The 60,948-nt window shown below is 38.9% G+C and overlaps 4 gene segments (V, D, J or C); 1 reads left to right on the top strand and 3 right to left on the bottom strand.

The window, feature by feature from the left end:
- Positions 1–6,699: 6,699 nt before the first annotated feature.
- LOC128099607 (immunoglobulin kappa variable 1-12-like) lies at positions 6,700–7,211 on the bottom strand. The segment is given in 2 exon segments: positions 6,700–7,022; positions 7,146–7,211. Coding segments are annotated over 2 exon segments (372 nt in total).
- Positions 7,212–16,082: 8,871 nt separating this feature from the next.
- Positions 16,083–16,580, bottom strand: LOC128099606 (immunoglobulin kappa variable 1-39-like). The segment is given in 2 exon segments: positions 16,083–16,405; positions 16,532–16,580. Coding segments are annotated over 2 exon segments (372 nt in total).
- Positions 16,581–33,959: 17,379 nt separating this feature from the next.
- LOC128099605 (immunoglobulin kappa variable 1D-16-like) lies at positions 33,960–34,451 on the top strand. The segment is given in 2 exon segments: positions 33,960–34,008; positions 34,120–34,451. Coding segments are annotated over 2 exon segments (381 nt in total).
- An 18,148-nt stretch (positions 34,452–52,599) lies between these two features.
- Positions 52,600–53,161, bottom strand: LOC128099604 (immunoglobulin kappa variable 1-39-like). The segment is given in 2 exon segments: positions 52,600–53,006; positions 53,113–53,161. Coding segments are annotated over 2 exon segments (456 nt in total).
- Between the last annotated feature and the right edge of the window lie 7,787 nt (positions 53,162–60,948).

Here is a 60,948-nt window from a genome sequence, read left to right as displayed (position 1 = left end):
TAGAATCTCCTCTTTTATTTTTTCAGGAGCAATTTGTAATCCCCAGCAAGGCAAAATTTTCATTACTTCTTCAAACATTCTTTCTAAAGTATCTGCATTTGAGTCAGCTAGTAAAATATCATCCATATAATGATAAATTATAGATTTAGGAATTTTTTTACGTGTCACTTCCAATGCTTGTTGTACAAAATATTGGCACAGAGTTGGGCTATTCAACATTCCCTGTGGGAAGACCCTCCACTGAAATCTTTTAATCAGTTGATAATTATTGTAAGTAGGCTCTGTGAAAGCAAATCTTTCTCTGTCTTTTTCTTTTAAAGGTATTGAAAAGAAACAGTCTTTTAAATCAATAACTATGAGAGGCCATCCTTTTGGTAACAGAGTAGGCAAAGGAATTCCAGAATGTAGAGAGTCCATTGGCTGAATTACTTTGTTAATTGCTCTAAGGTCTGTTACCATTCTTCATTTACCAGATTTCTTTTTTTTTTTTTTTTTTTTTGGTTTTTCGAGACAGGGTTTCTCTGTGTAGCTTTGCGCCTTTCCTGGAACTCACTTGGTAGCCCAGCCTGGCCTCGAACTCACAGAGATCCGCCTGGCTCTGCCTCCCGAGTGCTGGGATTAAAGGCGTGCGCCACCACCGCCCGGCCAAGATTTCTTTTTAATAACAAATACAGGAGAATTCCAAGGGCTGGTTGATTCTTCAATATGCTGAGCATTTAACTGTTCTTCTACCAGCTCTTCTAAAGCCTGGAGTTTCCCTGTTGTTAAAGGCCATTGCTGAACCCATACAGGCTTGTCTGTTAACCATTTTAAAGGTAGAGCTGTTGGTGTCTTTGGGAGATCATCAGTTGTGCCCTGCTCTTGCATAATATGGATGGCTGGTGACCACTCATTAGAATAATATCTTCTAATATTTCTCTCAGAAACATGTGCTAGTTTATGATTTGTTTCTGAGATTGGAGGGATGTTAACCTGAGTATTCCATTGTTGCAACAGGTCTCGACCCCACAGGTTCATAGCTATATTAGCCACATATGGTTTTAATTTTCCTCTCTGTCCTTCTGGACCTATACATTCGAGCCATCTTGCACTCTGTTTCACTTGAGATAATGTCCCAATTCCTAACACTTGAACATTTACCTCCTGAAGAGGCCAAGTTGGATGCCAAAATTCTGGTGCAATTATGGTAATGCCCGCACTTGTGTCTACCAGAACAGACAACAAAACACCATTTATTTTTATTGTTAATTTTGGTCTTTATTCATTAATAGAAGCCTGCCAAAAAAATTTCTTTATGTTTTCTCCTGAATTTTCTATTCTCTCTGTTTCATCATCCTGAGCAACATGATTTATTCCAATAGGCATTTGGTTATTTAATTGCTCTGAGTAGGGGTTTCCTCTATGACTGCAGGAAAGGTCCCAACTGGATTTGCTGTGGGGACCTGCCTGAGGCCCCTCTGAGAATTTTCCAAAGACCAAGGCAAAGGATAACCTTGCCTTTCCCTTACTGATCTACATTCATTGGTCCAGTGTTTTCCCTTACCACACCTTCTGCATACTCTAGAAGGAAAGGGCATTTTGTTGCCATTGTTCCTTGAAGAAACATTGTTTCTAGGAATGACCTGTTTACAGTCCCTTTTCAAGTGTCCTTGCTTTCCACATCCAAAACATCTAACATTCCTCAAACCTTTTGAAATTGCTTCTCCTACCCACATATCATCTTGGTAATGAACCTCAACATTAACCGTATCTCTAATCCAATCTTCCAAGGGTGCAGATCTTGCCTTTAATGGCCTGATTATTCTCTTGTATGCTGCATTTGCATTCTCAAAAGCCAAAGATTCAATTATAATCTGACTAGCTTCTGAATCTGGGAACATTCTCTTTACTGCTGAAGCCAATCTTTGTAAAAAAAAATCTGTGAAAGATTCTTTTGGGCCTGTACAACCTTTGTAAATGACTCAGTTTTTTTCCCTGGTTCCTCAATTCTGTCCCATGCATTCAAGGCTGCCATTCGACATAGAATTAAGGTTTGGGTATCATATAAACATTGTGTTTGTACTGCAGCATATTGGCCTTCTCCAACAAGCTGATCCTGCAAGACTTGTATTCCTTTATCCCTCCATTGTTTTTCTATGGTTTTAGCCTCCTCTTTGAACCACATTTGCACTCAAGCTGTTGTCCGGGGTCCAGAACAGCATGTACCAGCTCACACCAGTCCTGTGGTATAATCCTATTATAAGTTGACCAGGTGTTTAATATTTGCTTTACATATGGGGAATGCATGCCATCAGATACTATTGCCTCCTTAAACCTTCATAAATCTAACATTTCAATTGGAGCCCAAATATTTTGTGTATTCACTTGATCAGGTAACTGCTGTACGTTTACCAGATAAATTAAGGGTGATTGTGTGAAAACAGGCTTTCTTTCTGTAACTTTATGATCCAATCTTGAAAAACTTCACTGTTAATTTCTTCTGTCTGAATTTGAATTTCTCTATAATCCATTTTAACAGGTTTAACAGGTTTTTCTAAAATTTTATCCTGGCACTTAAATTGACTATCTTTTTAAATAGTAAAATGAGGATAAGAAAAGTAATAAAGTACATAATTTGATCAACATTAATCTTCTCATATAGTTGTTCCATTGTCAGACTGCCTAAAATTTCAAACAAAGCCCAATTTTCTTCCAATGTACACATAAAATCCATTTGTTTAATGTGGAAAAAAATTTCTCTTTTAAATAGTTTCCTTTAAAATATCTGATATCTTAATTGACTTACCAAGTCTCCATAGAACAGTAGAAATCCAAGGGAATTTTAAAATAGCAACCTAGTGTCCGAGGTGTGAATCCAAAGAGAGAGAGAGAGAGAGAGAGAGAGAGAGAGAGAGAGAGAGAGAGAGAGAGAAAGCAAACAAGCAAGAAAGCGTAGCCATGAGTTCTGGCTAAAAGCTTAAATCCAGCCACGTGTTCCCACTTGAGCCAAGTCGAGCCTGGGCTCTGGCTTCCTTAACCTCCGACCACGTGCGTTGGTGTTTCAGCCGAGAGCAGTCAATCTGAAGTTGCGTGTAGCTACTGCAATTAGTGGTAGCTCCAGCAGGCCTGAGTCCTAAGCCGAGCTAGGGGGCTGGGCCCTAGGGAGCCGGGCCCACGCAGGTGGGATACCAGACCCACCACTAAGCCAAGCGATATTTGATGAATTCTTGCAACATGGGCACCAAATGTAGAAGTCTTATTAAATAAGAAACACAGAGCCAGTGCAGAGATGAAAGCCCAAGATGTCAGAGCTAAGACCTTACCCTTCACTGCTGCAGCTATCCTCTTCAGCCAAGAGACCTACTTCCTGTGTGTTTGTCTTTACATAGACTTTCTGTTCTGCCTTCTCATTGGTTGTAAACCCAACCACATGACTGCCTCATCACTGCCTGTCTATACAGACCTCCAGGTCTTCTATGGTTGGTATTGAGATTAAAGGCATGTGTCTCTATGCTGGTTGTATCCTTGAAAACACATAGATCTGCCTAGCTCTGCCTCCCAAGAGCTGGGATTAAAGGTGTGCACCACCACCACCCAGTTTCTGCTATGGCTTGCTATAGCTCTGACTCCAGGCAACTTTATTTGTTAACATACAAATAAAATCACATTTCAGTGCAAATAAAAAGTCACCATAGGTTGGAATGACTTGATTGCATCCTTTGGAGAGGGTGTTTGTGAAACTTTGTGAAGTTGTGGTTCACAATAGTAAGTGCTTTGATTGGAAAGAAATTTGTCCACATATCAAACCCAGTGAGTCCAAGGTTGCTAAGCAATGCCTACCCTTACCTGCCCAACTCTGACTCAGTTTTCCCCATAGTAAACTATCTTAGATATTTCACTTGCTATGGTGGTTTGAATGAGAATGTCCCTCATAAGTTCACATATTTGAATGCTTGGACCTAAGTTCTTGAAACTATTTGTGAAAGATTAGTTGTTTGAGGAAGTATCAATGAAGATGGGTTTTGGAGTTTCAAAGGCTCAATCCATATCAGATAGCTTTCTGCCTCTCTCTGCCTACTATTTGCACATAAAAATTTAACCTCTTAGTTACTGCTCCAGCACCATGAATGACGGCCTGTTGCCATGTTTCCCACTACTATACTGTTCCCCAAATAAGCCTTTGGAACTACAAGCCCCCAAATTAAATGCTTTCTTTTAAAAATTGCATTGGTAAAGGTGTCTTATCACAGCAATAGAAAAGTAGCTATTAAATAAATTATAATCAAGCTACAATCTGCATAACTAGATAGGTCAAGAATAGAGGAATTGACTAGGGGAGTACTTGGCATGGGGAAATGAAAACAATTTCAATGTGGGATTGGACCTTTTGGGGGGGTCAGGAATGGGAGGATCATGTGGAAAGGGGTTGAAAGATGCAGTTGAGGGAGGGAATGAGAGGAAATACAGCTAGAATTGATGATTTTTGTGTATATATGGGACTCTTGTTCAGTTCAAACTTCCTATAAAGTACAATGATGACCCTATTGAACTCCCCAAATAAAGAGGGAGACAGAATTCTTACTGGCTATTGCTTTTTACAAAATGATACACATTTCTGAGATTGGGTGTCATCCAATTGAGTTGTTGACAAATGACTTCCATGAAAATCCCCAAACAAGCCAGTCTGCTGACAAGACAATAGGTTGCTCTCCACAAACTGACAGTAAGACTCCATTGAAGTAGACAAATCCCACATAAATCATTGAGCATGGAGAGGTCAAGCTGGTGCCTACATGGAAACTTCACCCCCATGTTCTAGTGTCTATGACATGTAAAGTTTCACTGTAGGCTACAAAGTGAACATCAACGCAACCAAAAAATATTTGATCTATAATCTGTCCTGCCTGGAAAATATGCTATGACAATTGTGGCACTAACCTTGTGAGAAAATCCACAGATATCTCATTAGACTTAAGGCCCAGTCCATGAGATGAAAACCATACGTGACACTACTTTGGTAACAAAGAACTAGAGTCTAAACTGCCCAGAGAACTAAGTTAAAACCAAATATGTCACCAGAGAGGCCTCCTCCTGCAGCAGAAGAGAATAAATATAGAGACCAATAGCACAAGATAGTTTTTCAAAGAGAGAGAGAGAGAGAGAGAGAGAGAGAGAGAGAGAGAGAGAGAGAGAGAGAGAGAGAGATAAACCTTGGTTCAAACAGCGATGTCCCCTTCATATCTCCCCCTTCCAGAGCTCAGGGAACATCATGAAAAAGGAAGCAAAAGGTGTGGAGGGGACAGAAGAGATTGAGGCCACCGTGAGAACAAGGTCCTCTACAGCAAGGGAGCAACGTTGATATGAACTCACTGTGACTGGAGCAGCATGCACAGGACCTCCCTGGGTCTGCACCAGATCCTCTGTGATGTTCTATAGTTTCAGTTTAGTTCTTTTATGTGAATCCTGAATGTGTAAGGATGTGGAGCTCTGATTCTTATTGTTTCTCTTGGAGATCTTTTGTTTGTTGGATTGTCTTGTCCAACTTCAGTGTGACAGTATTCATTTTATTTTATTATACTTTATTTTGTATCTCCTAGACGTGTTTTCATTTCCAATGTGGGACTGAAATGGAGTAGATCTGGATGTTAGAGGAGGTTGAGTGAAATTAAGAAAAGTAGAGGGAAAGGACACTGTATTCAGAAAAAAATTAAAAATATGAAAAAGAAAGCAAACTGAGAAAGCCACAAGGAGAAAGTCTGTGAACATCACTCCACCATGGCCAGTGCATCAGCTCCTGCCTCCAGGTTCCAGCTCTGCCTGAGTTCATGGTCTGATTTCCTTCAGTGATGGACTATGATGTTAAAGTGTAAGCCAAATAAAGACTCCCCACCCACCAAAAAAAAAAAGAAAGAAAGAAAAGAAAAAATTAACGAAGACGTGCCCTTCTAAAAAAGAGAGAAATAAACAGTTAATGGAGGAAAGTTCCTCCTCTCCATTCTTTTGATATGAGAGTTGACATGCTATCTGAGGACCATGTGGTCAGGAGGACTCACTTAGATTGTGAGAATAATCTCTTCCCAGTATCAGTTTGTCTGCATACTAGTCCCTTAGGATTTTTCAAATATTTAATTCTTATTTATTTTTATTATATATGTACTGATGTTTTGGCTGCGTATTTGGTGAAAAACCATATAAGTGCAATGTCTCAGAGGCTAGAAGAAGGGAAGGTCTAACATACCCTGGGACTGGAGTTATAGAGTTGCTAGCAGTGGTATGTGTGCTGGGAATCAAACTTAGGTCCTGCAGCAGACCAGCTACTGTTCTTAATCACTAAGCTATCTCACCAAGCTGCTTCCTCAGGACTTTAATGCTATATATAATTAGATAAAAATTTTCTTTCCACGATAACACTACCTTGGTATATGTGTATGTTGGTAAGGGGGGCATTGACAGACCTCTTGTATGAATCTCAGTTCTTGCTGTATTGTTACACTGGAAAAAATTTAATTTTTCATGTAAGTCATGCAAAGTACTCCCTTGTTTTTAATGTTAGACCTTGGGAAGAGGACATACATTCATATAGAACAGTTCCTCTGATCCATATATAAAAACATCACATTGCCCTTAACTCCAGCCAAAGAAAAACACTGTCTGCAGCTGGAGACAGCAGAATGAGCAATTAGGGCAGCCCAGGCTCTCACTTCTGCTTCCCTGGGTGGTTTATGTCATGGCTTGAATCACTGTGGGAGGGTAACTGCTAGCCTGCTGACAGTAATAAGTTGCCACATCTTCAGGCTGCAGGCCATTGATCTTGAGAGAAAACTGTGTGCCATATCCACTGCCACTGAACCTCGATGGAACCCCACTGGCCAAGCTGTTTGCATCATAGATCAGGAGCTTAGGAGGATTCCCTGGTTTCTGCTGATACCATGCTAACCAATTACCAATGTCCTGACTTGCACGGCATGTGATAGTGACACTTTCTCCCAGAGATGTAGACAGGGAGGCTGGAGACTGGGTCATCTGGATGTCACATCTGACACCTGAAATTGGAAAATTGAAGACAAATTTCTACAAAATTAATCAGGTTAAAAGAGGACTTTCTTGGGGACCAGGCAACACTGACCATAGTTAACTTAATAAATTTCCAATGCTATCTTCCTTACCTGTAAGCCAGAGCAGTAGCAACCCAAAGAGCTCAGTGGGGGCCCTCATGTCTGTGCTGGGACCTGTGTGTGATTGCAGCACAGGGTGTGACTTGCATATGAAGAAGCCCTCAGGGCAGTGGGCTGTGCTCTGGGCACATGCAAATCAGCAAAGGCTGAGCAGAGCCATTGGACTGGCCAAGTGACTCATTAAAGGCTTGTGATCTCTCATGTCTCAAAACAGAGAGGCAGCACAGATTTATTTGTAGGAAATGTGCTCCTCTTTGGACAACAGAGAACAGCACTAGTCTATGTGCTGCACTTTATTTTGAATTGTCATGTTCAATGTAGAAGTCCCTTGTTATTTTTCCCTCCGTGGCAGGGAATGTCTGATATGGTACAATTTTAGAAAGTACATACATCATTAAAGGGTCACTTCACATGTAGCTATAGACGATATGGAGGCAATGGGGCTTATTGTTTCTTTCTTCCCTGGTTTTGATTAAACTTGATTTGAATCACAACATTTCTCTCTTTCCTTTCCACTCTCCAATACCTCCCATAGAACCCTTCCCACTCTCTTTTAAATCCATTTTTCATTAATTGTTATTTTATGGACATATGTATATGTGTACATGTATATATTCCTGATGTAATTGGTGAGAACATAAAATGTTACTTATATGTATGTTTTCAGGGCTGACCATTTCACAATTGACAACCAGTTGTGTGCTCTTCCCTGATTCTTCACACACCAGGGACAAGAGGCTTTGCAGATATGAAGTTCACACTCACATTAGTTCACAGTCAGTTATTTCATAGCACTAAACATAGAGGCAGTTTATACCGTAGAGGTGTGGCCCAGTGTCTCAATATTAAGAGGCTGTGAATAGTCTCTCAAAGAAGAAACACAAACACACACACACACACACACACACACACAGAGAGAGAGAGAGAGAGAGAGAGAGAGAGAGAGAGAGAGAGAGAGAGAGAGAAAGAAAGAAAGAGACAGAGAGACAGAGTGTGTGTGTGTGTGTGTGTGTGTGTGTGTGAGAGAGAGAGAGAGAGAGAGAGAGAGAGAGAGAGAGAGAGAGAGAGAGAGAGAAAAGGGTTCATTTGCATAGATCCATACCATTATCAACATTCAAGATCAAAGAAATGGACAAAAGAGATTTTTCAAATGCCAATGAAATGTCAAACCTTGCCACATTTTTCACATTCTATAATGATCCAAGCTGGAGATTTTGACTTCAACTGCATTACTAAATGATTTCCCTTAGGCTTACTGACATAATTTTTCCTATGGCCTTTATTTTCTCAATTTTGGAAATACTGTAAGATGCTAAGCAGCACTTTCCATTCATGTTATGAGGTTATTCAACCCAGTAACTGCATCTGCTCTGTACTGGACTGCAGTGAGTGATGATGGAAGAGGAAACAGATGTGACACTGATCCTCCTATCCAAGATGATCAGTGTTTAGGGTCAGAACCCTGCTGTCGGGATTTTTTCCATCTGTAACACAAGGAATGGTCAGGATTCTGTGTTCTCCACTGACTAACTGTGGGTAAGAACTTTGCTGGAACCACATTCACAGAAGTGGGAATGGACTATAAGAAAATGCTGAAAACCAAGTTTATCAGAAACTAGGAACTTCTCTTGTCCCTAGTGTTACAAATATGGATGATTCAAAGTTTGGTAATCTTGATTGGATAGGCATGTATTTTTGACTGCCCCTGCTGGAGTGACTGTAAAAATGAGGACAGGGTTGGCTCTTTGTTCAAGTGTAGCCCTGGAAAAATTAGACAATAATTCATGGCAAGTTGTAATTTGCTCAGGAAACTAATGAACCAGACTTGAGACTATTTATTCCTGTGTATAATCAGCAGCATTAGGAAGAATTCTACATAGGCTATCACACATAAATATGTGCCCAATACATACATAAGCAACCCAATTCTGGCTACCCAAAGGCAGGAAAATATTGGGCTGGGAAACTGCTTAATCATAGACTTGTTGTCCACTGTGAAAAATGAATCCTGGCATAGAGCCCAGTATTCATTCAATGGTGCACTCCTTTGGGCCCAGCTCTTGAGAGTAGGAAGCAGGAATTCCAGTAAGATCTACAGGAGACCAGAATTTTATCAGGAAATAAGATCTAAGTTTGAAAACACTTAGGAAATCCTGAGGACAATATATTAAACATAGTTACATAAATTAATGTAGTAGAGAATTTATTACTTCCAACACACATGTTCAATACATATTCAAGCTATAGCAGACAAAACTGTGCAAATTGGAAAAAGTAGTAGTCAGGAATACTGCTAATATACCTAATCTTAGGAACACTGTAAGCATATATATAATTAGAAGTTATATTGGCAATATTGTGGCAAAGTCAGTCAATTTGAAGCAATTCCTTACTTCAATAACAAATTTTAGGTTATTTCAGGTAGCGGAGTTAATATAGTTCAATGTGAGATATTGGTGTTTCCTCAGAGGTCACCTGGATACCTGGGGTTTCTCCTGCATCATTATCAGCAGCATCTCAGAGTCCATCAAAAACACTGGCTCCACAAAGCCGCAATGTGTAGTCAGACCTTTTTTTTTTTTTTTTTTTTTTTTTTGGTACACAACTCCCAAATAATGACATGGAGACTTCTTATTAAGTATGAAAACTTGGCCTTATCTTAGGCTTGTTCTCAACTAGCCTTTACAAATTCATTAACCATTTATATTATTTTACAATCTGCCATGAGGCTTGTTAACTCTCATATACTGTACATCTAATATTACTCTACATCTCCCTGCCGAAGTCCCCGACCTCTCAGATTTTTTACCAAATTACACTCTCTACTGGGAAGTCGTGCCAGTCTTCTTCTGACTAGCTATTGACCATTCAATTCTTTATTAAGCCAATCAGAATCTGTCTTAACCAGGTGAGGTAAAATAGACACAACTTTACACAGCGTGATCAAAATCCTGCAACAACAATACAGAAGGAAGTATATGTGTAAAATCTGAGAGAAGGATTGTTTTGAACATGAAATGCCTTAGAATATATTTTTTAATTACTCAGTTGAATCAAGGCATGTAAAAATATGGCAGGGGACTTCTGTATGTTAGTATATGTAGCCTTTTTTGTAACTCCAAATTCTAAACTTAAAGAATAGATTATACAACATTCTAAAACTATATTTTCATGTAGTAGAATGAAGTCTGTTTGTCATAATTGGATAGATTCCCACCTCTCATACATTAGTTGTTGGTAGGCCACCCATTTCCACAGTGCTGCACATTTTGCAAAACTGCAGTAAGACAAAAATTATCAAAGTTGCCACCCCAACAATTGTTGATAGAGAATTGTGATTTCATTGTTTCCTGTCTTCCCCCAGGAGACACAGTCTCTGATAAACGACTACTCTGTTCTCTCCCCTCCCTAAATTGGAACCTTTTATAAAATATGAATTCCTAAACTCCTGTGTGTATTCTTTGAATCCCAATGACTTCCTCCTCAGGATCAGTGCCCAGGTCAGGAAGTTTCACTAACAGCTCTCAAACATTTCTCTGCTCAGGATCCCACAAGTTGGGGCCACTGATTGTCTTATCTAATTATTTCCATCTATATTTTCCATTTTATTCTTTGCAGGGTTGGCTGGCTGAAAGCACTTGAATGAAACTCAGCCTTGATTCTGTTGCAGAAATATTGGAATGTTCTGTCCCATATCATACTCTTGACCATACTGCATCTTCAATATGATCTTCCGCAGACTCCTCAGAATCTGAAACGTTTTTTGTTCTAGTTTGTAGAATCATGTGAATACTGTTCTTCTGTAGACAGTATTGAGTTGCAGCATCTTCAGCCTCTATATTGCTTATTGTGAAAGAGTAGCAAGTCCAAGAGTCACTGAAAATGAGTGAGCTGTGACTAAAGAAGTCAGCATGGAGGTACCATAAATCAGGAGCTTAGGATTTGCTCTAAGCTTCTGCTGGTACCGTTGGAAGTAATCAGGTATCCCACTTGATGTGGCCCCATAGATGATAATGATCCTCTTTTCTTGAGAAGCAGCCAGGGATTCTGGAGCTGGTTAAAAACAATTTCTCTAATCAGCACTATGAAGGGACAGATGAAAATAGATAGAAATAAGTAAAAAGCAAGATTTTATTGTATTTTCATACCACATATACTATGCAAAGAATAAAAAGATGATGATAAAGAAGTAGAGGAGGAGAAAGAGAAAGAAAGGAAGAAAGAAAGGAAATAAATAAAGAAGGAAGAATCAAAAGATGCTGCTTTTAAAATACAACTTCCATGAGGAAAACGATCCTGGGTTTGAGTTGGAGCCTCCCCTCTTTCTCAGGCAGGGTTTAGTGAGTAACAGCATGTTGACAGTTTATACAAATAAACCCATCTTATTGTGTGGTGGCTGTCTCTGACTACAAACTTCTCCTTTCTAAGATCATTCTTTAAAAAGCCAGTAGTAGCCTTCTGTGGCCTCCAAGAAGTAAAAATGCAAACAACAGCATATAGGCTGGGATGTTCTTGTCTCATTAACACATGAGTCATTCCACTTGTAATATTTAATTCAGTTTAGTCCCAAATCTCTTATTTTTTTTTTTCTCTATGGCATTGCCTGCTCCTGGTCCAGAGTATTCCTCACATGTTTCCTCATATCCAGGCTTAGTTTGACTTATATGGATGACAGGTTCTACTTTGCAGTGTATGTTATTTATTTTTCCTTGATAAAGGAAAGCTAAGGATGACTCTAATGTACATTGGAAACCCAAGGCCAGATCAGGCAGATGTTCAGCTAATGCCTTTCTCATCCATCCCAGTTTAATTGAATGTCTCTGAACCAAAAAAGTCTTGGGAAAACCAGTAAGGGTCCTTATTTATGGTCTGGAAAACAGGTATTTTTAGGGAAGTCCCACAGAAGCCACATGCAGCTGAACTCTCACTTCTGAAACAGAAGGAAACATAAATAATGATTTTGCAGCATCTACCATGAATTCAGTATTCTGTGTCATGCTGACTTTGAGAGGAACTTGGGCATTTATTCTCCTCAGCCAAGGCTGAGTGATCTTCTTTACAATGTCACCAGCTTTCAGTGACTCTGTCAATGAAATGTGCTCAAACTAGTCTCACAGAAATGGTCAGAGGCCTGAAGTCATTTGTGGATGCTAAGTGGGTCAAGAGTTGTATTTTCACAGTGTTTTTCAGCACCAAGGCTGGTGTCCTTATCTAGGTTAAACATGCGTTAGTATTGCCCTCTTCTGGAGATAAGGGTAATTGGCCAAGGCAGAGCCTAGAGGGAAAACTTTGAGGCTGATTATCAGTGTAAATCCTAGTAATTTAAGAGGATATGGTAGAAAGATATGAAGGTAATTGAACTGGGAAGAGAAAGGAGTGGAAATGATGTAAATACAGGACTATATTCATAGACATATTTATTCCAAAGAAAATCTCAACAGTTCATAAACATGGGGAAAATACACATATTGATTAAAAAGGCAAAATTTATAGTTCCATTCTTTCTCTTTCCTGTACCAAACTGGCTAAATCTATTTGTATAATTATAAAATGCCACCATTTTGCATCCTCTTCAGGTAGAAGAGAATTTTTGTTTGTTTACTTGTTTCATATTTCAAGCAGCACTAAATAACTTTTGCCCTGAACTTTGTTCATTTACTTACATTATCCTCAATCATTTTGCCAGCTATTTGTCTGTACTTCTGCTTTGTGTGTTTCAAAAGTCTTATTCAATGAATTGAAGCAAACATATAGTAAATCAGGAAAGGATTTTATTCATAATCAGAATGAATTAAAGGACACATACATTGCAATAGAGTATCATTCCTTGCATGAAATATACTCAACAGATAATTCTAGCTTCTCTTTGTCATCCACAGGAGAAGGTGGTTGCTTGTAGGTCTAATGTATATTATTTTCTGTTTTTCAATGCACACAACCTTTTCCTATGGTATATCTTATTATAATCATATGAATGGTAGATAATATATATGCATGAGATAGTAAATAGGACAGTTTTCATAAAATTTTATTTTAAGAATGTATTTTTGCAACACAAAATCAGTTGTAGACAGAAGAGTTGGACTACTCCGACTCCATTTTATCTTCCTGAGTATTTTTTTTTGCCATGCTATAGAATTCTATTAAGCCATGGGTTAGAGTGACTTCATTGCTTCCTTTGGAGAGGGGTGTTTATGGACTTTTGTAAAGTTGTGGTTCACAATTGAAAATACTTTGATTGGAGACAAATATGTCCAGAGATCAAGCCCAGTGAGTCCAAGGTTGCTAAGCAATGCCTACCCTTACCTGCCCAACTCTGACTCAGTTTTTCCCCATAGTAAACTATCTTAGATATTTCACTTGCTATGGCGGTTTGAATGAGAATGTCCCCCATAAGTTCACATATTTGAATGCTTGGACCTAAGTTCTTGAAACTATTTGGGAAAGATTAGTTTTTTCAGGAAATTTCAATGAGGATGGGCTTTGAAGTTTCAAAAGCTCAATCCATATCAGATAGCTTTCTGACTTTCACTGCTTGTTATTTGCAGATAAATATTTAACCTCTTAGCTACTGTTCCAGCACCATGAATGCCTACCTGTTGCCATGTTTCCCTCTGCTATATTGGTCCCCAAATAACCCTTTGGAACTACAAGTCCCAAAATTAAATACCTTCTTTTACAATTTGCCTTGATAATGGCATCTTATCACAACAATAGAAAAGTAAGCCATTAAATAAATTATAATCAAGTTACAATCTGTATAATCAGAGAGGTCAATAATAGAGGAATTGACTGGGGGAGTATTTGGTATGGGGAAATGAAAACAATTTTGTGGTTAGACTGGACCTTTGGGGGGGGGGTCAAGAATGGGAGAATCAGGTGGAAAGTGCTTGAAAGACACAAATGAGTGATGGAATGAGAGGAAAGTCATCTAGAATTGAAGAGTATTTGAGGAGCATTTGAGGGGATATATGGGATCCTCGTTCAGTGTAAACTTCCTATAATGTACAATGATGACCCTAATGAATTCCCCAAATAATGAGGGAGACAGTGTTTTTTTTTTTTCAGAAAAGACTTTATTATCTAGTGATGCATACTGAGAACATATAGAAATCTGCATGGTCCACTTCCCATGCAGTAGAACAGTGTTCACTTTACAGTAAGTGGCTGTCAACTGTTTATGCAATAGACAACACTTTAAAGTCACATTTTAAAGAAAAGCTTCATTTACAAAAGAATTAAAAGGTAAAGAAGCAATTACCGCTTTTAAAAAGCAGCTGCTTTGTTCAGGAGTGGAAGATTTATGCCTGTATTGAAAGACAACATGATCACAAATAATGCAAACAATGAACAAATGAGACAGAATTCTTACTGGCTATCACTTCTTACAAAATGAAGCACATTTCTGGGATTGGGTGTCATCCAAATGAGTTGTTGACAATGGCTTTCATGAAAATCCCCAGACAAGCCAGGCTGCTGACAAGACAACAGGTTGCTCTCCACAAACTGACAGTAAGACCCCACTGAAGAAGACAAAACCCACATAAATCACTGACCATAGAGAGGTCAAACTGGTGCCTACATGGAAAATTCACCCCATGTTCTAGTGCTACCAAGTGAATACCAACCCAACCAAAAAAATATTTGATCTATATTCTGTCCTGCCTGCAAAATATGCTATGGCAATTGTGGCACTAACCTTGTGAGAAAATCAACCGATTTTGTCTGATTTGACTTAAGGCCCAATCTATGAGAGGGAACCCATACCTGACACTCCTTTGGTAACCAAGAACTACAGTCTAAACAGCCCAGAAAAATAAGGGTAAAACCAAATATATCCCCACAGAGGCCTCCCCCTGTGGCAGAAGAGAACAAATAGAGAGACCAATAACAAGACATTTTTCAGAGAGAGAGAGAGAGAGAGAGAGAGAGAGAGAGAGAGAGAGAGAGAGAGAGAGAGAGAATGAAGGGTACATCATGAAAAAGGAAGCAAAAGGTGTGGGCGGGACAGAAGAGATTGGGGACACCGTGAGAGCAAGGTATTCTATAGCAAGGGAGCCAAGTTCATATGAGCTGACAGTGACAAAACATTACAAACAGGACCTCCCTCTTTCTGCACCAGGTCCTCTGTCTATGTACTATAGTTTTCAGTTGAGTTCTTTTATGTGAATCCTGAATGTGGAAGGAAGTGGGGCTCTGATTCTTGCTGTTTCTCTTGGAGGAAAGTTCCTCCTCTCCATGCATTTGATATGAGAGCTGGCAAGCTATCTGAAGACCATGTGGTCAGGAGGACTCACATTGTGAGAATAATCTCTTCCCAGTATCAGTTTGTCTGGGTACTAGTCCCTCAGGATTTTTCAAATATTTAATACTTATTTATTTTTATTTTATATGTACTGATGTTTTGGCTGCATATTTGGTGAAAAACCATATAAGTGCAATGTCTCAGAGACTAGAAGAAGGGAAGGTCTAACATACCCTGGGACTGGAGTTATAGAGTTGCTAGCAGTGGTATGTGTGCTGGGAATCAAACCTAAGTCCTGTAGCAAAACCGCTAGTGTTCTTAATCACTAAGCTATCTCACCAAGCTGCTTCCTCAGGATTTTAATGCTATATATAATTAGATAAAAGTTTCCTTTCAAAGGTAACTCTACCTTGGTATATGTGTGTGTTGGGGAGGGGGCTGTTGATAGCCCTATTGTATGAATCTCAGTTCTTGCTGTAAGTCATGCAAAGTACTCCCTTGATTTTAGTGCTAGAGCTCGGAAAGAGGACATACATTTATGACATAGAACAGTTCCTATGATCCATATATAAAAACATCACATTGCCCTTAACTCCAGGCAAAGAGAAACACTGTCAGCAGCTGGAGACAGCAGAATGAACAATCAGGGCAGCACAGGCTCTCACTTCTGCTTCCCTGGTGGTTTATGTTATGGCTTGAATCACTGTGGGAGGGTTACTCTTACCCTGCTGACAGTAATAAGTTGCCGTATCTTCGGACTGCAGACCATTGATCTTGAGAGAAAACTGTGTGCCAGATCCACTGCCACTAAATCTCGATGGGACCCCATCTGCCAATCTATTTGCATAATAGATCAGGAGCTTAGGAGGATTCCCTGGTTTCTTCTGATACCATGATAGCCAACTACCAATGTTCTGACTTGCCAGGCATGTGATAGTGACACTTTCTCCCAGAGATGTAGACAAGGAGGCTGGAGACTGGGTCATCTGGATGTCACATCTGCCACCTGAAATTGGAAAATTGAAAACAAATTTCTACACAATTAATCATGTTGAAAGAGGACTTCCCCAGAGACCAGAAAGCACGGACCTCAGTTAGCCGAATAAATTTCCAACAATGCTGTTTTCCTTACCTGTGAGCCAGAGCAGCAGCAACCCAAAGAGCTCAGTGGGGGCCCTCATGTCTGTGCTGGGACCTGTGTGAGGCTGACTCCTGCACAGGGTGTGACCTGCCTATGAAGAAGCCCTCAGGGCAGTGGGCTGTGCTCTGGGCACATGCAAATCAGCAAAGGCTGAGCACAGCCATTGGACTGGCCAAATGACTCATTAAAGGCTTGTGGTCTCTCATGTCTCAAAACAGAGAGGCAGCACAGATGTATTTGTATGGAATGTGCTCCTCTTTGGACAACAGAGAACAGCACTAGTCTATGTGCTGCACTTTATTTTGAATTGTCATGTTCAATGTAGAAGTCCCTTGTTATTTTTCCCTCCGTGGCAGGGAATGTCTGATATGGTACAATTTTAGAAATTACATTCATCATTAAAGAAAGGGTCCATTCACATGTAGCTGTAGAGAATATTGAGGCAATGGAGTTTATTGTTTCTTTCTTCACTGGTTTTGGTTAAACTTGATTTGAATCACAACATTTCTCTCTTTCCTTTCCACTCTCTAATACCTCCCATAAACACTCCCCACTCTCATTTAAATTCATGGTCCATTTTTTTCATTAATTGTTATGTCATGCACATATGTATTTGTATACATGTATATATTCTGAATATAATTGTTGAGAACATGAATTGTTACTTGTATATATGTTTTCAGGGCTGACGATTTCACAATGGACAACCATTTGTGTGCACTTCCCTGATCCTTCACACAACAGGGACAAGAGGCTTTGAAGATATGAAGTTCACACTCACATTAGTTCACAAGCAGTTACTTCATAGCACCAAACATAGGGGTGGTGTGGCCTACTGTCTCAATTCTAAGAGACTGTGAATAGTCTCTCAAAGAGGAAACACGCACACACACACACACACACACACACACACAGAGAGAGAGAGAGAGAGACAGAGAAAGAGAGAAAGGGTTCATTTGCATAGGTCCGTACCATTATCAACATTCAAGATCAAAGAAATGGACAAAAGAGATTTCTCAAATGCCAATGATGTGTCAAACCTTGCCAGACTTTTCACATTCTATAATGATCCAAGCTGGAGATTTTGACTTCAACTGCATTAGTAAATGATTTCCCTCAGGCTTACTGACATAATTTTTCCTGTGGCCTTTATTTTCTCAATTTTAGAAATACTGCAAGATGCTAAGCAGCACTTTCCATTCATGGTATGACGTTATTCAGTTCAGTAACTGCATCTGCTCTGCACTGGACTACAGTGAGTGACAATGGAAAAGGAAACAGATGTAACACTGATCCTCCTATCCAAGATGATCAGAGTTTAGGGTCAGAACCCTGCAGTCGGGATTTTCTCCATCTGTAACACAAGGAATGGTCAGGATTGTGTGTTCTCCACTGACTAACTGTGGGTAAGAACTTTGCTGGAACCACATTCACAGAAGTGGGAATGGACTATAAGAAAATGCTGAAATCCAAGTTTATCATAAACTAGGAACTTCTCCTGTCCCTAGTGTTACAAATATGGATGATTCAAAGTATGGTAATCTTGATTGGATAGACATATATTTTTGACTGCCCCTGCTGGAGTGATTGTAAAAATGAGGACAGGGTTGGTTCTTGGTTCAAGTGCAGCCCAGGAAATAGCAGACAATAATTCATGACAAGTTGTAATTTGCTTAGGAAACTAATGAACCAGACTTGAGACTATTTATTCCTGTGTATGATCATCAGCACCATGAAGAATTCTACATAGGCTATCACACATATATTGTGCCCAATATATACATGTGCAATCCAATTCTGGCTACCCAAAGGTAGGAAAATATTAGGCTGGGAAACTGCTTAATCATAGACTTGTTGTCCACTTTGAAAAATGAATCCTGGCATAGAACCTAGTATTCATTCAATGGTGCACTCCTTTGGGCCCAGCTCTTGGGAGTAGGAAGCAGGAATTCCAGTAAGATCTACATGAGACCAGAATTTTATCAGGAAATAAGATCTAAGTTTGAAAACACTTAGGAAATCCTGAAGACAATATATTAAACGTATTTTCATAAATTAATGGAGTAGAGAATTTATTACTTCTACCACATATGTTCAAACATTATTCAAGTTAGAGGAGATAAAACTATGCAAGTTGGAAAAAGTATCAGTCAGGAATACTGCTAATATACCTAATCTTAGGAACACTGTAAGCATATGTATAATTAGAGGTTATATTGGCAATATTGTGGCAAAGCCAATCAATTTGAAGTAATTCCTTACTTCAATAACAAATTTTAGGTTATTTCAGGTAGCATAGTTAATATAGTACAATGTAGGATTTTCGTGTTTCCTCAGAGGTCACCTGGATGCCTTGTTGTTCTGCTGCAACAGCAACAGCAGCATCTCATTTTTTTTCATTGTTATTTCATGTACATATGTATTTGTATTCATATATGTTCCCAATATAATCTGTTGAGAACATAAAATGTTACTTATATGTATGTTTTCAGGGCTAACCATTTCACAATGGACAACCAGGTGTGTGCTCTTTCCTGATCCTTCATATAATACTGAATAGCCTTTGAAGATATGATGTTCACACTCACATTAGTTCACAACCAGTTATTTCATAGCATGAAACATAGGGGTGGGGTGGCCTAGTGTCTCAGTACTAAGAAGCTGTGGAAAGTCTCTCAAAGAGGAAAAAAACACACAGAGAGAAAGTGTTCATTTGTATAGATTCATGCCATAATCAATATTCAAGATAGAAAAAATAGACATAAGAGTCTGTCTTCTCAATAGCCAAAAAAAAGTCAAACGTCTATAGTGGACTACAGTGAGTGCCAATGGAAAAAGAAACAGATGTGACACTTATCCTTGTATCCAAGAACGTCAGTGTTTAGGGCCAGAGCCCTAGGACAGTATTCTCTGTTTTCCACTGACTAACTGTGAATAAGTACCTGCCCAACCACATTCCCAGAACTGATAAGGGACTCTGAGGAAATGCTAGAAATGAAGTTCATCAGAAACTAGAAACTTCTCTTGTCCCCAGTGCTACAAAGATTGGTGGTTCAAAGGTTGGTGATCTAGCAGGGCGGTGGTGGTGCACGCCTTTAATCTCAGCACTCGGGAGGCAGAGGCAGGTGGATCTCTGTGAGTTCGCGGCCAGCCTGGACTACAGAGTGAGTTCCAGGAAAGGTGCAAATCTACACAGAGAAACCCTGTCTCCAAAAACAAACAAAACAAGCAAACAAAAAAAGTTGGTGATCTTGATTGGATAGACATGTATTATTGCTCCCCCTGCTGAAATGATTCTTAAAAATGAGGACAGGGTTGGTTCTTTGTTCAAGTGCAGCCCAGAAAAGGAGACCATAATTCATGGGAAGTTAGAATTGGCTCAGGAAAACTAATGTTCCAGACTTGGGGCTATTTATTCCTGTGAATGATCATCAGCATTGGGAAGAATTCTACATAGGCTATCACATATAAGTAGGTGCAGAACACATACATGTGCAACCCAATTCTGATTACCCATCAGTAAGAAAATATTGCACGGGGAAACTACTTAATCTTAGATTGTTGCCCAATGTGGAAAATGAATCCTGGCATAGAGTCCAGTATTCAATGATGTACTCCACTGGTCCCAGTGCTTTGGAGTAAGAAGCAGGAATTCCAATTAGAGCTACATGAGACCAGGATTTTATCAGGAAAAAAATCTAATTTTGAAAACACTTAGGAAATCCTGAGGACAATATATTAAGCATAGTTTCATAAGTTAATGGAGTACAGTTTTATGACTTCCAACACACACGTTCAATATGCATTTGAGTTATAGAACATAAAACTATGTAGATTAAAAAATTATTAGTGAAGAACAGAGGTAATATACCTAAACTTTGGAACACCCTAAGCATATATATAATTATAAGTCATATTTGCAATATTGTGGCAAAGTCAATATTGTGAGTATATGTAATATATTTGTACTTTCAAACTCTATACTTTAATGACTAGATTATACAATGTTCTAAACCTATATTTTTATGTAGTAGTATGAAGTCTTTTTGTCATAATTTGAAAGCTTTGCACCTTTCCTATATTAGTGTTTTTTTTTTTTTTTTGGTTAGGCCACCCATTTCCACAGTGCTGCACGTTCTGTAATAATACAATAAGATACTATCATCAAAATTTGCCACCTGAACAAGTGTTAATAGAGAATTCTGTTTTCACTGTTTAGTTTCTTACCCCAGGAGACACAGACAGTCCCTGATGGAGGACTACTCTGTTCTCCTTCCCTAAATGGAATCTTTTATAAAAATATGAATTCCTAAAGTCCTGTGTGTATTCTCTGAAGCCCAATGACTTCCTCCTTAGGATCAGTGCCCAGGTCAGGAAATTTAAATCACAGCTCTTAAACATTTCTCTGCACAGGATCCCACAAAGATGAGGCCTCTGGTTATCTTATCCCATTGTCTCCATCTGTATATGATCTTTTCTCTTTTGCAGGGTGCGCTGGCTGAAGTCCCTCAAGTGAAACTCGGCCTTGATTCTGTTGCAGAAATATTGGGAAATTCTGTCCCATATCATACTCTTGACCATATTGTATCTTCAGGTGAGAAAGTAGCAGAGTCCTGAGAACTGTATGAATGAAGTACTGTTCTTCTGTTGACAGTAGTAAGTTGCATCATCTTTAGCTTCTGTGCTGCTGATGGCGAGAGAGTAAGAAGTCCCAGAACTACTGCTACTGAGTGAGTTGTGACTATAGTAGTTGGGTTGAATGTACCATAAATCAGGAGTTTAGAATTTTCTCTCAGTTTCTGCTGGTACCAGTGGAAGTAATCAGGTTTGCCATTTGATGTGGCCCCATAGGTGACAATGACCATCGCTCCTTAAGAAACAGTCAGGGATGCCGGAGACTGGTGAGAACAATTTCTCCAATGATGTCAATATGGAGGGAGAGATGAAAAGAGATAGAAATCAGTAGGAAGCAAGATTCCAGTATATTTTTCATACTACACATACTATGAAAAGAATAAAAAGGTGATGACAATGAAGGAGAAAAGGGGTAAGAGGAGAGGAAAGAGGAAATCAAGGAAAGAAAGAAGGAAGGAAGAACTGAAAGGAACATCTTTTAAAATAAAACTTCCAGGAGGAAAACGATGCTGAGTTTGAGTGGTCGCCTCCCTTATTTCTCGTGCAGGATTGAGTGAGTAGCAGTAGGTTGACTCTTTGCACCACCAAACCCTTCTTGTTGTCTGGTCTCTGTCTCCGACTACAAACTTTTCTAAGTTAATTCTCTTAAAAGCAAGTCAGAGCTACCCGTGGCCTCTCAGGAGTAAATATGCAAACATTGGTGTGTAGGCTAGGATGTTCTTGGCTCATAAACACGAGTCATTTCACTTACTTGTATTTAATTTAATAAAGTCCCAAATCTCTCATTTTCCCCCTCTACATTGTTGCATGATCTTGGTCCAGAGTCTCCCAGACAGCTAGGCTTAGTTTGACCTGTTTGGATGTCAAGTTCTACTTTTGCAGTGTATGGTATTTTTTTTCTATGATAAAGCTCAGCTAAGGATAACTATAATGTACATTGGAAAACCCGAAGCCACAGATATGACTCATCCAGATCAGGCAGCTGCTCATATAAGGCTTTGCTCATCCATCTCAGTTTAATTAAATGGCCCTGAGTCCAAAAAGGTCTGTGAAAACCAGTGAGGGTGTCCATTTGTGATCTTGAACCAAGGTGTTTTCAGGGACAATTCCATCAAAGCCACATTCTGTTAAACATTCACTTCTGGAACAAAAAGAAACATAAATAATAATTTCATAGCATCTGTCATGAATCCAGTATTCTGCCTTATGTTGATTTTGAGGTTTTTATTCTCCTCAGCCAGGGCTGCGGTTATAAACAGGAGTGATCTTCTGGGAGATGCTTTACAGAGTCACCAGCGTGCAGGGGCTGTATCAATGAAATGTGCTCAGACCAGTCTCACAGAAGTTGTCAGGCCTGAGGACATTTGTGGATGCTAAGTGAGTCAAGTCTAGGAACTTCTCTCTCATTTGTATTTTCTTAATTTTATAATTTAATTTAATTTTACATATCAGTCTCAGATTCCCTTGTTCTTCCCCCTCCTGCCCCCCCTCCTGTCTTCCCCCCAGCCCAGTCCCCATTCCCATCTCCTCCAGGGCAAAGACTTCTCTGAGGATTGAGTTGAACCTGGTAGATTCAGTCCAGGCAGGTCCAGTCCCCTCCTTCCAGGCTGAGCCAAGTGTCCCTTTATGAGCCCCAGGTTTCAAACAGCCAATTCATGCACTGAGTACAAGACCCAGTCCCACTGCCTGGATGCCTCCCAAACAGATCAAGCTAATCAACTGTCTCACTTATCCAGAGGGCCTGATCCAGTTGGGGCTCCTCAGCTATTAGTTCATAGTTCATGTGTTTCCATTCGTTTGGCTATTTGTCCCTGTGCTTTATCCAACCTTGGTCTCAAAAATTCTTGCTCATACAAACCCTCCTCTTTCTCGCCAATTGGACACGGGGAGCTCCACCTGGGGCCTGGCTGTGGATCTCTGCATCCAGTTCCCTCAGTCATTGGATGGGGTTTCTAGGATGACAATTAGGGTGTTTGGCCACCCTATCACCAGAGTAGGTCAGTTTGGGCTGTCACTCGACCATTGCCAGTAGTCTATTGTGGGGGCATCTTTGTGGATTTCTGTGGTCCTCTCTAGCACTTTGCTTCTTCCTATTTTCATGTAGTCTTCATTTATCATGGTCTTTTATTCCTTGTTCTCCCTCTCTGTTCTTGAACTAGCTGGGATCTTCCACTCCCCTAAGCTCTCTTTCCCTCGGCCCTTGCCCTTCATTACTCCCACTCACATCCATGTTGTTCATGTAGATCTCATGCATTTCTCTGTCATTGGGCAATCCCTGTGTCTTTCTTGGGGTCCTGTTTTCTAGGTAGCCTCCCTGGAGTTATGAGTAGTAGTCTAGTCATCTTTGTTTTACATCTAGTATACTCCTATGAGTGAATACATACCATGTTTGTCTTTCTGAGTCTGGGTTACCTCACTCAGGATGATTTTTTCTAGATCCATCCATTTGCCTGCAAACCTCAGCCTACAGAATGGGAAAAGGTCTTCACCAACTCCACATCTGACAGAGGACTGATATCCAGAATATATAAGGAACTCAAGAAATTAGACATCAAAATGCCCAACAGTCCAATTAAGAAATGGGCTATAGAACTAAACAGAGAATTCTCAACAGAGGAAACTCAAATGGATGAAAGACATTTAAGGAATTGCTCAACATCTCTAATTATCAGGAAAATGCAAATCAAAACTACTCTGAGATACCATCTTATGCCTGTCAGAATGGCTAAGATCAAAAACACTGAAGACACCTTATGCTGGAGAGGATGTGGAGCTAGGGGAACTCTCCTCCACTGCTGGTGGGAATGCAAGCTTGTACAACCACTTTGAAAATCAATATGGCGCTTTCTTAGAAAATTGGGAATCAGTCTCCCCCAAGATCCATATACCACTCTTGGGCATATACCCAAGGAATGTTCAATCATACTACAAGGGAACTTGCTCAGCTATGTTCATATCAGCATTGTTTGTAATAGCCAGAACCTGGAAACAACCTAGATGCCCTTCAACTGAAGAATGGATAAATAAAATGTGGTACATATACACAATGGAATACTACTCAGCAGAGAAAAACAATGACATCATTTGTATTTTTATAGTAGTTTTCAGCACCAACGCTGGTGTCCTTGTCTGGGTAAATGTGTTAGTATTGCCCTCTACTGGACAGATGGGTAATAGGCTAAGGCAGAGTCTAGAGGAAAAACTATGAAGCTGATAATCAGTGCAAATCATAGTGTGTTAGGGGAAAAAAAAACATGGAAGACTAAGGCTTGAGTGCTCCTCACTCTGCCTGATCAGAGCAAAAAGAATAATTGTGCAAATATTGTCAGATACACATGTCTAAGCACATAAACACACACCCTAATTATTGCAATCAAGAAATAAGGAAATATTGACAAGATGGCACTAAATATAGATGCAAAAGTATGGAAAGTGTGTTAATTCCTATGGATACTTTCTGTCTATATTCACAGATATTATGACTTAGAGCAGATATACATGAAGTAAAATGGAGTACATCAGAATTATCCTGAGTTAAAAGTTGACTTCACACACGTATCCTACCTAAGGAACTAGGCTGAAATATGCTCAGGGAATTACATTGGTATGCAGTGGAAAGGATCCTGCACTATAAAGCCACATAGTAACACTCTGTTGAATAGTCCATGCAGTTCACTATGTAGAGTGCATTGTAGTGTACCACTGCTTTGAGCTATGCATCGCTGCCCCTGCTCAGCAACAAGGATGGACCTTTACAATTTGAAATAAGTTTTCTACTGAGCATGCAGGCTTTGTGGAAATTATAGTGACAAGTTCAGTTGAACAATTTTAAGTAGTCTCACAGGAAATTGAGAACTGTGTAAATGTGTTTGTAATAAATATGTGCATCAAAATAAAATTTAGGGGTTTGAGAAATGGCTCAGCAGTGAAGAGCACTGGCTGCTCTTTCAGAGGACCTGAGTTCATTTCCCAGCACACACATGGCAATTCACACCTGTCTGTTTCTCCAGTTCCAGAGCTTCTGACTCCCTCAAACAGACATACATGAAGTCAAAATACCAATCAACATAAAATAAAAAAAATTTAAAAAAATACAAGCAGTGGTGTGGCATACCTTGAATCCCAGCTCTTGGAAGACAGAGGCAGACAGATCTCTATGTGTTTGAGGCCAGCTTGGTCTACAAAATGAGTTCTAGGGCAGCTATGACTGTTACACAGAGAAACCCTGTCTCAAAAATAGAAAAATAGATAAAAATACAAATTTTAAAAGCTTGATCAAATATTTTACTATTCCATACAATAAGAAGTAGGACTAGTTATGAATAAATAAGTAACTCTTAGAAAAATCAATGTAAATAAATAATAATGTTAATTCTACAAATGTACAGGCAGTGTAAGCTTTAGACTTACTTGTCAAACTTCACTCAAATAAAAATTTAAGACTTAAGTCAATTAGCAGAATATAAAACAACTTTATAATTATTTCTGCTGCTAAGCGTATCAGAGAATATCAGGCGCCTTTCTTTTTTTTTTTTTTTTTTTTTTTGGTTTTTCGAGACAGGGTTTCTCTGTGTAGTTTTGTGCCTTTTCCTGGAACTCACTTGGTAGCCCAGGCTGGCCTAGAACTCACAGAGATCTGCCTGGCTCTACCTCCCAAGTGCTGGGATTAAAGGCGTGCGCCACCACCGCCCGGCAGACGCCTTCCTTTACCTTTGGGTTTTCCCTCTTTTTCTAATACTGATATCTCTGAAGAAACTATTCAAAAATAATATGCTACATTTGACCAACAGAAGCATTGCCAAGGTTTTTTTGCAGGGCTCCTAAGAGGATAGATATTTTTAAATTTTATTTTAATTAATTTATTAGTTATTTTTTTCCAGCTCAATCACAATTTCCCCTACCTCCCTCCCTCCCTCCCTCCCTCCCTCCCTACCTCCCTCCTATCCTCCCAGTTCTTTCCCTTAACCTTCCTTTCCTTATCCCCATTCACTCCTCCTCCTTTCTCTTCAGAAAAAGGCAGGTCTCTAATGTATATCATCCAGCCACTGTATATCAAGATGCAGCAAGACCAGGCACCTCCTCTCCTATTGATGTTGCACAAGGCCAGGAAGAGGCAAGTGTTCCAAAATCAAGTAACAGAGTCAAAGTCAGCCCCTGCTCTCATTGTTAGAAGACCCTCAAGAAGACCAAGCAACACAACTGTAACATACTTGTACAGAGGTCAGTCGCAACAAGTTCTCTGGTTGGCGGTTCAATAAGAGGATAGATATTTAGAAATTTTTGGTTGTTTGTTTTTCTGTCCTATTTCTGCTTAAACCTCCCATGCTGTGGGATGGTCTGTATGTCAAGTGTGTTGCTGATTGGTCAATAAATAAATCACTGATTGGTCAGTGACCAGGCAGGACAAGGAGGAGAAAAAACTGGGAAGTGGAAGGCTGAGTGAGAGAGACACTGCCAGCCGCCATGATGACAAACATCATGTAAAGATGCCGGTAAGCCATGAGCCATGTGGCAAGGTATAGATTAATGGAAATGGATAAATTTAAGCTGTAAGAACAGTTAGCAAGAAGCCTGCCACGGCCATACAGTTTGTAACCAATATAAGTCTCTGTGTTTACTTGGTCGGGTTTGAGCAGCTGTGGGACTGGCGGGTGAGAGAGATTTGTCCTGACTGTGGGCCAGGCAGGAAAACTCTAGCTACACTCCCATTGACCTTCAAACCTGGGCAAACACACCACCTTTTAGCAGATGGAGACGTAGGGTAAGAACATGGGTCACCCAGCCTCTCAATTCTGCTTCCCTGGGTGGTTTATGTTATGACTTGTGAGAGGAACTTTATTGTAACCTAGGCAGTAATAACTTGCAGTGTCATCAGATGCCAGGCTGCTGATGGTGAGAGAATAACCTATCTCAGACCCACTGCCATTGAACCTCTATGGGATGCCTGATTGTGACTGAAATCTATAACTTATGAGTAACATAGAAGTTATTTGTTAATGTCTCGACTTACCTGGCAGGTGATGATGACTCTGTTTCCCAGAGATGCAAATAGTGAGCATGGAGACTGGTCATCTGTGTATCATACTGGGCACCTGAGATTGGAAAATTGAATAAACATTCCTACACAGTTAACTCTGCTCAAAGACAACATTTCTGAAGGAATCCCTGATCACAGACTGTTGTTTTTAGTAAACATACCATGATTGAACTCCTTACCATGAAGCTAGAGCAGCAGAAGCCCTGAGAACTGAATAGAACATCCTTATGTCTGGGTTGTGCTCTCGCCAAAAATAACACTTGTACTGTGTATGATCAGTTTATTAAATCTTTGGAGCAATGGGATATGATCTCAGCACATGCAAACCATCAGCATTTTGACAGGGCTGGCACAGCTGCAGGGTGTCCTTATTTCAGTACCTCAGCACAAGCATGGTGTCCCCTGATGTCTTAGGTAAGATTAGCACAGGGCAGATTCATCTTGCAAGAAGGCGCTTTTCTTTGTAGGGCCAAAGAATGATCTTAAAATGCATTCATTTCATGCTGTTTTAAAATCTCTCCCATGTTCAGTACATCATCCCTTTGGTATGTTTCAGTGTATGTCAGGGGCGTCGGGTTTGGAATATTCCCAGAAAGTTCAAAAAAGATTATAAACTCCTTTCATAGTTACCTAAAGATATCACTGAGGTCAAACTGCTCTTGTTTGTGATGAGTCCTGATTCTCTCTATTTATCAGAATTAGAATAGACCAATACTGGGAGGCATCTTTTCTAAGGAATGATAGATTCTCGAATCACTATTCCACCCCCTTCATGGACCAATGAATCTTATTCTATGATTCTTTAACTATCCAAGAGGAACTCTTGTCAAGACCACAGGCCAAGCAAGATCCTAGATTTTCTTATTACAAAAAAATCTTTGATTTTTATGTGTGGGATTATTTGCCTCTGTACATGTGTGTGCCATATATGTGTTTGTTGCCTGTGGAGACCAGAAGAGGAAGTTGATTGCCCTGTAACTGGAGTTACAGATGGTTGAGATCCATCAGGTGGATGCTAGGAACCAAAGCCAGATCCTTTGCAATAACAACCAGTATTCAGAACTGCTAAGCTGTGTCTCTAGCCCTGATTATATTCTTTTCCATCTGAACCATATTAGCTCTTTTCCTACATCAGATAGGCATCATAATAGTGTGTGTGGGTGTAATGTCTAATATTCCTGTTATGTCTCTGATTAGTGCTCTTGACTCTTGTCTCCTCTTATCATAAACCGTGGTCTTTAGGTAGTAGATATTTAGAGTTTCTCTCTATAAATATAAATAATTCATATAGCTGAATATACTATGGTTTCCTAAACCTTAATTCTTTTCTAGCACCAAGTATCTTCCAGATCCTAAGAGAACATAGTTCTTGGTAGCTGTTTTAGAGCGGTGGTGATTAGGTTAATAAAAGGAGAAGCATATAAGGAATGAGATATGGGAACTCTATATGAGGAGGGACAGACATGGTGAGGAACTATAGCAGACTAGGAGTGATCCAGCTCCTCCATAGCCCACTCCCAGGGTCCAGGAAGAATCTATGACCAGATGATAGTCTAATCTTTGATGATATTAAATGAAGCTATGTACACAAAACTCTTTAGTCCATATACTTTATTCTTCTGAGTCAGTTCTCTGTCTCCACATCTTCGTTTCTGCTCTCATGCTTAGCGCCTCCCTGTCCCTTTTCCTCTTGTCCTATCCTAGTTCTCACTAAGCTCCTCTTAGCCTCGTCCTCATCTTCATTTCTCTCCATCTTGGTCCTGATGTTTCTCTCCTGGGACCAGTCTCTGTCTTCTTCCCCACAGCCTGACTCCTACAATCCAATACAAAAGCTTCCAAAGACCCTCTAACAGCTGTGAAATACTGCTTCATTTACAGCCCTAAAGGGGATTGAATAGAGGAGGAGGGGTCAGATAAGGCCTGGAATAAGTCAGAAAGGGAATTTATGTGCTCAAGGTGAGAGGTCTCAGAGGAGAATAATGTGGATAATATTTTGATGTCTCAGTGTTACTTCACCAATATTGGGACTAGGAATGCCTGACAGTACTTTGGAGTCTTTCTCTGGGCAGATGCACAGAATGTTTGTTCGTACCAGACAGGACAAAAACTGAACAAAGAATCAATGCTATCTACATCTGAATGGGAGAGTTAAGAAATTTATAGGTATTACTGACAGGAAGATGGCTTAGGAGTTTATATGGGTGACTCACTGAAAATATCCACTCGAGTGTGGCTGATATTTCACAACAGCTGCAACACTAAAGTCCTCAACTCATTCAATATTCTTAATACCATACAAAACATGTACTCCTGTGGCAAGAATATGTTCAGTATTGAAAGGTAAAAGGGAAAGGGAGAAAATAACTAGAATCTTTGATGAAAGTTAATTCCCACAACTTTCTTTCTTTCCTGGTAATCTTTTAACAGGCCAAATATTTTGAGGGTCCTGTGTTGTTAATCACAGGTGCTGTAATTGCAATGCACCATTATGTATATCATGGCTAGAATACATAGTACCACCACACAGCTCTAGCATTGATACACCTTATTCAATACACATTAGCTGAATTTAATATTGAGTCAAAAACAAGTCCAATGTTAGGAACGTAAGATAGATAAATTGTATGTAGTATTCAAAAACAACAGTATCTGAAATCAAGGAAAGTATGCAGACTTTTGCATATAAAAGGAGCCTGACAAAACCAGGGGCAAGGTATCTGATTATTCTGGTTCATTCTGTGTGTATAGATATGAAGGCTTTTGCAAAGGAGGTATAAGAGATGATATACCTGGATACATTGGGAACAATATACAAAATGTGAAACAGATGTGAAAACTAGACCAAACACTACAATGCTGATTTTCTCTTCTATAGTTTTATTGGATTAACATAGGACAAAGTAATTAGTAGAAAATATGCAGTAAAATCTGGATAGTTGAATTGTGTCTTGCACAAATGATTACAGTGAGAAATAAATCATTATGATCTTTATTTTCCAAGAATGAAATTTTCACCCACTCTTTGAAAGAATAAACATCAGATCTAAAAAGTGTTCCAACCTGTGATATGTCAGATAGTTGTTGGTGTTGAATTCTTCTCTTTGGACTTTCAATGTCAAATAGCAAGAACCTGAAATTGAGGAAAGTGTAGAAGAATTGGTGTATCTTGAAAGTACACTTCTGGAGGTACTAGTGATGAGGGGACTTGACAGTAGGTAGCATTATCAACATTTGATGATCCTAATAAAGTCACATATCAAACACAAAAGCTTAAACTGCTTTAATATGTAGAAATCTTTAAACTGTCTTATCTTAATATTGAAATATCTATCACACTGCTCAACATTTTAAGAAGTCAGACACCTAATTTGAATTTCAAATAAGGTGCCTGTTACATAGATGTTGTTTTTGACTTCTGGACTAATGTTGATCAATAATCTATTATTTTTTAAAATCTGGTTTCATAAAGAATTGCCCAATGAGAGACACTAGTGAGTGAGAATGGGCTAATGCACTACCGACCACTAACTGAAGATATACTGTTGTGTCAACAGAAAATAAAAGCATCACAGCCCAATTCTCGATTACTAGGACAGGTTGCAGAAGCATGGACTTGGTCAGCAAATGCATTCATGAACAGGAATGTATGGTTATATTTTATTTGTGCTGAAATGTGATTTTATTTGTACATTAATAAATAAAGTTGCCTGGGGGTCAGAGCTAATAGCAAGCCATTTAGCAAAAGTTTGGCAGTGGTAGCACACTCCTTTAATCGAATCATATGGCAGGCAGAGTCTGTGTGTTCAAGGACACAGCCAACATGGTGACACACACCTTTAATCTAAGTACCAACCATAGAGACCTGGAGGTCTGTATAGACAGGCAGTGACAAGGAAGTCATGTGGTTGGGTTTAAAACCAATGAGAAGGCAGAACAGAAACGCAATAAAAAGACCGGTCACACAGGAGAAGGTCTCCTTCTCAGGGGAAGGACAACAGTGAAATAGAGGGGTAAGAAGGTGGTCTTAGCTCTTGGCTGCTGCTCGATCTCTGGGCTTTTAACTCTGCATTTGGTGCTGTGTTTCTCATTTAATAAGACCATTTAGAATTACATCTACAGGAATGTTTCCATTTTGTATACTTTTTGTCTCATAATGGCTTTGTTTAGACTTTTTTGACTTACTGGTCTTTTGTCTGTATCCATTCTTTGTGTGAGTGTGTGTGTGTGTGTGTGTGTGTGTGTGTGTGTGTGTGTGTGTGTGTTATTGTTCTTTTCTTTGTTTCTTTTTCAGTTTTTTGTCTGCTTTCTTTTAAAAAGAGATAAAAAAATAAAGGTTGTGGTGTTGACTATGGCTTGCTCTACTTCTCTGATCTTTCAGCTTTTACCCCAATATGTGGCTCAGGATTTTTTATTATGAGACCAATTAGATTTCAAACAACAGAGTAGGGCTTTATGATTCCCTCTTCCCCAATTTAATTGTGTGTGAGGATATTTCTTAGGCAGGACATCCTGGGTTGTATAAAATGGACATAAGCAACTGAGAGTTAACATCTCTCATTGCTTTCTCTCTGTGTCCTGAGTGTAGATTTGTTGTGATAAACTTCTGTACTCTCTTGCAGATATGGCTTCCTTGCCACCATGAAATTCGTTCTTTTTAAAAATGTATTTATTTTATGTGTTCAGGTGTTTTTGCTTACACGTGTTTGTATCTCCTGTGTGGCTGATACACTAGAATTTGAGAAAAAGGCATCAAGTCCATTAGTGCTGCATTTTAGAGTGTTGAAAGCCTCCCTGCTAGTGCAGAGAATTAAATATATTTCCTCTAGAAAAGCAGCCAGTGCTCTTATCCCAGGAGCTTTCTTTCCAGGCCTTGACATGTATTCTTGAACTGTGAGCCAGAAAAAAATCTTACATCACTTTTGTGAGTGTAGATGAAATTCTAAACAGTCTTAGTAAATAAGAAACACAGAGCCAAATACAGGGGTAAATAGCCAAAGAGATCAGAGAATGATGACTACCTTATCTTACCACCTTGCCACTGTTGCTTCCCCAGAGAGAGAGAGACTTTCTTCCTGCCTGACTTTTGTTTTTATTGCCTTTCTGTTCTGCCTTTCCATTGGCTCTAAACCCAACCACATGACTCCCTCATCACTGCCTGTCTACACAGACCTCCAGGTCTCTATGGTTGGTACTGGGATTAAAGGCTCAGATCACCAGACTTGGCTGTGTCCTTGACCACACAGAGATTCTTCCCGCCATGTGATCAGATTAAGGGTGTGGGCTACCACTGCCTGGCTGCTGTTCCTGGTTCACTATGACCTCTGATCTCCAGGAAAACTTTATTTATTAACATAAAAATAAAATCACATTTCACCACAAATAAAATATCACCATATGTGAGAGTATTTTATCATAGCAACAGGAAAAGTAACTAAGCTAAGGAAACTGTAGGGTAAACAAATAGAGACATGCTTTGGATGCTAATTACACTGAAGATGCTTCTTTCCTGGGACTTCTATGCATGAGAATCCTGTCCTCAAAGCAAATCTCTTGGTTATCCTTCTTGAACATTCAATATCATAACACCAATTTGGGCACATCTTAGTGACTCTACTCTGGCTGCATTTCTCAAATGTACATCTATCACATTCATTTCTACATACTTTTCCCTTCTCCTTACCTGCTCTCCTCTGACCTAAATATAGCCATGGAAAATTGTATTCTCCTTGGAGCTGGGGCAGATTTGGTGATGGTAACATACAGCAGAGAACGTAGAACTTTAATGAGTCAAATGAGCATTTCTTAGGGTGTTGATCTCCAGTTTTGAAAAGGATAGGTTATATGAAGAGAGGACGGAAAGATTGGGCTAGTATCCTGAAGCATCTAAAGAATATCACAAAATATGTACAGTGTACACAGAGCTAGAAAGGGAGCTCAGGGAACTGAGAAGGTTCTCAATATTGAATGGCTTTGATTAAAGTAACTTGGTAGAGCACTGATGAATGGAAGAGCACAAGATTGCTTATTTGGGGGTTTAAAGTGCTTTTTATGTTCACTTCAAGAGCAGTACCAGATCAAAGATGAAATGAGTAAAAAATATACAACTCATGAAAGAGGATATAAAGCTAGTTGTTTTTCTAATTATTTAATAGACTTTTTGCTTTGGGTGATGGCTATGTACATAAAATACATTTGAAAGTGTAAAATCTAATACAAAGCTCCACTTCCTTCCATTCTAACTCTGTAGAAGTTCACTCACTTGTGTAGACTTTGTTTATGGCTAATTTTGATATGCAATGCTATTTATCGGTAATTTTTTTATGATAAAGTTTAGAATTTTCTTTGTTAAATCCCTATGAATGTATAAGGCTTCTATAAATTTCTGGGATTATTTTAGAAAGTCACACACCATTCTTAATAGGAATGTACCCAAGACAAGTAGGAAGAGGGACAGGGAGTGATAAAAGCAACACAACAAATACACTGAGACTGTTCTTTGACCCCCAGAAACAAACATGTTATATGAAAGCAGGTCTGTTTTGCTCCTTTCTGTCCTGAATACCTGAGCACTCTTGTGCTTATGCGGAGTTCCTGAGATGAGGCCAGCCAATCCTGCAGATGGCTTCAATCCCACATACCCCTGCTGATTTGCATGTGGTCAGAGCATAGTCCACTACTATAAGGATTTCTTCAGAAGGTGTTGACTCCATGTGCAGAAGTCATTCTCAGTGAAGATTCAGCATCAACATGAGGGTTATTGGTGAGATCCTGTGGCTGCTGCTGCTCTGCTTTTCAGGTAAGGAAGACAGACATGGAGAACAGTATGGTGAGTGCTGCCTGACTTTTTGTGGAAACTATGTCATAATATGGTTAACACCATATGTTTGTTGTATATTTCCAACCACAGGTGTGAGATGTGATATCCAGATGACCCAGTCTCCATCTACTCTGTCTGCATCGCTCGGAGACAGAGTCACCATCACTTGCCGTGCCAGCCAGAACATTAACAGTTGGTTAGCCTGGCAGCAGCAGAAACCAGGAAATGCTCCTAAACCCTTAATCTATAAGACATCAAACTTACACACAGGAGTCCCATCAAGGTTCAGTGGCAGTGGATCTGGGACAGATTACTCTCTCACAATCAGCAACCTGCAGCCTGAAGACATTGCCATTTATTACTGTCTACAATATCAAAGTACCCCTCTCACAGTGATACAAGTCATTACACAAACCTCCTAGGAGTGCAGTGAAGTAAGACTGAGCTGCCTCAGCTGCTCCTCTTAGTGCCTGCACCTGCTAATATTTTTTATAAGATGCTCCTGGGCTTTGTAGGTCACTGAGTGAGTGCAGAAAACTGTCATTGTGGCTCCTTTGCTCTTAATTCTCCTCTCAGTTCCAAGAGCACAGACAGATCAAAATATCTCACAATTTTCTTAAAAGTAGTTTCTCTTATGTTTGAGTGATCCTAGCTCTGCCATCCTTGCAATTCATACAGCAACAAATCACCTCTAAAGATACCTCCAGAAAGACTATTTTAAGTCAGGGAACAACTATGTAGATAAACAGTACCTCATGGTTTGTGACGTGCTATAATTCCTAAAGCTTGCATTTGAAATACCTGGTACCAGTTTTGGATATGGTTACGGTGGGGTTTCAGAATCCTTAGTTGTATGTGCCCAAGCTGGAGGAGGTAATTAGATGGGGACAGACCCTTGGGTGTATATTATCTCTGGCTGTTTCAAACCAAGTTCTTACTTTCAGACCTACCATGGTGTTAATGCAGTGACTCCAAATTCCCTTCCCTCTGTTTATGGCCTAAAAGCTCTGAAAAGCTGAGCCAAAATAAATTTGTGCTTTTGAAATTGTTTTTATCAGGTATTTTTATCATGGCAGTGCAAAGTCACAAACTCAAGGAGTCTATTATTTCAAGGAAGCTGATATTAGAAGTAGGGATTTCTTACTGTTCATTTACATTGCATTGATCCACACCATGCTTTCTCCAGATTTGTCCAAGAAACCCAAGTTTGGTTTCTTGATGCTTCTCGTTCCCTGAAACAAAACATGAGTGATTTTCATTCTCCTACCCTATCAGCCTGCTGTGGGATAATGCTTTTGTACACTGGTTTAATAAAACACTGATTGGCCAGTAGCCAGGAAGGAAGTATAGGTGGGGTGAGAAGACTAAAGGAATGCTGGGAAAAGGAAGAGAAGAGTCAGGAGTCACCAGCCAGACACAGAGGAGGCAAGATGACAAGGCAGAATTGAGAAAAGCTACCAAGCCATGTGGCTAAACATATATAGGAATTATGGGTTAATTTAAGTGTAAGAGCTAGTTAGTAATAAGCCTGAGCAAATGGCCAAACAGTTATAATTAATATAAGCCTCTATGTGTTTATTTGTGCGATGTAAGTAGGAAATATTTGTCCTAACAGCCAGCCAGCTGGGACACAGGCAATCTTCCGACTACATCAGCCCACAGATCTATATGCAGATTATTAAGACTTTCAAGTTGTTTGACAGGGCTGTAATTGAGGACATTATAGAAAATGGAGAAATACAATATTGGAAGTATTGATAATCAGGAGAGTTGACAGTAGATGATTTTTTTAACAAGCCAAGGCTCCTTATTAAGTCACATAGTGAGAAGAAAAGGAGGAATGACATTGATTACATGGCAGTCTTGTAAATCTTTCCATTTCTTTAATATGAAAATGAGTTGGTACTCAATAAAAAAAGGCAAAGAACTAATTTTTATTTCTAATTAGCTGCCTGTTTATATAGATTAAAAGTTATTGATTTATGGACTATTTTAGCCAATAATTTGATTTTCTAGTATGATTTCCCCTAGTATTGCTCAATTAGCAGGCGTTTAATGAAAAGTGAGAATCAAAATATGAGAATGTAGTATCAACCAGCAACTACATGCAGATGCAGGGATAGATGTAAGGACTATAGAATTACCATTATCACCCATTGGACTATGGGAACATGTTTAGCTACTTTGTGTTTTTATTGACAAGAGAGCCTGGGGTCCTAGGGAATAATCAGAATCTACTTTACATACAGAAGTAACTTTACTGACTGATATCATCTTACATAAGACAGTTAATGTGTATAACATAGATTCCAAATCTCTGTGTTTAAGTTCCTTTTCATATGTAAATTGCTTTCAGTTTTCTGTATAAGCCCAACTGAACATGCAATGCAGATGTCTAATACACATGGACCTATGTGTTTATGAAATGGTGAGCAGAATACTTGTTTCTGTGCTACTGGAGCAGAAGCAAATGACAAAAGGTTGGGATACTATTTCTACTTAAACCTGACAGTATACTCTAAACCCAAATTGCACGTGAAAATATTCTCAGTCGATGTAGATATATGGTAGAGCAGTCCAGGAATAGTGACAGCCACCCACTGTTGCTGGAGTTTTCTCTCCAGGTTCCGCCAAGACCTGGCAGTCTGACAGCCCACTTATAAAATAATCACACAGACGCTTATATTACGTACAAACTGTATGACCATAGCAAGCTTCTTGCTAACTGTTCTTATATCTTAAATTAACCCATTTCTATTAATCTATAAGTTGCCATATGGCTTGTGGCTTACCGGTATCTTAACATGTTGCTTCTCCTCACGGTGGCTGGCAGTGTCTTCCTGCCTCAGCCTCCACTTCCCAGAATTCTCTTCTCTGCTTGTCCCACCTATACTTCCTGTCTGGCTACTGGCCAATCAGCATTTTATTTATACAGAGTGATATCCACAGCAACCTAGCTTCCCACTCCTGTGCCTCTGAGTGGCTTATTTTCTGACTTGCACCACTGTGGGAGAAAAACTCCAACAGTGCTGTCAGTAATAAGTTGGAACAACTTCAGGCTCCAGGCTCATAATGATGAAGACAGAAACCAGTCCACTACCACTTACCTCAATGGTAACAAATTTTCCAATATGGGTGCACCATAGAACAGGAGCTTAGGAGATTTTCCTGTTTTCTACTGATACTATGCTGACAAGCAAGCAATGGTACCTTTTTCTCCCCAGTTGTCAGATGAGAAGGGTGGAGTCTGGGCTATCTGGATGTCGAATCTGAAAACAGACATTAATGATACAAATCAAATAATCACAGGATAAAGCAGAATTTCTCTGTTCAATGAGGAATTACTTGAGCTACCAGGCTTCCCTTACAACAATTGATAAGTAACTTTATGTTGTTTTCCTTTTTTAAGAGAGGCAGAGCAGTGGAAGGAACCCAAGAAACTGCTTGAGGGCCTCATGTCTGTTTCCTGACTGCAACTGACAGCTCTCAGTGTGTGATCAGCCTTTGAATAAGTCCTCATGGCTGAGGACTGGGCTATGGTACATGAAAACCATCAACAGCTTGTCATGGCTGGCAACAGCTGCAGAAGTGGCTCACCTCAATAATTAGCCCATCCCAGCATCTGTAGGTGTCCTAGACTAGATATGGCATGCATATTTTTTCTACAAAAAGTTAAATGTTAATCATGAGTCCTGAGAACAGCATAGTGTTTTAAATAACTCCATGTTCATTACATGCTTTCTTGCTGTCTCACTGGGACAGGGTTATCTACCACAGCATAGTTTCAGAACTGCAAAAACCCCACAGGTTCTTTTTGTTTTTGACTTATTGTCTTCATTGCTCTGTTTTCTGTAATACTTGGTATGGAATAGAAGTTCAACAAAAACAATCACAACAAGGTGAGAACTTTTCTCCAGCACAGAGGAAAATGGGCTCAGTTTTCTTACATTGTATCTCTCCTGCTCTGCCTTCTTCTTGTGACTTAAACCCCTATCCTGCTCTTACCTACCCTGAGTGCTAATTTTCTTCCCTCTTCTGTTGTTCTTCTTCCCTATCCAGCAAGAAGGAATACAAGGATACTTCTTGGAGGTTTTTATGTGCCGACTTAAATTCTCCCTTTAGGGTTCAAAAGAGACTCTACAATAAGCCAGGAAAAACTAATATCTGAGGATGAAGTAATGAATCTGCTCACACCATCTTCTTTCCATCCATGTCTCTTTATTGTTCAGAATCTAAGTATCTCTCTGCTGCTTTCTTTTTGTTCTGACCTCAGTCTCCAAAGTTTCCAGTTTTATATACATACAATCAGCAATTCTCTGGCTAATGCAAGGTCACAAGGCTTGACATTTTTCACCATCATAAAGGCAGATAAGAACTTCACAAGGCAGTAACTATCAGGCTTTCTTTATGACTCAAGATGTGAGTGACTTCTAAAAGCCTCAGTGAACTCTTAAAGGGAACAGGGTCAAATGAGAGGGAGAGAGACCTTCAATCAATAGGGAAGTCTAAGAAGGGGAGAGGGAAATTAGCATGTAATACCACATTCCTAAGTATGGCTAGATAATAAACTAATCAATAAACAGAGATGAAAATAAGTATGAAGAGTTAAGGACTTGTTAGGGTGAAATTAGTTTGGGTCAGTGCTTCCCTATCTATTGGCAGGGTGAGCTCAGGGCATGCTTGTTCCCTATCTATCTGAATCTACAAATTCAGACATCTTGTAATTCTATGTTTATCTATCTTGGATGTCTGAGAATGTCTCACATGAGATACTTTTGCATGAATACTATACTGATCGAATGCCTGCAAATAAAGATAATTGGAGGAAGGCAGATATCTAAGTTTTTATGTTGAAAAGGGACAAAGACCTGCTTGTGGGAAACAGAGGTTTTAACTGTGTGACTGCTTTCACACATATCAATGTATATGGGAAATTATGCCCAATAAATAATCCACATCACTAAGGCTATGGGAATAAATACCAAAGCTATAATAAATGGGAAAACCTATGGTTTCACACAAGAAATCTACAGCAGAAAACAGCCGAATCATTCAAAAAGCAATAACTCTAATATGCCTTGTGTTCTTGGTTTAAAATGCCCATCAGACCCCTTGGTTCTTATAGGTTGACCTTTCAATGACAGCTGAATTTCTCACTGCATAATCCTGGAGGGCCACAACAGATACTGTGTTCCCCAGGCCTGGCTCCACTGTTTTATCCACCTACTGCTTCATGCTCCAATTTTGCTACTCTTTCCCTACCTTGCCTCATATTAATTTTCATTCAATTTCTCTTTATTAGAACGTAGCAAAAGAACCAAGTCTGGTGAAACATATTGTTGGGGATGACTTTTTGTATGCTGTGAATGTGTTGCTTTGATTGATTGATAAATCAATACTGATTGGCCAGTAGCCAGGCAGGAAATATAGTATAGGCGGGATAAGCAGAGAGGAAAATTCTGGGAAGTGGAAGGCTGAGTCAGGAGACAAGGCCAGCCACTGCCACCATGAGAAGCAAGATGTAAAGACAGAACTGGGAAAAGGTATCAAGCAACGTGGCTAAACATAAATAAAAATTATATGTTAATTTAAATGTAAGATCTAGCTAACAAGAAGCCTAAGCCACTAGGCCAAACAGTTTTAATTAATGTAAGTGTCTGTGTGTTTATTTGGGTCTGAGGAGCTGCAAGCCAGGTGGGACCAGGAAAGCTCCAGCTACAACATATGCAGAGTCTTGAAGAGAGAGTTCACGAGAGCATACAACAAAGAATCTATGCTTGGTTTACCCTGAATCTGAATGTGGCCTTCTGGCTTGCTCTCATGCTTCCCTGAGATACAATCTATAGTATGTGCCAGGCAATTATGTTTAAATTAATTTGTCCTCAGTTAATTCTGGGGAATGGCTGATCTGTTAATATTTAGTATGTGGTCATTGACATTTATTCACATATTTTCAGACCTTGTTTTTCTATCATGTTTTTCTGAATGCAGCCTTTCTTGGATCACTGCCATCTTTGTTGCATTCCTGTATAAAAAGTAAATTGAAACTGAAAAAAAAGCTGTCTACAGCATTAGGCTGTAGTCAGCCTCAATCTTTTCAGCTCCTTTCAACCCCAGGTCTCCTCCTGCTTTGACAAGAGAAAATTCATAAATAGCACATGAACAGGGACCTGAAGACCTATAGATGAAAGGACTGGAGATCTCTGCAGAAACATGTAATGGGAATAATGGGGCTAAATCAGGTAAGCCTATACCTTACGTTGACTAGTTCTTCATTTTTTGAAAACAGAGCAGAGCTCAGATCTCTATGTCACAACCACTAGATTTTTGGAATACTGTACATGAATATACTCCTTGATTTCCTGATGAAAGGACATTACATATCTATATCTATATCTATATCTATATCTATATCTATATCTATATATATTATTGCAAATCTTGTAGAATTATTCAAAGTGATGAGTAGGTATCTCACACCTTGTACACCATGACCATAGCAAATTTTATATAAAAAACATTTAATTGGTGAGCTTAGAGTTTCAGAGGTTTAGTCCACTACCTAAATGGCAGGAATGGTGTCATGTAGGCAGAAACTGGAGAAGGATCTGAGAGTTAATGCATATTGATCTGCCAGCAACATGAAGAGAACTGAATGTCCTAAAGAATGAAGCTTGAGGAAAGGAAACTTCAAAGCCTGCCCCTACAGTGACATACTTCCTCCAGCAAGGTCATACTTCCTTCAACAATGCTACAGCTCCTAATAGTGATACTTCCTTTGGGGGCAGTTTTCCTTCAAGCTGCCATACAGCTGGTAGAATATGTAAATTATGCTACAGGAGAATTATCTGAAGAATGAGGCAGCACTGGCACCTGGGCTATGTTATTCCATGTAGTCATCCTTCCTTACCTGGGAACAAGAACAACAGGAGTCCCAGAGGGAACCCTGGAGGATGAGCAGGAGACATCATGCCTTAGTTTTGTCCCCAGTGACAATGACACCTGTACTGGTTTTTAACAGTTTATTAAGAAATCTTAAGGTCAGTGTGTTATGCTCTGGCACATTCAAATCATCAAAGATTTGGTGAAACTGAATAATACTGCCAGACTGTTTTATCTCAGGAAATCATCAAGGCCCTGTGTCTTCAGGTGTCCTATGCCAGATTTGTAATGTGCAAATTTTTCTACAATAAATGTGTTTGGCCAAATGGACACTATCAATATTGTCCAGTAAATAACATGCTATTGTAATGTGATTAATTCCAGTTGTAATGCAGGTTTTCTATGCTAATGTTTTATTTAGGACAGGCACTGTTGGATCAAATAGTATAATCACCGAAGCATAAAAAAACTCACAGACATTTTTCATTGTTGCTCATGTGCTCAATGGGTGAAAATGTCTTTCTTTTCTCATTTTCATGACATATCAGTTGAGAAGCAGAAGCACAATGTCAACTAAAATAATCAGAAAATATAGACCTGGTTTATACAATAAAAAGCAGACTCTGCTATCAGCAATCTATGTCCTGGAGCTAAACAATCAGCTTTACACTATTTATGATTTCTCTGTCATATTTATTTCATTATGAGCAGCCAAAGGGAGGATTTTCCATCTTGTCATAAGAGGAAACAGGGCACCATTCACTTTCTGCTTTACATGATCTCTGGTTACTATTGCAAGACAATATAAATTATTATTCCTATTCTCCATCCAGAGTAAAAGCAAGCCATTGTCTAGAGATGTGGAGCCCTCTCATTAACATGTGCACATTCATACCTTTGACCCTACTATGTTCTATAAACCTGCATATTTTTTCACAATCATATTATTTATGTATCCTTGAAAATATGGTTCTAAATGGGTCTGGTTAGTACAGTAGAGCCATCGAGTATCAATAAGGAAACATGCAAGGATGATGATGGACACTCTTCATAGGGAGTTAACAGCCACAGTTCAGAGTAAGTCTTTCCATAGTAGGTAGTGTGCTGTGGGATGTCTTTCTGTACACTGCAAATATGTTTTATTACCATTGTTTAATAAAGAAGCTGCTTTGGCCTTTAGCAAGGCAGGATAGAGCCAGGCAGGAAATCCAAGCAGAAATACAGGAGAAGTGTGGAGTCTGGGAGACGCCAGCCAGCCACCCAAGGAGCAACAAGCCAGAAAACTGGAAGTGCTGTGGCCATGTGGCAATGCATAGATGAATAGAAATGAGTTAATTTAAGATGTAAGAGCTAGTTAGTGATAAGCCTGAGCCATAGGCCAAACAGTTTGTAATTAATATTAAGTCTCTGAAAAAAATTATTTGGGAAGCAGCTGAGGGAATGAGGGAGGACAGAAAAGACTCCATCTACAGTAGTATTGTTACTGGGAGCTCAGATGGTAGGAACAAAAGAAGGAGGAGCAGGAGAACACTAAAATACTTAGATTTCTTCTCTATGTGAGTTACTCTTTAGACTACTTTAGACACAAAAGGAAGATCAGAAGGAACAGCTATGCGTGTAGATATGAAAATGTTTTCAAAGGAAGTGTAGAAGATGATGACAAATTGTGATAATTTTAACATGGAGTTTATCATATAAATAATTGAGTGAATGAAAATAAGAGAAAAATATAAATAAATCATGTGTTTTTGAAATAGCATTAGAAATATTTAACATTTTAATTCACACCATTTTAGCAAGAAATATGGACAAACGTCTCTGTGTGGATTTGTAAGGATAAAGTTGCACAGACAGATAATTTCTCTAGTATAGAAGAAATGACTTATCTAGTAACCCAAAGAACTCAAAAGTTCTAAATTTCGCAAATAAAAGAAATCACTCATCTTTAGGGAACTATCAATCCCTGAATCTAGAATTTTCCACTAAGAAATTCTTTTAGCATGAGGGGTTCAGATGATCAGAACGGAAGCCAATTTGGATGAGACCTCAAATGGTCAAAGATTACTGAACATCATAGTAATTAGCATGCTATACTCATTGGAGAAAACAGGGATATTTGAATTAAACTAATAATTTAAATAGTATTAGAAATTTAACCAAGTATCAAAGACTTTTTCATATCTTTTCATTAATATAAAAGAGGAAAGTAACTTCTCAACACAGAATTTTGGCAGACACTCTCTTAAGCAAGTAGCAAAGTGAACACCTCAAAGGGATTGGGTCCCCTGAACCTACACATCCTATGCTGAGGATAAAAACAAGTACCTTAGAACTTGCCTGGACACCAGGTGTTTAAAGAGATAATTCTATTTGCATAATTTTTATGATTCTTAACTGAATATAAGTGGTGACTTAAGAGAAGAGGAAATTAGGAACCAGAGGCATATTGCAGAAATAGGACAATGTTGTAAAAGCCAAGGTGAGGGGTCTCAGAGGAAAATAATATGGTTGATATCTTGATCTTTCTGTTGTTCTTCACTAATATTGAAGCTGGGAATGTCTGATATTACTTTGAAGACTTTCTGAAGACATTCCCTAGAAAGATGAACAGAAATGTCTATTCATACAAGACAGGAAACAAACAGAACAAAGAAGCAATACCACCTATATCCGGGTGGGTGAGATAATGGGTTTATAGAGATTTCTTACCGGGACATATGTGTCCTAGGGTTTATTTACAGGTGTGCGTGTGACTCACTGAAAAGACCCACCCCTGCTGTGGGATGGTCTGTATGTCAAATGTGTTGCTGATTGGTCAATGAATAAATCACTGATTGGTCAGTGGCCAGGCAGGAAGTATAGGCGGGACTAACAGAGAGGAGAATTGAGAGAACAAGAAGCTGGGTGAGAGAGACATTGCTAGCCGCCATGATGACAAACATCATGTAAAGATGCCGGTAAGCCACGAGCCATGTGGCAAGGTATAGATTAATGGAAATGGATTAATTTAAGCTGTAAGAACAGTTAGCAAGAAGCCTGCCATGGCCATACAGTTTGTAACCAATATAAGTCTCTGTGTTTACTTGGTCGGGTTTGAGTGGCTGTGGGACTGGCGGGTGAGAGAGATTTGTCCTGACTGTGGGCCAGGCAGGAAAACTCTAGCTACACACCCCAGTGTGGTTGATGATTCACAACAGTTGAATCACTAAAGTCTTAATCCCAATCAATGTTTTATATCCTGTAACAACAACATGCAGCTGTTGCAGGAATATCTGAAGTTTCGCAAGGTAGAATGGAGGGAATGGCTGGAATCTTGGATAAACATTAATTATCTACCATTTTTTCTTCTATGTAATTTTTTAATGGCCCAATATTTTGAGGATCCTGTGATTAATAAAAACTGCTCTAATTAGATGTAAACATTAAAGAAATCATGACTAGAAGGCACAGTTATCGCAAAGTCCTAGCATGGATATCTGCTGCCCATAAGACATTGTTGAACTTAATCTTGCATCAAAAACAAGTCCAAAATTAGGTACATAGCATAAGTATAAGAATCTTCAAAAATGGCAACATCTGAAATAAAAAAATATTCATACTATTCTAAATAAAAGGAGACTAATGAGACCTGGGGAAATGGCATAAATATATGATATTTAGAGAGAGAGAGAGAGAGAGAGAGAGAGAGAGAGAGAGAGAGAGAGAGAGAGAGAAAGATGTTTTCAAAAGAGGTATAGGAGATGATGTACCTGGGTATTTTAGATACAGTGGTAACAGTCAACACAATATGAAATGAATGTGAAGACTAGACCCAAATGATAATGCGAATTAACTGTTGTGTGGTTATATTGGAGCTATATAGGAAAAAATAATTAGTGAGAAATATACAGTAAAGTCTGGAAGGTTGAACTGTGTTTGCCAAATGATTCTAGTAGGAAACAAAATGTTATATTTTCTATTTACCCCCAAGTTTTAAAAGAATAAACATCAGATCTCAAAACTGCACCATATAGTGATATTGCAGATGTTTGTGGATGTCGAATCCTTCTTTTCTGACTTCCAATGTTAAATAGTAAGCCCTGAAATTGAGGAAAGTGTAGAATAATAAGGATGGCTTGGAAGTTCACTCCTAGAAGTACTGCTGCTGAGGAGACTTGACAGTAGATTGTATTTTCAAATCAAGGATCCTCATAAAGTTACAGAGTAAAAATAAAAGGCTAAATAGTAATAATATGTGGGAATCTTTAAAGCTGTCCTTCTCTCCTAATATGGAAATACATTGCAGAGAATGAGCGTCTGGTGTTACAAAGCCAGTCATGTGTCCATGGCTCGATACTTTTCAACTAATATCTTGCTGTAAATTCACTTAATTTACACAAATATAGAAGTAACAGGTTAAACCTTATCAATGCCTAAAAATACCAAATCATAAGTAAATAGGAATAGAGGAAGGAAAATATTCAAACCAGCCAGAAAATACTAGCATGAATATGTTCCTACTCATTGGTAACTGTCCATGTAATTTGAAAGAAAACATGGAGTCAAAATAGTAAATTCACCTAAATGGAGATGAAAAGAACCATTGACTAATCAGAAAAGAAACATATCATGAGTAAAATATACTCTAAACCTAGGGAGCCAATGAACACACTCTAGGAAAACAGAAAACAAAATGTGGAATATTTATATCAATAAAATGGAATTGAAGTCAAAAGCATAAAATGTGGCAAATGAAGCAAATGTGTAGTAGAGGAGAAAGTTTAACAAAGATTAAGTCCTGCTGAGAGGGCATCTGTTCACCATTCTCCTGGGGCAGATGCAATATCATTGTTATTGTGCTGATGAAGCCTGAAATGCATGGCCAGTGAAGTGTTAATAACCAAGGCATTTATGCTCTAAGACCCTCAGCTGCAACTAATTACTGGATTTCCTCAGCACCTCTCTTTGTCTCAGAAATAAGTAACACATTTGGCATCTGGACCATGCCAACTAAGGATGTTTTTGTTAGGGTCTGCATCAGTTTGGGAGGAACATGTGATCTCTGCATGCAGTAATAAACTCCCAAATCTTCAGACTCCACTCTGCTGATCTTGAGTGTGAAATCTGTGACTGACCCACTGCCACTGATTCTGTCTGAGACCCCAGAAAAATGGTTGGAAACCCTGTAGATCAGGGACTGTATAGATTGGCCTGGCCTCTGCAGGTACCAATGCAAATAGGTATTCCCACTACTATGTACAAGGCTCTGACTAGACCTGCAGGTGATAGAGGCTTGATCTCCAAGGCTGACAAGCAGGGAGGTTGGAGTTTGGGTCATCACAACATCCCCTGTGGAAGCTGAAATAAAGACAGAGCAGTACAAAGTTAAGAACACACTTCAAGAACAATTTTTGTGGATTCTTTTTCGATCTTTATTTCAACTGAGATGTTTATTTTTACATACAATTCTTTATACACTAAAATTCTTTTTTTTTTGACAAACTAAGTGAATTGACAGCTATAAGGATGACTTAATTGAAAGCCTAAGCATAATTTAGACCATCCCATTCCATCTGTGTCATAATCTTCTTATAGCCCAGGTTCTCTGAAATCTCCCTCTAACAGATGTAAACTCCACAGGCTCCATCCTAGAAGATGAGACCCATCTTCTCATATATGGACAGAACACATGTCATCATCAGTAGAACCCAGGGCTCATCCTCCCTATCCATCCTCCTTTCTCACTTCCATCTGTCCTCACCAGGAATCCTAAACACCAGCAGCACCAACAGCCAAACAGGCAACTTCATTTTGAGGAGGAAGCCCGAGGAGACTGGTAAGTCACGACAAGATGATGACTGAGTTTTTTATCCCAGAGAAGCCAGGGTGTGTCCTCCCTAGGGAGCAATATGCAAAGGATGGGTTAGTGCTGCACTATAGAGAGAAGAGTCATGCAGGATTTTCATGTTTTCAAAAGCCATAGAAATATCTTCTATGTCAGGAGTGACAATAGTAAAATGCAATATGGTGCTTGATGGGAAAATGCTGAAAACTGTCAATCTTGATGACATTAAATACTTAATAAGTGCTGTGTTACAGAAACCCTGGAAGGAGTAATAATGAAGCAATGCATGCAATCATTCTCTATGGGTAAAATAACTATGCTTTTACTCCTCTTACATCAACTTTACAGAGAAATACCTATCTTCATATGAGTGTTAAATGTAGAAGTTAGGAGCTGTCTTTTTGTGGATTACTGAATTTTCTCTGTGGGAGCACAAAAATAAATAAACAAACCAGGGAAGCATATCTTAAGTGTTTACATTAAAAATATAAAAATACTGCATCTTAAAACTAATTGCTGTAGAAAATACAGTTTAAGGAAACATTGGAATGGGGGATGAGTCTGGTGTTTGTAGCTAATTTCACAGGTGAATTTCAACTCATTTGTTTTATATGAATTAAATATACATATAACTCTTCATTCAGCAATTAGTGAAATTACATTTTTACATTTATTTATTTATTTATTATATATTTGTATATATGTGTGTAGACATGTTTATAGATGTATCCAACCTTCTTATTAAATAAGAAACACAGAACCAATGCAAAGAAGAAAGCCAAGAGGTCAGAGCTAAGAGCTAAAACCTTACCCTTCCTCCTGTGGTGGTCCTACCTCTCCGAACCAGAGCTACCCCTGTGTTAAAGTCTTTATATAGAGTTCCTGTCCTGCCTTCTCATTGGTTGTAAACCCAACCACATGACCGCCTCCTCACGGCCCGTCTGTATAGGCCTCCAGGTTTTCCATGATTGGTATTAAGATTAAAGGCATGTGTATCCAATAATGGCTGTATCCCTGAACACACAGAGACTTACCCAGCTCTGCCTACCAAGTGCTGGAATTACAAGCGTACGCCACCACTGCCCTGCTTTCCTATGGCTTGCTAATAGCTCTGACCCCCGGGCAACTTTATTTATTAACATACAAATAACATTTTAATACAAATAAAATATCACCATACATGTTCATTCTATGGCACACAGGTGGAGGGCAGAGGACAACACGTGAGAGTCAGTCCTCTCTTACCATATTGGTTCAGGGAAAATATCAAGTTGTTTTCCTTAATGGCAGTAACTTTTATTTGTTGAGACCTCTCACCAGGTCTCTTAGTGAACTGATTTCAGTCCCATATTTTGAGAGTAGAAAAATCTCTCTGGGGCTTGATAGATTGCTCAGTAGTACTAATGATGTTTTATATTTTAAAAAGATATCTGTATCAGATTGGTGTGTTCTGTTTAATGGGTTCCATACTTCAGTCCAAGTGATTGCCATGTTCATCATTTAGGAAAAGTACCTCATCATTGAGCCTATAATATGTTCAGAAAAGCAATTCTCATATGAACATTTTAAAATATGCTTTTCTAAAAACAGCCACTTAATTAAGAGAGTTGTTCAAAATTGTAGTCATTTTCATGCTCTGGATAACTTATTGACTTAATTAATCCCTCACAAGTCTCACATAAATGAGTGAATGGTTTAAATTGGGGGGCATATTTGATTTCTCCATGAGTTAGGGGACTAAAGTTTTCTTCCTGAGGCTACAGGATGAAGAACGCTGAAAAGATCCAGAGATATTTTTAAATACTACAAATAATATGGGGTTTATTTTTACATTTTCATAAATGTACATTTTATACTTTAGTCAAAACGTAGTATATGAAAGCATGAAATTCTCAAAAAAACAAGAAAAAAGTTTTTAAGAAGACTGAGATGTTTTAATAGGACATGCACATGAACATTATGTGTAGTCAGTACTACTGTCCATATTCTTCAGTATCATCAATGGCTGTTTTCTTTTCCAGCATGAGGACTGGGACACAACAGCTTTTCATGCAAATCCAAAACAAACCTCCTACTGTAACCCTCTAAGAATGATACATGTGCTATGGGGAAGGGAAGTGATTTAAATATTATAGTGGGTAAGAGAGACTAAAAGTCACAGAAAGAAGGAAAGAGTAGAGGAAGGAGGGAGAAACAGAGGGATAATACAGTGTACATTCAGAAAAAGTTTGATGTTACTAGTTTAATTCCTAAGTGTATGTCATAGTTTTAGCCCTTATCTGAAGCATCCTGATTAACTAATTGTGTCCTAGATGTAATTAAAAAATTGACTAATAGATTTATTGCAGACATAGAATAACTACATGTGAGCATGAAGAAAAATGGTGATGTGATATAGCCACAGAGAAGAGATAGCTAAAAAGTCTGAAACAATCAATGGATAAAGTCTCCCTTAAAACATCTCTAAATCCCATCACAAGCATCCTGTTCTTGACTCATTGAATGCAATTCTACAGTTGTTCTCATTAGAACTGTGGGAGATTACATACCCTTCATTTAAACCACAGATTTTAGTAATTTGTTACAATAGTTCCTTGAACAACTAGTACAAATTTGGCTCAGAGAACAAAACAGAGTAAGTTTCTCTTGTACATTTAATGTCATGTGAACAGGTGGAAGATGTTTATACCTTAGGAAAAAAGCACATGAAACACCATAATGTATCATGAAACTCAAGAGAAATATACAATACATATTCATGACTGTTGAGCCCAGTACCTCTCAGTTCCTTCTTATTTGCATGTTCCTGAACACAAACTACTGCATGCACACTTCTTGAATAATCTGGCCACAACCTGTACAGGCATCAGTTACAATTAAGACAAAGCATGGGCATGGGAGTTTTCACCCAATTCCCAGGAGTGCTGATACTCTGTTCTAGGTGAGAGACAGGTTAACTCTGAAGATTTCTCCAATCATAGTGATCATTGCTGCTTGGTCTTTGAAAAATCCTCTAGGAATATTTTTTATTGTGTATATATTTGCTTTTAATTTTCCAGTCTTAGAAGTTAGATACAACACACTGATGACTCAGTATCTATCCTTCCCATTGACAACTATAGAAGAGTGTCAATATTCCATGCCAGGCATGTCAGTTATTAACACTTACTTTCACTGGCACCAGAAGAAACCAGGAAACATTTCTAAGATCATGCTATAGGATGCAATCTGTTTACAATGGGGGTTTTATCAGGGTTCAGTTGCAGTGATTCTGGGACAAATTTCATCCTCACCCTTACCCTTAGCAGCCTGATATCTGAAGATGTTGCAACTTATTATTGTCAACAAAGCTATGATACCTTTGCTGTGGTGATTCACGTTATAATAACACAAACCCCTCCAGCAAGAAGAGTAAGGCCAGGATGCTCCAGCTGTTCCTCCACATGTCCCCATCTGTTGACAGCATTTTTTTTTTGTAGACAGGGTCTTTAAAGATCACTGGGAAGTTCTGTTAGGACACAGGAAACTGATGTCTACCTAAATCTGCAACAGCTCAACACCAAATGAACATATATAATAAATCCTGATTCTGTAAGAAAAGACTATTTTTGTGCCTGGAATAGCTGTGTCAGCATCAGGTGTAAAGTACACAGGAAAACAAAAGCCATTGTACATATGCATGTAGTGATTGTTTCAATATATGCAATGGGAATCTGAATAACAACAATTAATTTACTTGTTATCTCTTAAAATTGTGAACATTTTTACTTGAAACATTTTCTAGTGCTGTTCTATACTCAGAGCTCTCTACCATGAAGGTAGAGGACACCTAACAATGTTGTCGTCAAATCTCCGCAGGCATACCAATGTTGTTCCTGAGTGTTGCCAATAGTCACAACTGTCATTACTGTCATGAAATTTCAGAAAGTTGACTATTGGGGTAATATTTGTAATATGTATAGATAACCTTTGAAGCATCCTCAGAAAGTCTCAGATCAGTAAAAGGAGGAACTTCATAGAGTCATAGAACAGATGGAAAATGAGCAATTTCACTAACTATGCAGGAGCATTTGGGGGAAGTTAATGAAGAAATTGATTATAGAAAAGATGAGCATAAAACTCGTGTTACTTTTAATAGAAGAATGTCTTACTGTGATCTATGTTGTAACAAAGCATCAATTATTTTATTAAAAGTTAAAGTGAACTGCAGGGCAGATACACTGCAATAAAACAGATGTCCCTGTATGAAATTTCCTCAGTAAATAATTCTAGGACCTTCTGATTTGTCATTCAAAAGAAGGTGGTGATGATTGATGAGGGGTCTAATGTATATGATTATCTGTTTTGATTATTAGGCTTTGTTCAATTCATGAAGCCTTTTTCCAACATGTATCTTATTGCAGAAATATGCATGGTAGATCATGCTTACGCATAAGATAGTAAATAGGACATTTTTCATAGAACGTTATTTTAAGGATACTGTTTACTTCCCAAAGTCAGTTCTAGGCTATGCCTACTTCATTATATCATTATAGGTTTATATGGTCATACTAGAGGCAGCTATGAAACCTTGGGTTAGAATGATATGATTGCTTTGGTAGGAGAGTGCTGTGCATGCAGCTCAATGAAGTTGTACTTCCAAGTTGATAAGTATTTCATTTGGAAAGGAATGTAACTCAAGCCAAGATGGGTTCAAGCTTGCTAAGCTATCCCTACACTTACCTGCTCCACTCTGACTCAGTCCTTCCAGATAGTGTTCTGTCTTGGAAATCTTACTTGCTGTGGTGGTTTTAATGAAAATGTCCCCTATAGGCTCATACATATGAATTCCTGGTCCCCAATTATTAGACTGTTTGAGATTGATTAGGAGGTATGGCCTTGTTAGAGGGGATAGGTCAAGTGGGGTATGCTCTGAGGTTTTAAAGCCAATCCCTCACTCTGTATGGCCCTTGCAGATAAAGATGTAGGTTCTTAGCTACTGCTCCAGGACCATGACTACCTGCTTGTTGCCATGCTTTCTCACCATGTTGATCATGGAGTAACCTGAAACTCTGAGCCCCCAAATTAAGTGCGTTCTGTTATAGATTTCCTTGGTCATAATATTTGGTCACAGCAATAGTAAAGCAACCAAGACTTTTGCCTTTCTAGTAAGGAGAAAAATGAATGATTGAGTAAATTTTCCTCCAATCTATGCATATGATATGAGAGTTGACACCCTAGTTCAGGACCCTGTGGTCAGGAAGAGTTACTTTTAGTGACAAATGGAATATAGATTTGACAAGAATCTGTTCCCAGTGTTAGTTCGTTTGAATACTAGTCCCTTGAAATTTTCAATTATTTAATACCTATTTTTATTTTATGTGTGTTGGTGTTTTTCTTGCATATGTTTGTATACCACATGAATACAATCCCCTCAAAGACCAGAAGAGGGGCTCAGACATCGTAGAACTGGAGTTATAGATGGTTTTTAGTGGTTATGTGGGTGTTGGGAATAAAACCTTGGTCCTCTGGAAGTGTAAGCAGTGCTGTTAAGTACTAAGCCACCCCTGCCTGCTTAATCATGATTGTAATGATATAACTATAACTATAACTATATAACTATAACTATAGCTATATATATATGGGATATATATTTGGAAGATATATATATATATATATATATATAGGAGTGTTGCTGTCTCTTTTTTAATCCAAGTTGCTGTCATAACTCTGATACTTACTCAGGAAAAGGTATTTTTCATGTGAGTCATGAGAAGCAGTCTGTGTATTTATTGCTAGTGCTGTGCATGAAGACAGAGATTTAGGACTTAAAAAACTTTCTCTGATCCCTATTCAAAAACATCACATTGACTTTTAAGTCTTGACTAAGAGAACATTATCAGTAACTGGAAAACACTGAAGGAGCAATTGGTGCAGCCTGACTTCTCACTTCTGCTTCTCTGTGTGGTTTGTGTCATGGCTTGAATCACTGTGGATGGGGTCCTCCAACCCTGATGACAGTAGTAAGTTGCAAAATCTTCAGGCTGCAGGCTGCTGATATTGAGAGAAAACTGTGTGACAGATCCACTGCCACTGAACCTCGATGGGATCCCATCTTCCAAGCTGTTTGCATTATAGATCAGGAGCTTAGGAGGTTTCCCTGGTTTTTGCTGATACCATGCTAAATCATTGTAAATGTCCTCACTTGCTTGGCAAGTTATTGAGGCACTATCTCCCAGAGATTCAGTCAGGGAGGCTGGAGTCTGGGTCATCTGGATGTCACATCTGGCACCTGAGATTGGAAAATTGAAAACGAATTACCACACAATTAATTCTGTTATAAGAGGACTTTCCTAGAGACAGTCAGATGAATAAATTTCCAATGCTGTCTTCCTTACCTGTAAGCCAGAGCAGCAGCAACCCCAGAAGCTGAGTGGGGACCCTCATGTCTGTGCTCTGACCTGTGTAAGGCTGACTCCACTACAGAGTGTGACCTGATTATGAAGAATCCCTCAGGGCAGTGGGCTGTGTTCTGAGCACATGCAAATCAGCAAAGTCTGTGCACAGTCAAAGGACTGGTCAAATCAGTGATTCATTAAAGACCTGTGATCCTTTTGTGTCTCAGATCACAGAGGTAATACAAGTTTATTTGTAAGGAATATGCTCCTGTTTGGAGAACAAAGAACCACACCAGTCTATGAGTTGCACCTATTTCAATTTCTGTCATTTTCAATATAGGATTTCCTGTTCAGTTTCCCTCCATGGCATGGGCTATGACATATGATACACTTCTACACAGTATATAAATGGTTACAGGGCCCTTTCATAGTTATCTGTAGATATTATTGAGGTTATGAGCTTCATCTTTTTTTTACTGTTTATATGTGAGATTGAATTTTAATTGTAACATTTCTGCCTTAACTTTCCTCCCTCTAAAACTTCCCAAATACCCCTTCCTGCTCTTCTTCAAAATCATAGCCATTTTTACATTAGTTGTTATTGCATATATATATATATATATATATATGTGTGTGTGTGTGTGTGTGTGTGTGTGTGTGTGTGTGTGTGTGTGTGTGTGTTTCCAGCATTAACCATTAGGCTGTGGACAACCAATTGGTGTGCTTTTTCCTGGGGAGAAAGATGTCTCTTCCTTTCATCTTTATTTGTCTGTAGTTCTTTGTATAGAATTGAAGCCCCATGAGCTTTTCCCATGCAGTTTGGCAGGTTCACACCTTGTTAGTATCACATTTGGGCTGTCACATGGATGAGACTTTATAGTTATAGCTTTTAATGTTACTAGGAAACACAGTCTCAGAAAAAAATCCTTTTTCCTCTGGCTCATACAATCTGTCTACCCCCTTTTCCAAAATATTGCCTGAGCCTTGAGTATGGGAATGTTTGTAAATGTATCCATTTGGGACTGATCTCCACAACTCATCCAGTAGCATTTTGCCCATAATGATTCCAAGAAAAGTAATATAATCATATAGGAAGACATGGTTTATTAAGAAGAATAGCTTACATAACTCATTTTTTTTCAGGTAAATTGTCTTATTTTTACAGTATTTGTGACAGCTCAGATACTAAAGAACTACTATCAACGACAGACAAGGTCATAGGTTTTCTCCCCCTCCATCTGTGGATATGAGTGCTCTTCCTTGGTTAGGCTAGGGTTGTATGCATGCCCAACATTCCTGTGAGGCTTCACATTATTGCATCTGACTTCCGTTCTCTATTAACACAAGTTATTGCCTTAAGAAACATGACCTTTCTGTCAGAAATATCATTCGTGTACCTGAATGTACAATGTTTCCTAAACTTGTCTATGCCATGGGTACCACATTTCTTCCAGATACTAAGAGGATATGCCTCTTATTCTAGGTTTACAGCAGAGGAGCACAAGCTGTGTGATGAGAGAAGCATGTAAGAAAGTTAAGGTAGAAGCTACACATGGGAAATGATAGCCATAGTAGTGTCCAGGGTGTATCCCCATTGGGAATAAGAGTATGGTAGGCTTATTGTGAGTTTCCATGAGGGACTGAATGGAAAGAGTTTTATATGTGCATGCAAGTAACCATTTTATATGAGATAGAGTTCTGCCAGAACCTTTTTGAAAATGATGATGGGCACTGGGGTGGCATAAAAAAGAATAGGTAGGTGGATATGTTAAGAAACTAATTGACATGGAATTCAATGACAAAGATGACTCTGACACATGTGGTCATAGTATTGGCTTTGAGAATCTGCAGTGGAGATGAAAATTATGCCCTGTGTCCTCATTCTATCCATTAATATAAATATATTTCATGTGGTGATAACACACATATGCTTTGATTAAGCAATTACATTATGCTCACAAACATACAGAATCCATCAAAATGGTAATTTATTTCAGTATTGGAAGTAAATGACTTAAAAATCTAGAAAGAGTTAATTTCCATAGATTCATACCACTAGCAATATTTAAGATAGAAAAAATGAACAAAAGAGACTTTTCCATAGCCAAGGAAAAGTCACAGCTTGCCTGTCTTTTCACTTCCTATAATGATCTTTGAGATCACCTTGGAGATGTTGTATTTCAACTGTATTATGTCTAATGTTTTCTATCAGACTTACTGTCATGATTTTTTTTCCTATGTTCTCAACTTCGTAAACTCTTTAGGGTGATAACCAGCACCCTCCTTATAACCAGCAGGTTATAAGAATCTGCACTACAGCAGCTGCATCAGCTCTGCACTGCACTAAAATGGGTAGATGGAAAAGGTAACAAGTGTAATGCTGATCTTCCTGTCTAGGAAGGTCATAGTTCAGGGCTATTACCCTAGAAGAGGCTTTTCTTCATTTACAAAACGAGGGATTATCAGGATCTCCGCTCTCCACTGGCTAACTGTGGATATGAAATGTGCTCAGACCAGTCTCACAGAAGTGGACAGGGACTAGGAGAAAATGCTAGATGATAAATGAAATAGAAACTAGAAACTTCTCTTGTCCCTAGTATGACAGTGTTACTGGACAGCAGTCCAAATGACAGTGATTTTGATTGATAGACCTGTGTTGTTGCCTGCTTCTGCTAGAGAGACAGTGAGAATGAAAACAGACTGGGTCTTTGCCAAGTGGAGCACAGAAAAAAATGAGCCGGGCGGTGGTGGCGCACGCCTTTAATCCCAGCACTCGGGAGGCAGAGCCAGGCGGATCTCTGTGAGTTCGAGGCCAGCCTGGGCTACCAAGTGAGTTCCAGGAGAGGCGCAAAGCTACACAGAGAAACCCTGTCTCGAAAAACCAAAAAAAAAAAAAAATGAACAATGATTAATGACAATTTTAATGCCCTCAGCAAAAACTAATGACTTGAACCTTGGACAATTTCTTCCTGTGAATGATCAAGAAACATTAGGGAGAACAATGTATAGGCTGTAACACATAAATATGTGCAGAACACACACCTTTTGGGTCCAATTCTTGCTACTAAGAAGTAAGAAAATACTTTGCTTGGATGGAGCTTAATTGATGGACTTCTTGCCTAATATGAAAAAAGAACCCTGTGTTCAGGACCCAGCATTGTGTGAACATTGCTTGGTGGTGGTGCACTCTTGTAGTCCTAGCTCTTGGGAGTAGGAGGCAGGAGTGCCAAAAGTTCAAATCCATCCTCAGCTACAAGTTTGAATCTAGGCAGATCTACATAAAACCCAGACTTGATCAGGAAAAAAGTCTAATTTTTTAAAGCAGTTAGGAAATATTGGTGACAATTTATTGAATATAGTTTTAAAAGTTAATGGAGTAGAGATTTTATTACTTCCTACACAAAATTTCATTCCAAAATTTGAGTTAGTTCAAATAAAGCCCTGTTGATTAGAAATAGCATTCTTTCGTTCTTCCCCATGAAAACAGAGACCATCACTCATGAAGACCTACTGTGGGATAGAGCTGCTGTTACTCAATCAATTGGAAACAGTTATAAAAACATGAATTCCTAAAGTGCCACATATTTTCTCAAAATCCTAGTGACATCTTCCCCAGGATCAGTGCCCAGTTCAGGAACTCTGAATCACAGCTCTCAAAATTCTTCTGCACAGGATGTCACAACGAAGTGGCCTCTTGTTGTTTTATCCCAGTATCTCCATCTGGACATTTTATTTTCTTCTTTGCAGGGAGTGTCTCCTTAAGGCCCAAGAGTAAAACAGCCATATTTCTGTTGCAGAAATATTGGGAGAATCTCACACACATCAGTGAAACTTTTTATCATCTTCTGAGGGGAAAGGAGCAGGGTTCTGAGAAGCTGAAAAGGGTTTTTCTTCTAGTTTTCATAACTGTGTGAATGGGATACTGTTCTTTGTAGACAGTAGCAAGTGGCAGCATCTTTACCCTCCACGATGCTGACACAAGCTGGGACTCCAGAAACTAGGTTGGATGTGCCATAAATCAGGAGCTTATGGGTGCCTCTCAGCTTCTTCTGGTACCAGTGTAAGTTAACAGACATGCCAACTGAGTTGGTCCTGAAGATAATAGTGACCCCCTCTCCTTGAGAAAATAAAGGGATGTTGGAGACTGGGAGAGAACTATTTCTCCATTCAATACTAAAGAGGGAAAGAAGAAAGTAGTAGATATGTTAGTAGAAGGCAAGTTTCCAGTATATCTTTATATCACATTCTGTGTAAAGAAGAAAAATATGTTGACAAAATGTAGAGGATGAAGAGGAAAGGAGAAAAGGAATAAAAGAAATAAGGAAGGAAGCAAGGAAGGAAGGAGAAAGGGAGGGATGGAGGGAGGGAGGAAAGAGAGAACAAAATAAAGGAAGGAGGTAGGAAAGGAGGGAGGGAGGGAAGGAAAGGAAGGAAGGGGGAAGAAGAAAGAAAGAAAAGAAAAAAGAGAAAGAAGAGAAAAAAGAAGGGTGCAGATTTTAAACTAAAACTTCCATGAGTAAAACTATTCTGAGTTTGAGCTTGAACCCTCCTCCTTTTCACCCACTACATTGAGGAGCAGCAAGTTGACAGTTTGCTTCAGCAAACCTATCTTGCTGTCTGGTTTCTATCTCTGACTACAAACTTCTCTTTCCTAAGTTCTTTCTCTTAAAAGCAAGTCTGAGCCATCTATGGTTTCTGAGCAGTAAATATGCAAACAGAAGGGTGTAGGTGAGTGTGTTCTTGGTGCAAAAACCCATGGGTACTTTCACCTCCTTGTAGTATTTAAGTTGGTAAAAATGTTTTTATGGGGGATGTTGTTTGTTTGTTTGGATTTTTCTCTATAGTGTTGCACTCTGGTGGTCCAGAGTATACCTCACATGTTTCCTTATAACTAGGCATAAATTGAACTATGTGGATAAGAGGTTCTACTCTGCAATGTATGTTTTTTTTTCTTTTGATGATGAAGTACAGCTAAGATGACTCTAAAGTGCATTGGAAAACTTGGGGCCCCAGATCTGCCTCCCCTAGATCTGGTAGCTGCCCAACTAATTCTTTGCTCATCCATCCAGTCTAATCAAAAGGACCTGAGCCCACAAAGCCGTGGGCAACCAGTGTACCAACCAGAGTGTAATCTGGAACTCGGGTATTTTCAGGGACATCGTTAGAGTTTACATGCTGAAAACCCACATTTCTGAAGAGAAAAGAAGCATTAATCCTGATTTTGTAGTGGCTTGGTGTAGCTCGAGTTTTCCTGCCTGGCCCACAGTCAGGATAAATCTCTCTCACCTGCCAGTCCCACAGCCATCAGACCCAACCAAGTAAACACAGAGACTTATATTGGTTACAAACTGTATGGTCATGGCAGGCTTCTTGCTAACTGTTCTTACAGCTTAAATTTATCCATTTCCATTAATCTATACCTTGCCACATGGCTCATGGCTTACCGGCATCTTCACATGCTGTTTCTCATCATGGCGGCTGGCAGTGTCTCTCTGACTCAGCCTTCCACTTCCCAGCTTTATTCTCCTCCTTGTCCCGCCTACACTTCCTGCCTAGCCAATGGCCAATCAGTGTTTTATTTATTGACTAATTAGCAACACATTTGCCATACAGAACATCCCACAGCAGCTTGGGCTGCTGATCCTCCTGAGCTATAGTTGTTATAAACAGAAGTGAGTTTCTAGAAGCTGTTCGCATCTCTGAAAATAACAAATTTTCAGAGTCACCAGGTTCCAGGGGCTGGGTCAAGGAAGTATGATCTGACCAGTCTCACAGAAGTGCTCAAAGGACTGGTGCCATTGTGGGTGCTTAAGTAGATAAAGAACCTGGTAACCTGTTTCTTTTATTCATATTTTTACAATGGGTTTCAGTACTGAGACTCTGGTGTCCTTGACTAGATAAACCTGTTAATATTGCCCTCTTCTGGGGAAATGGGTAACAGCATAAATTGGAGCCTAGAGGAAAAAACTACAAGGAAACCAATCAGCGCAATTTCTACTCTGCTTACAAAACAAATAAAACCTCATGGAAAGACAAAGCAAGGGAATTCCTCACTCAGCCTGATCACAGAAAGAGGAAATCATGCCAAAAGAGTCAGAAACACATGGGTAAACACACACACACACAAAAAAAAAAACACATCACATAAATACGTACAATTCTTGCTCTCAAGAAATAAGGAAACTGTGATAAGAAGGCATTAAACAAAGATTCAAAAGTGTGGAAAGTGTGTGAATTCCTTCAAAAATATTCTGTCCCTATCCAAAGAAATTATGTCCTACAGTGGTAATATACCTAGTAATATTATGTAGATCAGATATGTTGTAAGTGAAAAGTTCATTTGACACACTTATGCTACCAAACAACCTAAACTGCAATTTGGACAGAAACAAAATTGTTATGCAATGGGACAGGATCATCTAATATAAAGCCACTTAATAAAACACCGTTGAATATCCCATGCAGTTCATTATATATGGTACTATGTAATGTACTGCTGCTTTGAGCTTTGGAATGTACCACTGCTGAGCAGCAAGGACAGACATTTACAATTTGAAATAAGGTTCCTATTGATCATGCAAGCTTTCAAAATTTATAAAGTTCAGTTTAAACATTTTAAGTAGTGTCATTAGAAATAGAGAACTGTGTATATGTTTGTAAATAAATGTGTGCCCCAAAATCCAAAATTTAAATTAGAGTTTCTCAAGCATTTTTATATTTTATACCATAGGGATTAGTACTAGTTATGAATAAATAAGTAACTGTTAGAAGAATCAACATAAATAAATAATAATTGTTTTAATTTCTTCAATGCATAGAAAAGATGAGCTTTTGGCTTACTTGACACACTTCACTAAAAGCAAAAGGAATGAACTCAAGGAAAATGTAACTATCTGCTGGTGGATATCTTTCTGTATGCTGTGAATGTATGTTGTTCCCATTGGTTAATAAATAAGCTGTTTTGGCCCATGGCAATGCAGCTTAGAGGCAGGCAGGAAATACAAGGAGAGAGAGAGAGAGAGGAAAGAGAAAGGTGGAGTCTAGAGAGACCCCAGCTGCTACTGCAGAAGGAGTAACAAGATACCAGCAGACTGGTAAGCCATGGAACACATGGCAAAACATAGATGAACAGAAATGGGTTAATTTAAGATATAAGAGTTAGCTAGCAAGAGGCCTGCCATAGGCCATACAGTTTGTAAATAATATTAAGCCTCCGAATGATTATTTTTATAAGTAACTGAGGGACTGCAGGGCTGGGTGGGACCAGAGGAGTTTGGTACCATGGGGCAGACAGGACCTGAGAAACTTCTGGCTACAACAATCAAAGAAAAATTAAAAGTTATATCAATTTAGCAGGAAATAATACAACATTGTAGTTATTTCTCTTGATCAGTATGTCAGAGAATAGCAGACTCTTTGATTAGCTTTGTGTTTTTTCTCTTTTCCTAGTATTCCCTTTGCTAGCTATCTGCTTTGTCACTGGACGAGGTGGACAATTTCTTGAACAGTAGGCTGATTCAAAACAGATGTACGCACTTATAACTTGATATTGTAAACTTTATAATAGGTGATGGTCATAACTTTTTATCATATGACCCACAGTGTTCTATTTACTAATATATTATAGCAATATTTAAATGTAATTTTGACAACTGTATAGAAATTTTACTTTGCATGTAAAATACCACAATCAATAACAATGGATTTATACACTCTCCTAAGATAGGCATCAATAGCTGAGGTAAGGGGTAGAGTCTCCTCTATCAACTCTGGTAGCATCCTCAACTCCACACAGCCTGATGCTGACTGACTGAAATTATTTTCAGAATTCTGACA

Source organism: Peromyscus californicus, unplaced genomic scaffold, assembly GCF_007827085.1.
Source record: "Peromyscus californicus insignis strain IS unplaced genomic scaffold, ASM782708v3 Scaffold_6__1_contigs__length_162567912, whole genome shotgun sequence".
In the NCBI taxonomy this organism is placed as follows: Eukaryota; Metazoa; Chordata; class Mammalia; order Rodentia; family Cricetidae; genus Peromyscus; species Peromyscus californicus.
Note: the sequence above shows the minus strand (reverse complement) of the source record. Positions and strands in the feature narration are given on the sequence as shown.